At 44.6% G+C, this 72,089-nt stretch overlaps 1 pseudogene; it reads right to left on the bottom strand.

The window, feature by feature from the left end:
* Positions 1–52,864: 52,864 nt before the first annotated feature.
* On the bottom strand, positions 52,865–52,982 carry LOC126427095 (5S ribosomal RNA; annotated as a pseudogene).
* Positions 52,983–72,089: the final 19,107 nt, after the last annotated feature.

Here is a 72,089-nt window from a genome sequence, read left to right as displayed (position 1 = left end):
GACCGTAGCAGTCGCGCGGTTTAGGACTGAAGCGCCTAGACCGCTCGGCAACAGTGGCCGGCGCGCATGGTCCCTGGTGTTGCACACAGACTTGGCGGTTGTCGGTTCCGGCCGTTGCCAGCAACTAAGCGAGAATCCGTGTTCGCCGCAGTTGATACAGAACGTGCATTACTAAATTTTTAAGAAATATAACCGACAAGTGAGGCTGTAAGCGTAATGTGTTAACAAATTGTCCTTAAAACAACATAGAGAATGATATCTGAACAGGCATTTGGGACATGACACTGATTTTGTAATCAGGATCACGTCTAGCAGTTTCCAGAAAACAGCAGAGTGTGAATACGATGGTGATTGGTTTGAGAATACAAACAACTACTGTTTTCGTCTTGTCAGTGCGCAGTTCAACACCAGAAGCACAGCTCTGGGCAGTGAGAGGGCAACAAAGGAATGCCGAGCGGTGGTAAAGGGGACAGACCGATTTGTAAACAATAGACAAACAAACGAAGACTGACGCATTTTCCTACGTTCCTGTATGTGCTATTGTGCTCGACTGCTGTGAGAAAATACTTGGACTGTTTTGAACTCGCCAGATGCGCAAACAAAGTTACGTGATCCATTAGAAAGCTGCTTAATGTTACCCAGGCGCTTACATGAAACTGATTGGCTTCCGTGTTATTCAGATTGAGGTTGCTCACAACAACACATTTACGCAGTTCGTATCGTAAAATATTAATTCCTTACAACGTAGTTTCTCTGCGGCAACATAATCGGTAAAACGTCCCGTGAAGTTTATAGGCGCAAAGTTCCTTAAGATATGAGTGTTGTACTTTTATTTTCCACGAGTGCAAATGATCTTGAAAGAAAACTTCATAGTCATATATTGTAATGGGTTTTGTTCTGTTTAAAGATGTTGCGGTGGTGTGTACGTGTTATTGTAAAACGTATGAAAATGTAGCAGCAAGAATAACAGCATTATTTGAAAGAAAGAAATAATCTCTGATAATTCTTATTTATGTGCTGCTGAGCCCGACTATAATGAATTATTTTGTCATACCTTGTCACTACAAATAAATATTGAAATGCTGTCTTACTAATTCAGTAAATGACATTAAAATGTATGTACCAAATAATTAATACATCACACCACAACCTCTTCTCATAACAACACTGATGTCGTAAATGTTCTTATATAAAGTCACTGATAAATTACTCTGAGAAAAATTAATCTTATGCACCAGCCACAAAAATTATTTCATTTATGTGAAGCCTAATATTGTTCTATTGAATGTTATTTTCACTGTTAGAATAGAAAAATAATAAATTCCTGTAGGTTCTTGTCCTCGGAGTTCAAATATTGTAATATCGATAGAAAGAATTAATGTCTTATTAATTCTGCAGTTTGAAATTGCCACTCTTCCCATAACAAAAGTGGTGTCGTAACTATTTTTATTTAAAGTCACTGATAAATTACTCTGAGAAAAAATAATCTTAGGCACCAGCCACAAAAATTCTTTCATTTATGTGAAGCCTAAGATTGTTCTACTGAATGTTAATTTAACTGTTAGAATAGAAAAACAATAAAGTCCTGCGGCTTCTTGTCCTCGAAGTTCAAATATTGTACTATCAATCGAAATAATTAATGTCTGATTATTTCTGCAGCTTGAAATTGCCGCTCGATACGCTCACTAATGGCGGCAGACAAAACACAGTTTAGACTGGATACGCTTTCCCGTTTGCTACGAACGCAAAGGTTAAAACATTCATAGTAGGTTATCTAGTTACGAATAATAGTCCATACACTAGAATTCCATTTAGTAAATGGTACGTTATATTTTTCTTTCGATAACTTATGACTACCTTTTACAATATTTAAAAGAACAGACCTCAACCTATCTTCGATCTCAGCCGCTTCATACATCATAGAGAACAACAGAAGAAAGAAAGTTTTCACGTACAATAAAATGCCAATACATTCTTTTAGTGGTATTATCCTTTGTTATATGATTATTCTTTGTAAAAAACTGGTTATAAACACAATAAAACATATTGTTGCTGGAAATTATTTACATTTCATAATATAATAATAAGTGACAATATAATAATAAGTTTTTTCTCAGTTATAAAATTTAGGCTTAAAAGTCATTTCTGGAAAAATATTAATCACTTCATAAATCTCGAGCACTGTCACATACACTGGCGACCAAAATATTGGCGTTGACATTACAATATCCTAAACAATATTTCGGAGAAGTAAGCTACTAAATAGGATATAAAACGTATCAATAGAATGCAAACTGATCTCTTCGTCCAAAACTTTAAAGCTAAACTAGTCACGTCTTCAGTGCGTATATTCTTCATTAACTTCCAGTGGCCCGTCAACATTGCCTGAGTTGTGAAATGATCATATGTATAGCTGACCTGACTAACCAAAATGCATATGGTACGAAACTGAAGAACTGTTTCAACTTTGTGACCAGATGACAACCTGCTTTGCACATCTTACCTTTGTGACAGCACTAAGGCAGCCGTAAAACTTAACATTGTGTGCTTGTACAAGGGCGTTAGGAGTTGTCCGAAAATACAGGGTCTCCTACTCGAAAGAGGCCTGACAAACAAGTGTAGTAATTCCACTGAAATAGCACTGAGTAATTTGTGACGTTTGATGTGGCAACACTGCGCTCTGGAACATAGTTTGAAGCAACAGTGTTTCCGCGTGACGCTGTGGCTGGAGCTCAGTGTTCAGTGTTTAGTGACAATGTACCGCTATTCTGTCGAAGAGCGCGTGTTTCTTGTCAAACAATACTGGGTTACTGGTTCCATTAAGACTTGGCAGCGAATGTTTGCTGAACGGTTTTGTGACCAGCATACACCGCTAAATGTTTCATACAAAAGTCAGTGAACAAGATGGAGAGCAGTGGAACGGTGTTGTATCTTCACGGCGGTGGACGGTCGCCACTCTCGGAATAAAAAGTGACTGACGTGAAACAACGATTGTTGGCCTCTCTGCGAAGTCTGTTCCACTTTTTTCTTCGGAATGTGGAGTGTCACGGAGCACATGCCACAGAGCAGCGAAGAAAGCCGGCATGTATCTGTACAGGTTTACAGTTGTTCAGGAACTGAACATCAATGATAAAGGCAAACCCATTACACTTTACCGATGGCATTGCGAATAAACCTTAAAAACCAAGCTGGGTAACACAAAACTGTCTGATGGCAAGACAATTTAATGTGCTGGAAGACTAACAGACAGAGTAATTAATAAATTACACGAATACTATGGGAAGACCATTAGAGATAACTGTGACAATTTAGAGAAGATAAAAAGAGCTATGTGGAGCACTTTCTTTCATCGAATGTCAACCGATTCAAAGCTATGTCATGCTTTGTGTCCACCTCCACCAAACACTTGGTGTAAATACAGGCAAGCTGAATTTTCTGGCACCCTGCATGAATTTACACATAAACATTCTCTTCCTTTGGCAGTAATGGAGGCAATCAGACCTATTTACAGAGATTTGGCAAATCCTAAGCTACTAAGGAAGTGTTTACATGGGAAGACCCAGAATGTGAATGAGTCCTTCAATAATGTTGTGTGGTTCCATGTGGCTAAAAATGTATTTGTCGCCCTTATGACCTTAAAGTTGGCAGTGGCTGATGCTGCAATAAATTTTAATGGTGGGAACTATGAAATACTTAAGTTTCTGGAGAAGTTAGGGTTAAGATTTGGGCAGAACGCAGCTAAAGGACTGCGGGAACTGGATGAGCTTCGTGTACATGAAGCAGAGTTAGCTGCTCACGAAATGACAAAAGAAGCAAGAAAAAAAAAAGGAGGAGGCAAGCACTGGGATGTTGTGACACTGAAGAAGACACAGTCTATGGACCAGGACAATTCTAGTGCATAAAAGACGCAGAAATGTAAGTCTGTATAAGAATTTGTAATAAAAAAAGTTGTAAACCTCAATATCTCTTAACTACATTTTTGCAATAAATGACCCATTTTCTAAAAAAAATTAGGATGGTAAAGACAAGAAATTTTCGCAGAATGCCAAGTATGAGATTCAACACATATTGAACTAGAATAATTAAAATATCCTGTGTTGCTTTGTTTTTATCTTCATTTATTTACAAAATCCTGTCAAAAATGGAATGTTTGAAAAAAAGATAACATGCTCCACAATACAATTTTAGTAATAATTCTAGTTCAGTGTATCTATAAAGGTGCATTCAATAATTATGGAAAATTGTAAGTTGGTGTCGTAAAAAGTTTCCAAGATAATGGGTCACAAAATTCGATAATTTAACTTTGGTGGCTTAGGACATACAATATCCCCTTAAGCAAATGTTTGTTTGTGGGACACCATATAGCATTCAGGGGAGAGGTTTGTAAAGCTTGCGCCGACTTCTCACTACAAAAACAAATTGTTCAAAAATCTGTTTGTGTTCTATCGACATTTGGTTTTATTCCAGTGCATAACCAGCAAATAACTCTATCTCCTTCATATTGGACACAGCTAACACATAGTTACTCTTCGAAGTTCATGCGCAAACCAACGGCATTACAATTACTTGCCCTCATTCAAACTCGAAAAGACGCCCATGTGCACTCAAGTACCTCTGGCTATTTCTGAGATTATCTACATCGTGAGGAGTTCATAATCAACTAAAATCATTCATGTTTAAATAATGTAAAATAGTCAAGTAGAAACGATACCGTCGACAGGAATACGGCATTATGTATTTTCATGCTATATTGTACAACCGAATGCGAAACTGGAATAAATAATCCCCAATACCTTCGGAATTTTTCTGCTAAAGAAGATTTAAAATTAAAGTCTGCACCCTGCATAATCTTTTTCTTATAATCTTCGTATTGAACAACCAGCATTACGTAACAGCTTCAACTCGTTTTCTTTCTTTGTTGTTTTTTCCTGTTTTTCCAGCACTCCCTCATTTTGTCCCATGTTATCGTTTCCTTTCTTCTGACCACGTTGTTCCGGATTTCGTAATTCTGCTCCCTTGAAAGTCTTCTAAATACGATTTATTGTTGTTAAACATGTTTCTTTCTGTTATTTTCAGTTCTTTTATATTCATTATTTCTAGTTACTTTCTTATTTCTGTAATCCACGCTATTGTTGATTTATTTTTCCAAAAGTTCGGAATTATCTGTTTCGTTAGCCTCTTCCCTTTCATTTTGTAGCAGGGTCCAAAGAATCTTCACTTCGCCATTACCGTTGATATTTCTTGTATATTTTAGAAGGTCTCCTCATTCCTTCAAATTACAACCATTTATAGTTTGTATTGCATCAGTTATTTTTTGTTCCAAAGTTTGAGAGGCGTGAAATCAAGACTCTATAAATTACACATTGTGTTTTTGTCAGAATTTTTGTAGCCAAACGAATATTCTTAAATGGACAAATGGGATATCAAACTGACCAGGTAAGATCTAATTTTTAAAAAAAAAATATTTAAGTGCTTTAAAGTAATCACGACAGTTAAGAAAAACTTGTGATTTGAGAAAAAAACTGAAATATTTCACAAACAGCTGCTTCTAGCTATATAACAGAAGTGTCAGAAAGTTCATCTCTTCAAAGCCTGGTACTTTGCGCATAAAAATTTACTTTGGTGTGATATTTAATAGTCAAAAAGGATTAGTTCCATTAGGACAATTTCGAGAATAGAATACACCAGGAAGGCAAGTAAGTTGTCAAAAAGTTCGTCTCTTCAAGGCGTAGTTATTTTGCGTGAAAAAAGTTGCTTTGGTATTATATTTGATTTTTAAAATGGCGTCCTTCGAATCAAGTATTAAATTCAAAACATTCATGAACAGAACACACTAGGAAAGCAAAGAAGTGTCAACAAAATCAAGATTCCTGAACAAAGCTGAAAAAGAAAGTAATTAGAAAAAGATAGTCAAATATTTTGTGAAGTAATTTGCCTAAAATTAGGAAACAAAATAGATTAGAGAAACATTTGACGATTTCAGTTGCTGCACATGATTTCAAGCATCATTCTCAGTCACATCAACTGTTTCTCTAATCTACACTCCTGGAAATGGAAAAAAGAACGCATTGACACCGGTGTGTCAGACCCACCATACTTGCTCCGGACACTGAGAGAGGGCAGTACAAGCAATGATCACACGCACGGCACAGCGGACACACCAGGAACCGCGGTGTTGGCCTTCGAATGGCGCTAGCTGCGCAGCATTTGTGCACCGCCGCCGTCAGTGTCAGCCAGTTTGCCGTGGCATACGGAGCTCCATCGCAGTCTTTAACACTGGTAGCATGCCGCGACAGCGTGGACGTGAACCGTATGTGCAGTTGACAGACTTTGAGCGAGGGCGTATAGTGGGCATGCGGGAGGCCGGGTGGACGTACCGCCGAATTGCTCAACACGTGGGGCGTGAGGTCTCCACAGTACATCGATGTTGTCGCCAGTGGTCGGCGGAAGGTGCACGTGCCCGTCGACCTGGGACCGGACCGCAGCGACGCACGGATGCACGCCAAGACCGTAGGATCCTACGCAGTGCCGTAGGGGACCGCACCGCCACTTCCCAGCAAATTAGGGACACTGTTGCTCCTGGGGTATCGGCGAGGACCATTCGCAACCGTCTCCATGAAGCTGGGCTACGGTCCCGCACACCGTTAGGCCGTCTTCCGCTCACGCCCCAACATCGTGCAGCCCGCCTCCAGTGGTGTCGCGACAGGCGTGAATGGAGGGACGAATGGAGACGTGTCGTCTTCAGCGATGAGAGTCGCTTCTGCCTTGGTGCCAATGATGGTCGTATGCGTGTTTGGCGCCGTGCAGGTGAGCGCCACAATCAGGACTGCATACGACCGAGGCACACAGGGCCAACACCCGGCATCATGGTGTGGGGAGCGATCTCCTACACTGGCCGTACACCACTGGTGATCGTCGAGGGGACACTGAATAGTGCACGGTACATCCAAACCGTCATCGAACCCATCGTTCTACCATTCCTAGACCGGCAAGGGAACTTGCTGTTCCAACAGGACAATGCACGTCCGCATGTATCCCGTGCCACCCAACGTGCTCTAGAAGGTGTAAGTCAACTACCCTGGCTAGCAAGATCTCCGGATCTGTCCCCCATTGAGCATGTTTGGGACTGGATGAAGCGGCGTCTCACGCGGTCTGCACGTCCAGCACGAACGCTGGTCCAACTGAGGCGCCAGGTGGAAATGGCATGGCAAGCCGTTCCACAGGACTACATCCAGCATCTCTACGATCGTCTCCATGGGAGAATAGCAGCCTGCATTTCTGCGAAAGGTGGATATACACTGTACTAGTGCCGACATTGTGCATGCTCTGTTGCCTGTGTCTATGTGCCTGTGGTTCTGTCAGTGTGATCATGTGATGTATCTGACCCCAGGAATGTGTCAATAAAGTTTCCCCTTCCTGGGACAATGAATTCACGGTGTTCTTATTTCAATTTCCAGGAGTGTAGGTTGGCTGCGGCCTCTGTCACTGAACTTTGCTTATACGTCCACTTTCATGGACGCTCTCACACACCAAAGGAAAAAAACTTGCCAGACTTCTAGATACGACTAGAGGATACTGACCCAATGGCAATTTGGCTCTTCAGACGCTCAGAGATAATTAAATATGACACATTTGTTCTGCAGTTCGTATGTTCGCTTGCTGTCAGAGGCCACCAACATTTTCAGAGAAAAATCCATAAAAACTGGCATTGTCATCGCAAAAGAGAAAGTCATAAGAACAGCACGGTATAGCTTAGTTCACTTCTGTTCACCAGTACATGATTACTAGTCATTGTTTCTAGTTCATTGTCCATATCGTACTACACATTTATGCAATGACACTATTTTACTACAACCCTGTGTTACTGCTAAACTTTCGTTATTGTTTCTGTGACACCACATACATCGAAATAGAAATACATAAGTTTGAAAAAAGCACGTTAGATCACCCACATTAACACAAGTTTTTTTCCCATACAGTGCTAATACTCACGTAAACACAGCAGTACGTATATCAAATAGAAAGTTCGATTTATTGATAAGATATTGACAAATCACTTTTCGGCTCGTGCTGAAATGCTGGTGAGGCGTGTAAGATCTGTATTAAAAAGGGACATTTAATAGCGAAGCATGGCGCGAATGGTCATGGTCTTGTTTGATTGGGAGGGGTTTCTTACTTTTTTGGGGAGGCAGGGAGGGGGCGACGAGTCTACCAGAAATACTGAAAAATCTTAAATGATCGTAGGCATTCGAGAACAGAAGCCGCAAAAACATAATTCGTAAATTCCACTAATCGTATTTCTCAGCGTAGCAACAGAATTTTTTTTTTCAGTCTCTTATGTCTACTTCGTAGAGATCATGAAGATAACATTGTATAGAGGTGTACAAACAGTTAACCTTCCCATGCCTCATTCGAGAATTCAAATCCATTAAACCGTAATAAATGATGCAGTAAAATATATACTTTGCCAGGATTTCATTTTATTGAACAGTACTGATTTAAGTAATCTCCGTAAATCATGTCACTTACCAAAATCTTCGATTCTTTGCTGTTTATTGTCGAGACTCATATGTACTAAAAAAAAACCTTCCAGAAATGGTCTCTGAACGCGTATTATCTGTCGTTTCTTGAACGCCTTTGATAGTAATACATTATTCGATCAAAACTGTCCCGACACATATAATACGGAGTGCGTCCACCCCTCGCCTTTATGACGGTATGAACTCTGATGGGGACACTTTCAACGAGGTGTCTGAATGTCGGTGGTCGAATGGCAGTCCATTCTTCCTCAAGAACTGGAACAAGAGAAGATAGTGATGGGGTCTCGGGTCCGGAGCGAAGTCGACGTTGTGACTCGTTCCAACGATGTTCCATTGGGTTCAAGTCTGGTCAGGCCAGTCAATTTCAGGAATTCTCCGAACTGTTCCTCTGCTGTACGCAGTATACAGCGCAATAAAATGTATTAATATGCTTTCGCATTTATCATTTTCTAACCACGAAAATCATCCCCATATTGCAACACCTCCTCCGTACTTCGCTGTTACTATTTGTCTTGGCAAAGCTGTTAGCAGATTAATCGCATCTGAGGATGGAAGTACGTGTTGAAACCGCTAGTGTGAATGTAGAAACTTTCAAGCGATCTTGGACGCAATAAATTATTATAATTATGAACTGGACGACATGTTGCTCCCACTGTCCTGACCGACTTCAGTGCAGAGGGTTGGACTGCAGCCCTGAGAAGTATATTCTGCAGGTTTCTCACTCACTGACATCTGCTCATAGGTCAGATTCTGTCAAACTCTGCAAAACACTCGTTGACTGCAAGTATCACTTCCTCATTTGATGAAAACTTTTTACCAGCAATTATCAATTTAGGGAACTTTGGGCCAGGTCTGGAGAATAGAGGGGATGAGGGACCAGTTCAAAGTCCAATTCTTGCGCTTTCGCCATTCTTATTGCTAATGTGTGGGATGCTGCATTATACTGGTGAAAGAGCCCTTTTTTGTGTACCAGCTCAGTCATTTTTCAGCCAACGCAAGTTTCAAACGATCCAACGATGAAACAAGTTACGGTTCTGCCTTTTTCAATGTAATGTATGAGGACTACTCGTACCTCGCGAATCCCAGAAAACAGTGGACGTCACCTTAGGAGCTGACAAAATAATCTTTGCTTTTTTCGGTGCACTTTCACCAGCCTTTGTCCATTGTTTAGACTGCATTTTAGACTCTGCTGTGTAATGATGTCTCCAGGTTTCATCAAAAGTGACAAATCGGCGCAAAAAGTCTTTCGGATCGCAAATAAACATCGCCAGACACTGTGGTGAAATGTTGTGCCGGATGCGCATTTGATCGACTGTGAGCAACCGCAGCCCACGTCGTACGCAGCTTCTTCATAGCCAAATCTCCGTGCAAAATATTTACGAACTCGCTCAGTTGCGATGCCTACAGTCTCAGAAATCTCACGATTTTTTAATCGGCCGTCTTGCATAACCGTATATGGATTTTGTCAATGGTTTCCTTTGCGGTGACCTCAATTGGCCGGCCGGAGCGCGCTTCATCTTCGGTGCTTGTCCGACGAAATTTAAATTCGTTAATCCGAAAGCAGATCATCTTCAATAACGGTGCAGAGTCCGCATGAACTTCATCCAATTCTGTTTTGATTTGTGCGGCAGTTGTAACGCCCCAACGACCGAAAACCCCAATTAACAAACTTTGTGGAAACTTACAGTAGGGAAGTGAGTCATCTTGACAGTGACAGGAACTACTGACGATAAAATCTACACTGGTGATATTTTGATTAACAACTATATTGTTCGAATACTGAGAATAGCCTACAAGAAGGGGAGATAAAAGGAAAAGATTATCATAGATTCTTTATCAAACATCTATAGAATAAATTCAGAATCATATGAACGAAGGTTAAATCGAAGAAAGTTATTCAGTCAAAGATAACATTTACCATCGAAGAGAGTTGTAGCCGCATCGAAAAGGAAATTCAATGCGACTACAATGCAACTCGGATATGGAAATGTTCAGTTAGTTAGTTGCTCTTGAGTCGTTCTAGAGTACTTTTTCGATAGTTGTCTGGACGCAAACTCTATTAGATTGTTTCAGTTTTGGAAGTCTGATAATTCGTGAGGAGAGACTGAAGTCTTGCTCAGTCATTCGACTGGTAAAAGTTAATCTTTACCGTTCTCAACGCGACGGTGTAGAAAGACGAGTGTTAGACCTCAACTGAGTGATATTGGTTTATCGGACTTCGTACTGATGAACAGTTACAAACTTTGAGGGCAATGGATCAACGACAGAAAAACAATTCTTAGTCTTGAGTATGACACAATAAAACGAAGACACGAAGAAAGACAAGTACGCCGATTAGTCAAAAGTTGTCGTCAGCGTCACGATTACTGAACTGAACAGAAGTTAATCTTGAATGACATATCGGCGTGCGTGTGTTGTAGGGAGAAACAATTAATTACCGAAAGAACAATAAAATCTGAATCAAAAGATAAATGTCACGCGTCTCCTAACTCTTTAAACATTTTAAATGACTAAGTGAGTACACGACAGTGAAGAGTGATTAGTTTAAACCAGTATCACGGCGTATTTAAAAAAAATTACTCCAACATAAGTTATCTTTGGAGTTACGTCGGACCGTTGTTAACAACTGGATGTAGCAACGGCATAGCAACGGAATAGTAGGCAGAAAAATTTCGTCCTCGCTATGTATGATGTCAAAAACGACCGTAATGATGAAATCAAGAATCAAGATTTTATTTCATCACGGAACTAACCGGGCATAAAAATAAAAATAAACGATTGCAGTTTACCAGTTCGCACAAACTGAGAAGACTGTTGCGGACAGATGACAGAACATTTCTAAACCACGCGAGGAGTTGTGTTCTTAAGAGGGTTACAGGTGCTGTTCCACGTCACACCGACGGGAACGAACATCGTTACGAGTCGCGTCTTTTCCCGGCGAGTGAAGAAGGGGGGAAGTGACGTTACACAGTCCAACCATTCAAACGAAAATGTTTAATAACAGCACTAAACTTGGTTTTCTCCATTTTCAATCGTAGTCGACAAACTGTCAACGATGAACTGTGCACTGTACATTTCCGAAATTTTTTAAACGATCGTTACAAACCGCGAAGGCGCAACAAAAATGTTCCATTCAATCATGGAAATTTACGAGACTTATCAAATCACCACTGTATAGTCTGTTTGTAAACTCAAGAGCGAGCAGCGCTTTTGGTGGGGAATTGGCCTTTCCCGGAAGAACGCTGCTACCGGCCTACAGGGGCACCCCAAATCTGTTGCCCGTTATCTGTCTAGCAGTGTAGATCGGCGTGCCGTGATATACGTCGTTTCTGTTCGTGGGATCTTAGTTCCCAGTGCCAGTGAGTTAACTCTGTATACTTACTGATGTACTTCGATATCCGGAAGCGATGGATAATAGTCTAGCATTGCAAGAGAATGTGCAGAATACGAAGAAGAGGAGGTATTTGGGGAGTAACGAGCGTTCGATCGTCTCTAATGTTATTACAGCGTGTATTAAAGAGGGAACCCAAAAAGAACTGTTGGCTAATATTACCAGTCCAAATCCAAGGGCTGCAATTTCTGCAAACGCCATCCCCACCTAATAGGACGCATAAGTAAGGAATGGAAAAATAAGCCGCATGGTTTACTGGAATCGCCACGAAGGAAAACTAATAATTTTGGGAGGAAACCCATCGTTATAGACAGTTTCCAAATCACGTAAAACCTTTGATCCTTATGGAACACTAAATCTCTATCTCGGTCACTATTCGCCTGATTCTAAGACATATTGCTTAAAATATGAGCGCAATAGCTATTCTAAACACTGTTGAAATTTCCTTCGGAACATGTACACTGATTCTGGACTTCTAAGCAAAAAGCTTGACATACGAGGTGCGTTCACATATTAATTTTTATTTTTTGGTAAGAACTTTAATTGTTAATCTACAGCAATGTTATCCTCTTCAAAATATTCCCCATTACATACTATACACTTATGCCAGTGCTTTTTCCAATTCCCGATACACTTTAGGAATTGATTCTTTGGAATAGTGTACAGGTCTCTTAACTGTGCATTTTTAATCTCATCCATACTTGTAAAACTGCTGTCCTTTAAGGTCTGCTTTGAAATGTTTATACCACTTGCCTGCCATAACAGGCTCACCAAAAGCAATATTTACCATTTCTAAAAATTTCATACACTTTATTCCATTCTTATAACAAAATTAAATACAGATCCTCTAATTTATTTTTACACAAAACAAATAATCATTGATGCTACCAAAACACATGTAACCTTTCTGACAGTTGACAACAGTCAATACACAACATGCGTAACATTGAACACATACTTTTGAGGCATGTTTACGAAGACAGTGACAAAACACAAAATTATAAATTTCTGCTTACTTTTTAAACACTCTTCGTGTTGCAAGAATTGTTAAGTTTCAATGCAGTCCTTGAAAGAAAACTTCTACCTTTTAGTAGAAACAAAAAGTAAGAACAAGCCTTAAATTCTGCAGACTGATCGCATTATATTGGGTTCGTTTTACGAATAGCAATAGAGGAACATACATTCACATGAACAGGCATTTGGTTCCATGTTTGTAGCAGAATCCTGACTTCCGTTCTTATGTTAATATTATTTACTCTATAATGTTGTGTTTCGGAAGAAGCTATCGTTTTTTGTATTCCTTGTGGCCTTAATGCATTTGTCTAAAAATAAACGCAGCCGAGACGTATCTGTATACGGCTTCACCACAGATTTGAAGCGAGCGCCGCGGCAGGGCCGGTGCTATGTTGTGAAACAGCCTTAGAAGCGCCTCGTGACGTAGCTCGGTTTGCAGAGTGGGGACTCGCTCGCTCGCTCTTCAGTTTACCGACAGACTGTATGTGTCTCGGATTTTTTTGATCTGATAAGAGTATAAACTTCGCACACCTTATATCCCAAATGAAGTACACATTTTACTATGCATTCTTCGTACTATACTGTATCCGCAGAGTAAGTAAAATGTCGTTATGTACTGTTCTATCTGGTGTTCCAGTTGCAACGGCCACTAGTGTGGGTAGTATAGTTGTACGAAAGATGAGCGGGATAAATGGCCTGTTTGTGTGTTCGTTTCCCTTGTAACACCATGTCGTGAGACCAGTGAATACGTTTACCGTTGTGCGGTTGCTAGGTGAAGGACGCTGACACCGCCGCTGGCTAAGTGGCGCCGGGCGTCCCCATTGTCGCCTCCGGTTCGTCTCGGCCGCCAGGGCCGCTGCGCGCGATCCGCTGGCCAATAGGGTGGCGCCAAGCGGCGGGGTGGGGGCGAGAGCTGGCAGGCGCGCGCCACGCGAGCGCAGGGAAGCCAGTCGCGGCCAAGCGGTGCGCGCGTGTGGAGCAGGAGAGGTGGTGCGTGTTGTGTGGGTAGGCAGGGTGCGCGGATTCCGTCGTCAGTCCGAGCGGTGCCGTCTCCCACCGGCGGATTTTCTCTCGCCGCGCCATGGCGCTGCGCGTGCTGCTGCTCGCCGCCTTCACCACCCATACCGTTGCAGCCTACTTCGAAAGTGAGTCAGCACTTGGATTTATCTCTGTACTCTGCGCCAAAGTGACAGCCTGTCAAATGACCTGTTCGCGTGTTTAAAACAGCGGCTTTGCCTAGACTGTGACGTACGCTTGCATTGCGAGTTGCAAATTTTTACCGAACGTTCGTCGCCGTATCATGCCCTGTATCTGAATCGTTGTCTATCAAATTACAGATTCATTTTATGTTTCATTTCTTTCGGTCGTTTCTGATCGCTTGTACCCATGGTACAAGCTAGTTTCCAGATATTTACGAGAGCATGCTGAAAAGTAATGCCTCTGAACTTCTTGTATGAAAACTCTTAGAGCTGTTTAAATTAAACAATCATTATTAACATTGTACATCTTCATTCTTTACGTTACATATTAGCAGCCCTCTGCCGCTGAAGGGCTCCGAATTGTAGCGTTTGACTTAGCGGTAACGTAACTAATTTGGTGCGTGAGAAGCAGCGTGCTATAATCGAGTTTCGAAATCGAAGAGTTCGTCCACACGTGGCCCACCCTCTCCTGCACATGACAATGCCTGACCACAAAGGACGCTGCGACACTTGCAACAATCCGACGCCATGGCTTCACTATCATCGTTCGTCCTCCAGCAGTCTCGACTTGGCCCCATCCGATTTTTATCTGTTTCCAAAACTTACAGAACACTTTCGAGGACTTCATTTTGATAGTGATGAAGCGCGGTGCAAGCAGAGGCGAGACTGTCAGACATTCTACAGTGACAGCATCAACAAAACTGTTCCCTTGTTGGTAGAAATGTCTTCGTCGCCAGGGTAGTCATGTTGAAAAATAAATGTGTAGACATGAAGACCAAGGATGTAGAATGTTAATAACGTTTGTTTTATTTAAAAGCTTTTAAGAGTTTTAACGTAAAAAATAGTAGGCATTACTTTCAGCACGCCCTCGTGGATACAGTTTGTCTGAGAAAATCCTTGATACGTTTGCATAATGGAACACAAACAGATGTAGTGTTGGTCCACGAAATGTTGCAGCAATGACTACAACCGTTAACTATTTTAGTCAGTAACTGTTTTAAGCCAGAAATAAATACGAGCAATGTGCTGCACATTGTGATGAAAACTGACGGGAATGAAATTTGGGGGCTCGTTCGTTATAACAGAAAAAATACATTGGAAAACTTCTTTTGTGAGGTATTACCGAAAGATCGTTGTACAGTGACAGAGTATCTGCTCACATGCTCTTAGACATTACTGACAATGTCATGTACCCATAACGAATGTTGTGTACTCCTCATGCTTCCACGCAACCGTGAAGTCGTGCTATAGAAAGAGCTCCACCATTTCAGAGGCCCCCAATGGTGCCGAAAGAGCTCACAGAAACATAAGCGTTGTTTCTTATTGTTATAAAGAGATTTTAAGCTCTGTTCTCTTGCTTGCTGAAAACAACAATGAATTAAAGTGGGTACGCCTTCTTGCAAGAACTCAGTTTTTCTTTATTTTGTTTAACCCCTAAACATGTTTCAGCACTCTTATGACATCTTCAGTAGGTTTTTCCTGTTGTTGTTTTTGAGCCATATAGACATACAAATTTTATTTGTGTTTAACTTACACATGTCCTTTAACATCATCTGTTGCCAGCCAACAGAAATAAGGCACTAGCCTATATTATTACAGCATATTATCTGCAACGCGAACGTGATTGAATTTTTGTTCAGACTATAAACTTTAATTGTTTATTCCAGTATAGTAGTGACAAACGGGCAACAGGTGACACATTGTATTAAAAGGCAAAGCACATATGTAATCTAAGCAACAACAAAATCTGATGTCAGCCTATCCTAAAAATACATATCTCAGAAACAATAAAAGAAAAAAAGCCCTCTGAAGATGCCACAACTGTGGTGAAACATCTTGGGAAATTAAACAACACAAAAAATTGTATTCTTGTAATAAGGTGGACTCTGATTAATAAAGTACTAGTGTCTGTTGCATGGGTTAATTCCTTTGCTTCACTACTGGATAAAATTCCACGGTATTGTGGTTAGTTGTATGTGCACTGTGCAGGCATGCAACCTACAACGCCCCGCCGTTATACTCTCGTTGTTAGTCGTCTCGTGAGTTGCTTCTTTCTCTCTTATCCTGACACCAATGCTTTTAACTGAATAAGCAGATCAGCAATATAATTAAATCTTGGGCCATTTCGTGCGACGAGCTACTGTTTCAGAAGACTTTCTTATTATCCGTAAATGAATTATTTCTAAAGCAGATTCTCTCGTCCGACCCGTTCAGTCGTTTCTGTGTGACGGCTCACCAGCGTCTCTGCTACAGCCCTCGACGCTGGACACAAGGCGGCACAAGCCATTGTTGTGGTCAGAGATACAGTTCCATTTATTCTCACGACTCGCCGAGGTTATTCCTCGCCAGCGGTATACACAAATCGATACTCGGATGAACTGTGAGACCAGCAACCTTACAAACCGATTCTCCCCTATCTGTCTGTCCATAATGATAGTCGTCAACCAAAGCATATACAACGTGACCAAAATTTCTTGGAGGGGCGTCTTTCATAAAATCACAAGCGTGCCTGGTTTTTACTAGTGACACTTAAGCACAAAGTGTGACACAGTTCATATGTAGTTTAATGTTTTTTGGTAACACCATACAGATTATGCTTTGAGTAGTAACTAAGAAACGGAATGTTTTCGGACAAACGTCAGCCCGATTTCTCTTCTTGTTTTTGTTCTCAGGAAACCGTCCTCAGTACTTATCTAACAAATTTGGAGACGCCCTGAATACGTTGTGACAATAGTGCTTTGGGTCTCGCACACATATTATATTGCTATTTACTTAGTTTTCCGTACCATATAATCACTATTTTAATAAATATCTAACATTTATAGCTTTTTTATCTTTGAATGTGGATTCCCATCTGAAAACATTCATTTCCCTTCGAGGACTTTTATGAATGGCACTATTTCTTTTAGCCGTCTCTCGTATTGCAGAGCTATCAGTTACAGAACAGAATCTCACTTCAGATATCTGTGTTCACTGTAATGCGTCACCAACAATAGCAAATAAACGCACGCTATTAAGTGCGAAATTACTGTTAATAAAGCTTGAGCTGGGTGAACGAGCTTGCACTTACATCTGAGAAAGGCTGCCATGAACAAAGCAACGCTTGTTTTGCCGATGAATTTAAACGGTTCGAGTGGCTCTGAGTACTATGGGACTTAACATCTGAGGTCATCGGTCCCCTAGAACTTAGAACTACTTAAACCTAACTAACCTAAGGACATCATACACATCCGTGCCCGAGGCAGGATTCGAACCTGCGACCGTAGCGGTCGCGCGGTTTCAGACTGAAGCGCCTAGAACCGCTCGGCCACTGCGTCCCGCTACGAGGTGACGTTGAGGTTCGTTAGTCTTCTCGTTTGTTGCCTGCAGGCAGTAGCAGAAGGCAACAGTCTATAACTTACTTTAGTTTTCGTACACTGGTCATTTAGTTGATGACTGAGGCAACAGCTTAACGGTGACCGGCTTGTGACTGTAGATGTTAAAAATGAAATTGTTACATAAATATGGAATCGTCTATCTAATTGAAACACAACTAGTATAGGAATTTGTGGAGATATGTTCCGTCTATGCAACTAATTGAAGGCAGTTTATTTATTGCGTTTCGCTTCTTTTAATTGTGAAGCATTTCCGGCGCTGTTAGCTCATGTGTGTGATCCTAGAGATGTGTTCATTAGTTTCCATGTCCCAGTTTGCCGATTTCCGGCGTTCTTTCCTCCTCATTTGATTGAACACATCGAGTACGTCACTTGCACTTTCAGGGACAGGCTACAACCACGGCTCTTTTCAACCCGTGCTACGCCCTCATGCCGTTCGCCTCTTTATAACTGCCGTCTGGTTGTAGGCTTGCATAAACTTTTGCTCCCAGCGTTTCACCCCTGCTACCTTCAGGGTTTTAGAGCGTGCAAAAGACGGGATAGCCCTCACGTTACTTGTAAAACTGCGACTGCGGAAGAGATGCCGCAGGAAGAAAAGGACTGACTGGACAATTAGCGCTGTCTGTGGCGCGTCATAAACTTGGACGCGGTACAGGACGGTCCGCCGCAGTGCCTGCTTGGCTGCCACGCAGCACACAGCGTGTCGGAAGCTACGCCCCTACGCCCCCGCGCCGTTACCTTGGCCCTTATGCCTCGCACTTTCCCACGCTTGTTCCGGAACCACCCACCACAAGGCTCTGCCGTCCAGATTGCATGGGAGTCTGTGCGCGGCTTCTGCTATTGTTCCTGGCTTATTCCCTACTCGTTAGAGGTCCCTTCCTCGTGTAATACAGACATAAGTTTCGCGCTCATGTAATGGAACTCGGAACAGAATTAAATACAGTTTGGTTCAAACTCAAAACATTTCTTCTTATCTTTCTAGAGTAGATTTGTCTGTCACGCGTAGTTATGCTCTGTAGTCGACAAACATGCATAAGTTACGTTGTCCTTAAGACCGTTAATGAGAAATTATTTGGACTGACTTCCACAAAGGCAAAGAAGGGCGAATTAGTTGCCCCTAATATCAGTATCGATCAGCTTTCTGGTTGTTGCCGTTGACACAGAATAACAGAAACACAGTTTGGGCCTCGACTGCCACGTGCACACGTTCTGATGCGGCGTCCCTGGTAGTAAACGGCCGCCAGTCACCAGACCACGTCTGCACCGCTAGCGCACGCTAACAGCGAAGGCATTCATAAATCTAAAAAGAACAAGCACTCTATTTAACGTACAGTTCAAATCGTAATTAGTAATTAAAACAAGGAAAGAAGACTAGGGTTTAACGTCCCGTTGACGAGGCTTTCAGGCGAGGCACAGGCTCAGACCGGAGAAGAATGGGAAAGGAAACATCCCAGCATTCACCTTTATCGATTCATGGAAATCATGGATAATTTGAATCTTGATAGCCGGACGGTGATTTGAACAGCCGCCATCCGATATACGAGTCCAGTATCTTACCACTGCGCCACCTCCGAAAGGTGATTACGAACTAAATACGCCGGTTTCAAGTTGTACACCGTCTGATCAAAAGCGTCCACACGCCCCTGTGTAATACGGAATTGACAACTAGATGTGAGGAGAGGCGGACCCGCCAGTATAAAAGGAGGCGAGTAGTATAGTGTCGCCAGCAGAATGCAGTGATACCAGAGTGGGTCAGTCAGGAGCGGCCAGTGATGGCGAATGTGGATTAATCTTCGGATGTCACCTGAGTAACAAATACATCAAGGGCATGTAAGCAATTCTAAGGTTTCCCAAGTCGGCTGATAGTGACGTGCCTGTGAAGTGGAAACGCCAAGCAACGACGACAGCTAAACCAATACAAAGTAGCCCCCATGTAATAACGGACAAGGACGGTCGAGCACTCTCAGAATGGGCGAGCAGCTCCTCGTAAGCCACACACTTCTGCAGTCAGTACTAAGCGACGTTTTAGGTGAAATAAAGTGCGAAGCCACTGGTCGGTGGATGACCGAAAACAAGTGATTTGGAATGGCGAATCGCTGTAAACACCGTGACAGTCTGATGGCACGGTTTGGATTTGGTGAATGCCATCAGGTCTTGTGTCCACAATGAAGTACGGGGGAGTTGGTGTTAGAGTATGGGGGTGTTTCTCGGAGCTAGGTTGTGGTTCCTTTATAGTCCTTAATAAAACACTAAATGCGTAAGTATATGAATACATTTAGAGCACTTTGGACTGTGTATGGTAGAGGAACAATCCAGAGACTTTGTTTGTATCAGCACTCTGTCGTAAAGCAGCATCTGTGAGGCAATGGTTTGTGGACAGTAACAATCCTGAAATGGTCTGGCGTACCCATGACCCCGAACAAACCCTAGGGAAAATCTTTCGGATAAATTAGAACATCGATTTCACACCAGAGCCAAGTGTCCAACATCAGTACCTTCTCTGGTTTCAGCTCTTGAGGAAGAGTGGGCTGCCGTACCTCCAGAGACATTAAGACCCATCACTGAAAGTGTCCGCAGCAGAGTTCAAACCGTCATAAATGCGAAATGTAGACACACCCCATATTAATGTCCACTAACAGGTGACCGGATACGTTTCATCAGATACTGTATATTTAAGTCGTATTCCAAAAGCCATTTTAATAAGTAATTAATGACTATTTTAAAAGAATCTGTCTCCGCTGTCATAGAGTATAACTACTGTCTCCCACTGGTTTCGGATAATGTTGAACATCTGCCAAAAATCTTAAGTAACAGCGTATGTATCTAGACAGGAATAACAAAGTGGTTGACAGATAGTTGCTTACAGGATGGTTACCATAGCAACAATCAATCAGAGAAGAGATTGGTCACGCCTTCTCTTCTGTTCAGCGTTGTCACCTCGCTCTGCTACTTCAGCTGGAAAAGACACCTGATGCTGGTAACGTAACAAGTCCGATTCGTTTTCGTTGTTTACATTGTATTCTGCGGCGCGACAGAATGTTGCAAAGTAGTTGCAAAGGCATGCAGAAAAGTGATGGGACTATTACCACACTGCTAAGCCTACGCAACATGCACGTTAACGGCCGGCGTGTGAATGTATCCAGAACGGAAAGGCCCAGTTGTTTCTGCCGCAGCCGTATTGTGTGCACAGATGTACGTGAACCGACATCATCGCCCCCTTGCGTGCTTGACTGTTAAAATCATCTTTGACCAAATATAGTCTTAGAAATAAATCTCTAGTACATAGTGAAGGGAGTAGGCACTTTAGCAAGTGTCTTTCAATGCTTATATCGAAGCTGTGAATTTGCAACAAAAAATATGGACGCAGTCTATGTCCGCCAAGTTCCCACTGCAAAGACAATAATCGTTGTACGATAGCACAATAAACGGACGTGGATCGCAGCAACAGGAAGAATGACGTGACAGAGGATCTTTTAACGGGGTTGCAGGGGAGGTTATGCTGAGAGATAAAGTTCTGTTAAGGAATAGAATTCGACATAATGCGCCGTTTCCGAGTTATTTAGCACTGAAGTCATCAGTTAAGTAGCCTGCAAGCGTCGGTGTCGCCAAACATGTTCTTCGTTTCGGTTCCGTAAACAGAACAAACGTAGTTTCTGTTGACTTAACTTAAATGAATCACTTCCGAAAAAAGGCACATTTTAACAGGTAATGAGCATTTCAACTATTGGTAACTCACGGTCCCTCAGATGTGTGTGTATTACCGCATCTTAGAGCGTGCAAGTGCTTGAATTTGCGGGCGCAATGACCTAACTGCCTAATTTGAATGCCAATTTTCATGTTCTGAAACGGCACCACGTATCGAATATTTTTCGTAACAGTTATAATTATTAGAATGTCTATTTCTACAGCGTTAATCGTGTTGCAGTTCTTCTCCGTAATTATCCAGCACTCCGAACCATAGATGGTAATTGGATCAATAACGACTTTATAAAGTTTCGTATTTCATACGATTTTGTGTATTACTTCCATCTTCATTAATGACACTCTCTGGTATTTATAACTTTCACAATTATCGATGGATACACTGTCTGATACTTCAAGATCTGTCGATTGCGTTCGTACGGTTAAGTATTCCATCTTCTTGACGTTCATCTTCAGTCCCGATTTGCTATATTTTGTTATTAATTTGCTCATCACACAGCAGATATATTCTTCGTCGGTCGCAACCACCACCTACTCACAGGGTGGTTTGAAAAGTTCTCGGAATCACCACGAGAGGTCAGCGCTAGCGCAACGAGTTGTTCATGTGATATTCATTGGACTGTTGCCTGTGAACACTCGCCACGTCAGTGCTCTCTGAAGAAAGCTGTGGCGGTGACGTGGCTCTGTCGTTGTTCCCGCGTACTGATTTGCGAAGATGGAAAAAATCGAGATTCGAGCAGTGAATAAGTACTTTGTAAAGAAAGGTATGAAAGCAAAGGACATTCATGCCGACTTCCAAGATACGCTAGGGGACTCTGCTCCTTCATATTCAACTGTTGCTAAGTGGACAAATGAATTTAAATTTGTTCGGGAGAGCTTAGATGATGACCCTGCGGTGGTCGGCCAAGATGTGTCACTACTCCACAAATCATTGCAAAAGTGCTCAAAATGGTGATGGAGGTTCGCCGGTTGAAAGTGCGTTAAATTGCTCACCCCTACCAGATGTCATCTGAAAGGGTATATCACATTTTAACTGAATAATTAGAAATGAAAAAATTATCTGCAAAATGGGTGCCGCGACTCTTTGACACTGGATCAAAAACGCGTGAGAATGGACGTACTGGAACAATGTTTGGTCAGTTTTAGGGGGAACGAACAAGATTTTTTTGTGCCGGTTTGTGACCACAGATGAAAATTTGGGTGCACTACTATACCCCAGAGACAAACAACAATCAAATCAGTGACTGATTCTCCGCCAGCAAAGAAAGCAAAGACAATACCTTCGGTGGGAAAGGTCACGTCATCAATGTTCTGGGATGCGAAGGGGATTCTGTTTGTAGATTATCTCACCAATGTGCAACAAGTACTGGAGAATACTATGCTAACCTCCTGGACAAATTACAACAAAAGATACGCGAAAAAAGACGAGGTTTTGCAAGGAAGAAAGTCATCTTGCATCAAGACAATGCGCGCCCGCACACATGTGCCGTCGCCATGGCAAAATTACACGAACTAAGGTATGCATTGTTGTCACACACGCCTTATTCACCTGATATGGCTCCGTCGGACTTCCATCTCTTCCCAAAACTGAAAATTTTTCTTGGCAAACGAAATGGCTCTGAGCTCTATGGGACTTAACATCTGTGATCATCAGTCCCCTAGAACTTAGAACTTCTTAAACCTAACTAACCTAAGGACTTTCCGCACATCCATGCCCGAGGCAGGATTCGAACCTGCGACTATAGCGGTCGCGCGGTTCCAGACTGAAGCGCCTAGAACCGCTGGGCCACAGAGGGCGGCTTTTCAAACCACCTTCGTATATTTGTACAGGAATAAAATAATTTGAAACTAAATAATTCAGTCATGGAAAGGGTGATTTGAACAACCCTTCAGCAAACGTCAGAACGGTCTGTCCAGTCATTTGAAGGGGTTTCTAATTTATCATCCAATCGGTAACATGGCGCGACATTGCCAACTTTTCGTGAAGCGGAAGCCAGTGCTTGCCACGACGTCTGTTTTGCCGCCAGCCTAGACTCATAACGGCAGAACGACTGTTCGCTCCGATGTGCAGCTTGTGGTCCCTCCGTCAGAAGAGACTCCTCGGAGGCTGCGGATGCACCGGCAGCGCGGCGCGGTGAGAACAATGCGCCGGAGTGCAGACTGCGGGCGCGGCCTTTGTCCCGCGGTAGGCCATCACCTGATGACGCGCCGCCGGATCGAACGCTGCCGCTAGCTAACGCTGTTCTGGGCCGCCCGGTCGTCCAGGGCCCGCCGTGCTTCCGGCAGGGGCAGAGACAGGAACGCCTTGCGCTTTGCGACTGGAAGGCCACGCGGCGAGTCCGCGTCCGGGTAGCGTTCCCAGAGCGGCCTGTCGCTGCCAGCTGGTCCTGCGCCGACTCACCGCGCCAGCTCACGCACTGCCCAGACGGCCAGAGATAGCGAGTCAGCTCGGCTGGGAATGCCCGTCGTACCAACAAGGAAGGTGGCAGGGGTAAAATACAGGGAGCCACAGGCTATTTACAATTTGTTCAGAAAGCAGATGACAGTTATAAGAGTCGAGGGACATGAAAGGGAAGCAGTGGTTGGGAAGGGAGTGAGACAGGGTTCTAACCTCTCCCCGATGCTATTCAATCTGTATATTGAGCAAGCAGTAAAGGAAACGAAAGAAAAGTTCGAAGTAGGTATTAAAATCCATGGAGAAGAAATAAAAACTTTGAGGTTCGCCGATGACATTGTAATTCTGTCAGAGACAGCATAGGACGTGGAAGAGCAGCTGATCGGAATGGACAGTGTCTTGAAAGGAGGATATAAGATGAACATCAACAGAAGCAAAACGAGGATAATGGAATGTAGTCGAATTAAATCGGGTGATGCTGAGGGAATTAGATTAGGAAATGAGACACTTAAAGTAGTAAATGAGTTTTGCTATAACTGGTGATGGTCGAAGTAGAGAGGCTATAAAATGTAGACTGGCAGTGGCAAGGAAAGCGTTTCTGAAGAAGAGAAATTTGTTAACATCGAGTATAGATTTAAGTCTCAGGAAGTCGTTTCTGAAAGTATTTGTATGGAGTGTAGTCATGTATGGAAGTGAAACATGGACGATAAATAGTTTGGACAAAAAGAGAGTAGATGCTTTCGAAATGTGGTGCTACAGAAGAATGCTGAATATTAGATGGGTAGATCACATAACTAATGAGGAGGTATTGAATGGAATTGGAGAGAAGAGAAATTTGTGGCACAACTTGACTAGAAGAAGGGATCGGTTGTAGGGCATATTCTGAGGCACCAAGGGATCAAATGGTTCAAATGGCTCTGAGCACTATGGGACTAGTTAAACCTAACTAACCTAAGGACATCACACACATCCATACCCGAGGCAGGATTCGAACCTGCGACCGTAGCGGTCACGCGGTTCCAGACTCAAGCGCCTAGAACCGCACGGCCACACCGGCCGGCATCAAGGGATCACCAATTTAGTACTGGAGGGCAGCGTGGAGGGTAAAAATCGTAGAGGGAGACCAAGAGATGAATACACTAAGCAGATTCAGAAGGATGTAGGTTGCAGTCAGTACTGGGAGATGAAGAAGCTTGCACAGGATAGAGCAGCATGGAGAGCTGCATCAAACCAGTCTCAGGACTGAAGACCACAACAACGACACCACCAACAACGAGAACCACTGTGACACACATGAGTAATATACGTTATCGAAAAACATGTCTGTCACCGTCAGCTGCACTGGCTCGTCCACAACTAAAGGACGTTTCGGCTTAATCAAATAAAGACGAAAGCTGTCAACACAACACTTTATTTACAAAGTTACGATACCTTACTCTATTTTTAACGCAGTCGCCATAGCTGTCCTGGCACTTGTTGTAACGCGAGACCTATTTTTTCATTCTCATATTGCACTCCCCACCCGCCAAAGATTTGAACTAGCGTATCACTGCTTGTTTGAGATCTTCATCGTTTGCGAATTTACTCCACTCATAAATTCCTTCAGGTTCTACATCTACATTTATGCTCCGTAAGTCACCCAACGGTGTGTGGCGGAGGGCACTTTTACGTGCCACTGTCATTACCCCCTTTCCTGTTCCAGTCGCGTACGGTTCGCGGGAAGAACGACTGCCGGAAAGCCTCCGTGCGCGCTCGAACCTCTCTCTAATTTTACATTCGTGATCTCCTCGGGAGGTATAAGTAGGGGGAAGCAATATATTCGATACCTCATCCAGAAACACACCCTCTCGAAACCTGGACCGCAAGCTACACCGCGATGCAGAGCGCCTCTCTTGCAGAGTCTGCCACTTGAGTTTGCTAAACATCTCCGTAGCGCTATCACGCTTACCAAATAACCTTGTGACGAAACGCGCCGCTCTTCTTTGGATCTTCTCTATCTCCTCTGTCAACCCGACCTGGTACGGTTCCCACACTGATGAGCAATCCTCAAAAGCCACCTCCTTTGCTGATGGACTACATTTTCTAAGGACTCTCCCAATGAATCTCAACCTGGCACCCGCCTTACCAACAATTAATTTTATATGATCATTCCACTTCAAATCGTTCCGTACGCATACTCGCAGGTATTTTACAGAAGTAACTGCTACCAGTGTTTGTTCTGCTATCATATAATCGTACAATAAAGGATCCTTCTTTCTATGTATTCGCAATACATTACATTTGTCTGTGTTAAGGGTCAGCTGCCACTCCCTGCACCAAGTGGCTATCCGGTGCAGATCTTCCTGCATTCCGCTGCAATTTTTTAATGCTGCAACTTCTCTGTATACTACAGCATCATCCGCGAAAAGCCGCACGGAACTTCTGACACTATCTACTAGGTCATTTATACATATTGTGAGAAGCAATTGTCCCATAATACTCTTTTGTGGCACGCCAGAGGTTACTTGAGATCAACATGCCGTGTTCTGTTTGCTAAAAACTCTTCAATCCAACCACACAGCTGCTCTGATATTCCGTAGGCTCTTACTTCGTTTATCAGGCGACAGTGCGGAACTGTATCGAACGCCTTCCGGAAGTCAAGGAAAATGGCATCTACCTGGGAGCCTGTATCTAATATTTTCTGGGTCTCATGAACAAATAAAGCGAGTTGGGTCTCACACGATCGCTGTTCCCGGAATCCATGTTGATTCCTACAGAGTAGATTCAGGGTTTCCAGAAATGACATGATACGCGAGCAAAAAACATGTTCTAAAATTCGACAACAGATCGATGTCAGAGATATAAGCCTATAGTTTCGCGCATCTGCAGGTTCGGGAATAAGTGAAAATCTCTTGGTGCTAAGTCAGGGCTATAAGGAGGATATCCAGAAATTTCCCACTCAACACGCTGAGCTCCTTGCTATGTCCGTGCTGATATATGAGGCATCGCTTTTTACATTCTCGACGGCCCACCTGTTATTGCTATCAGATTCTATCATGAGCAGACGCTGGTGCTTTTCTGTATCACCTTATTTTTTTGGATGCATACATGACGTATGCCGGTATATACAATCGAAACATTGTTCAGAAAATCCTGTGCCGTCATTAATAACGGGTGATCAAAAAGTCAGTATAAGTTTGAAAACTTAATAAACGGCCGGCCCGAGTGGCTGTGCGGTTCTAGGCGCTACAGTCTGGAACCGAGCGACCGCTACGGTCGCAGGTTCGAATCCTGCCTCGGGCATGGATGTGTGTGATGTCCTTAGGTTAGTTAGGTTTAAGTAGTTATAAGTTCTAGGCGACTGATGACCTCAGAAGTTAAGTCGCATAGTGCTCAGAGCCATTTGAACCATTTGAACTTAATAAACCACGAAATAACGTAGATAGAGAGGTAAAAATTGACACACATGCTTGGAATAATATGGGGTTTTTTAAGATGGCGCTCTACCCCATATTGCTAGACGCGTGAAAGGTCTCTTGCGCGCGTCATTTGGTGATGATCGTGTGCTCAGTCGCCACTTTCGTCATGCTTGGCCTCCCTGGTCCCCAGACCTCAGTCCGTGCGATTATTGGCCAGGGGTTACCTGAAGTTGCAAGTGTATTGTGATCGACCGACATCTCTAGGGATGCTGAAAGACAACATCCGACGCCGATGCCTCACCATAACTCCGGACATGCTTTACAGTGCTGTTCACGACATTATCCTTCGACTACAGCTGTTGTTGAGGAATGATGGTGGACATATTGTGCGTTTCCTGTAAAGAACATCATCTTTGCTTTGTCTTACTTTGTTATGATAATTATTGCTATTCTGATCAGATGAAGCGCCATCTGTCGGACATTTTTTGAACTTTTGAATTTTTTTGGTTCTAATAAAACTCCATGTCATTCCAAGCTTGTGTGTCAATTTGTACCTATCTACATTATTTCGTGATTTATTCAGTTTTCAAATTTATACTGACTTTTTGATCACCCGGTAAAATAGTGGAAGGCACCCAACCTGTCAATACTTTTGAATATTCGCGCTGTAGCGGTTCGCCTATGACGACCGTCAGTATGTAATTTCAATCCTCGTACACATCAACAAGTTTAGAGCATTTACACTCAGGTGACAAAAGTCATGGAATACCTGTTAATATCCTGTCATACCTCCTTTTGCCCAGCGTAGCACAGCAACTCGACCTGGTATGGACTCAACAAGTCGTTGGAAGTCCCCTGCAGAAACACTGAACAATACTGTCTCTATAGCGGTCCATATTTGCGAAAGTATTGCCGGTGCAGGATTTTATGCATCAACTCACCCCTCTAATATCTCTCATAAACGTCCGATGAGGTCGATGACGGGCGACCAGGGTGGCTAAAAGATTCGCTCGATTTGTCCAGAATGTCAGAATGTTCTTCAAACTAGCAGCGAACAGTTGTGGCCCAGTGACGTGACGCGTTGTTAACCACAAAATTTCCATCCTTTTTTTGGGGGGGCCGGGGGGGGGGGGGGCGGCGGGGTGAATATGACATCCATGAATCGTTGCAAATGCTCTCCAAGTCGCCGAAAATATTCAGAAGATCGAGTCCATTCCACGTAAACACGACCCCTTCCAGCCTTGTTGTAAACTTGGGTCCATGGCTTCGGGGGTCTGCACCACACTCGAACCCTGCCATCAGCTCTTACCAACTGAAATCGGGACTCATCTGACCAGGCCACGATCTTCCAATCGTGTGAGGTCCAATTGATACGATCACGAGCCAAGAAAGGACGCTGCAGGCGATGTCGTGCTGTTAGCAAAGGCAGTCCATCGGTCGTCTGCTGCCATGGCCCGTTAACGCCAAATTTCACCGCACTGCACTAACGCACATGTTCGTCGTATGTCCCGTACTGATTTCTGCAATTATATCACGCAGTCGGTTAGCAATGATAACTCCACGCAAACGCCATTGCTCTCGGTCGTTTAGTGCAGGCCGTCGGTCACTGCGTTGTCAGAAATCGGAGGTGACGCCTGAAATGTGGTATTCTCCTCACATTCTTGGATCGCTGACTACTGAATTCGCTAACGATTTCCGAAATGGAATATTCCATGTGTCTAGCTCCAAGTAGCATACCGCGTTCAAGTCTGTTAATTCCCGTCGTTCTACCACAGTAACGTCGGAAATCAGTTGAGTAGAAACGACACCTCCGCCAGTGCTTGTATTCCTCACATACGCGATACTAGCGCCATGTGTATACGTGCGTGTCGCTATCCCGTGTCCGTTGTCACTCAGCATACAGAAATACCTAATTTCTAAGTCGGGATGCCTAAAAGAGTATTTTGCCTCTGCTCCTCGTGAATGAGCCTCAGAGTCTCAGCCACTACACCAGATCGACCTGCAGCATACACGAAGTCTTCCAATTAATTTTTACACTACTTTTTGTAGCGATGAAATCAGAGAATATGAAGCGGTAGCGACTACATATTTCTGCTTCATACAGGGAAAGTGCAGTTCCTGAAGACGCAGACCGCGGTGCCCGTTGTCCACGCTCATTCGACGCGGATATTGGTTGTAGTGCCTAAACGGGAGTATGTACACAATCACCACACGCCTGCTCGCTTCTGTAAATGGAAATCCGACGCCGCATGTAAAAGTGGGTCATCAGTCATCAGACGATGCGCACGTCCAAATCGGCGTTTAGCACCTCGGAGGTCGGCCGGCGTCCGTTAGTGCCTTGTAAGGCCCCTTGAGGACTCTGCCGCCGGCATCCGCTGACGTCACCGCAGCGTACGCGTCTCCCGGCCGCCGCCACGCGTTTCGGCGCTGACTCACGCTTCTGCGGCCCGCATCTCTGACCAGCTGCATACCGGCACAGCACAGATCCTACAACCGTCACCTGTGATTCTGCAAATACAGCAGACGTCACCACAACCAACGGCCGTTACCGGACTGAGGCGCCACTTTGCACTCAAAACATGACGCAGCTCTGACACCACACGCTGGGCTCGTAGTCCAGATACTGCAGGCTCTGCAAGCGACGTTCAGCGATTCCGCTGATCGGGAGCAGATTGGTGTAGCCATCGGCGCTGCAGCAGCATTTACCGAGCGCAATGGTACATAGGTGAGACAATGGACGCGCGTGGTAGAGGACAGTGGATCAAATAAGCCACTGTAAATTGGAATTTAAATGAAAATTACCGGTGTATTACAACTGTATGCCGGTCCGGCAAGAGTTTTAATCTTCCAGGGGGTTTAACATCTGCGCACACGCAGCTGCTGAGGGAAGATTCATTTTGGAAGCAGATTTAGGTGCCAGGGTGAGTCAATAGATAAGTCGCAAACGCCAGAATATCGTTTAAAAGTTCGCGCCTATGCCCGCTTGGGGTAACCGTTCGGCCTTAGTCGCCTTGCCACGGTTCGCGCGGCCCGCCGTCAGAGGTTCGAGTCCTCCCTCAGGCATGGGTGTTTTTGTGTTGTCCTTAGCGTAAGTTAGTTTCAGTTAGAGTAATTAGTGTGTAAGCCAAGAAACCGAACACGTTAGCAGTTTGGTCCCATAGGAACTTACCACAAATTTCCAAGTTTTCGCCCCTATACGTATCCAGAAGGTGGCAATACATGTCACGTGGATGGTGGCCGATACACAGTGTTCCATGGGCATTGGTTAATGATCTTCAGTTAGACTAAGATGACAGGTGTGCTACGAGTGTGTACCTGACAAGAACAACGCGATTTTTGTGAGCCGAGGGAATGTCTGCAGAGTACGTCCATATCGAAATTCGTCCCATGTATGCTAATTAATGTATTTTCGGAAATTTGTGTTCAATTGGATAAAAGGAATTCAGAAAAGGACAAGAAAAAGTCACAAACAAGGAACGGCTGGCCACTCTACTTATCCAGTGATGGCACATAGTTTCTCCATCTACGAATATTTCGCTACCCCCAGGACACATCAGTCTCCTGGGTTGCAGCAATGTAGGGAACCAACTAATGCTGCCACAAGAATTATGTCCTTTGGCTTTTAACGCTTTGTCGAACGATGAAGTATTGTTTAAGTTTACAAGGAGGTTATGCTGAACAGAAAAATAAATTTCAGGCTGGTTCACGCTGCTCTGATGTCTCTATCCCAGTTTTCGACTTATTTATTGGTTCGCCCTCGTACACTCCTGGAAATGGAAAAAAGAACACATTGACACCGGTGTGTCAGACCCACCATACTTGCTCCGGACACTGCGAGAGGGCTGTACAAGCAATGATCACACGCACGGCACAGCGGACACACCAGGAACCGCGGTGTTGGCCGTCGAATGGCGCTAGCTGCGCAGCATTTGTGCACCGCCGCCGTCAGTGTCAGCCAGTTTGCCGTGGCATACGGAGCTCCATCGCAGTCTTTAACACTGGTAGCATGCCGCGACAGCGTGGACGTGAACCGTATGTGCAGTTGACGGACTTTGAGCGAGGGCGTATAGTGGGCATGCGGGAGGCCGGGTGGACGTACCGCCGAATTGCTCAACACGTGGGGCATGAGGTCTCCACAGTACATCGATGTTGTCGCCAGTGGTTGGCGTAAGGTGCACGTGCCCGTCGACCTGGGACCGGACCGCAGCGACGCACGGATGCACGCCAAGACCGTAGGATCCTACGCAGTGCCGTAGGGGACCGCACCGCCACTTCCCAGCAAATTAGGGACACTGTTGCTCCTGGGGTATCGGCGAGGACCATTCGCAACCGTCTCCATGAAGCTGGGCTACGGTCCCGCACACCGTTAGGCCGTCTTCCGCTCACGCCCCAACATCGTGCAGCCCGCCTCCAGTGGTGTCGCGACAGGCGTGAATGGAGGGACGAATGGAGACGTGTCGTCTTCAGCGATGAGAGTCGCTTCTGCCTTGGTGCCAATTATGGTCGTATGCGTGTTTGGCGCCGTGCAGGTGAGCGCCACAATCAGGACTGCATACGACCGAGGCACACAGGGCCAACACCCGGCATCATGGTGTGGGGAGCGATCTCCTACACTGGCCGTACACCACTGGTGATCGTCGAGGGGACACTGAATAGTGCACGGTACATCCAAACCGTCATCGAACCCATCGTTCTACCATTCCTAGACCGGCAAGGGAACTTGCTGTTCCAACAGGACAATGCACGTCCGCATGTATCCCGTTCCACCCAACGTGCTCTAGAAGGTGTAAGTCAACTACCCTGGCCAGCAAGATCTCCGGATCTGTCCCCCATTGAGCATGTTTGGGACTGGATGAAGCGTCGTCTCACGCGGTCTGCACGTCCAGCACGAACGCTGGTCCAACTGAGGTGCCAGGTGGAAATGGCATGGCAAGCCGTTCCACAGGACTACATCCAGCATCTCTACGATCGTCTCCATGGGAGAATAGCAGCCTGCATTGCTGCGAAAGGTGGATATACACTGTACTAGTGCCGACATTGTGCATGCTCTGTTGCCTGTGTCTATGTGCCTGTGGTTCTGTCAGTGTGATCATGTGATGTATCTGACCCCAGGAATGTGTCAATAAAGTTTCCCCTTCCTGGGACAATGAATTCACGGTGTTCTTATTTCAATTTCCAGGAGTGTATTTCCTCGTTTCCAAAAGTCGCTGAAGACAAATGTACGCCCAGTTTCCTTCCCCAGTCCGAGGTTGTGCTTGCTGTCGCCCAAACTTTCTGATGTTCCACAGTCCAGTGGTAAAGCACGTGCTTGGAAACAGAGACGTCGCGGAATTTAATTTTGTTCTCACCAGTCTCCCTTCACGTCTCGACGATGTGAGGAGCGGCCACGAACGACTCGTGGTTCGGATTCCACGTTAACCTACATCTACATCTACATCTACATTGATACTCCGCAAGCCATCCAACGGGGTGTGGCGGAGGGCACTTTACGTGCCACTGTCATTACCTCCCTTTCCTGTTCCAGTCGCGTATGGTTCGCGGGAAGAACGACTGCCTGAAAGCCTCCGTGCGCGCTCTAATCTCTCTAATTTTACATTCGTGATCTCCTCGGGAGGTATAAGTAGGGGGAAGCAATATATTTGATACCTCATCCAGAAACACACCCTCTCGAAACCTGGACCGCAAGCTACACCGCGATGCAGAGCGCCTCTCTTGCAGAGTCTGCCACTTGAGTTTGCTAAACATCTCCGTAACGCTATCACGGTTACCAAATAACCCTGTGACGAAACGCGCCGCTCTTCTTTGGATCTTCTCTATCTCCTCCGTCAGACCGATCTGGTACGGATCCCACACTGATGAGCAATACTCAAGTATAGGTCGAACGAGTGTTTTGTAAGCCACCTCCTTTGTTGATGGACTACATTTTCTAAGCACTCTCCCAATGAATCTCAACCTGGTACCCGCCTTACCAACAATTAATTTTATATGATCATTCCACTTCAAATCGTTCCGCACGCATACTCCCAGATATTTTACAGAAGTTACTGTTACCAGTGTTTGTTCCGCTACCATATAATCATACAATAAAGGATCCTTCTTTCTATGTATTCGCAATACATTACATTTGTCTATGTTAAGGGTCAGTTGCCACTCCCTGCACCAAGTGCCTATCCGATGCAGATCTTCCTGCATTTCGCTACAATTTTCTAATGCTGCAACTTCTCTGTATACTACAGCATCATCCGCGAAAAGCCGCATGGAACTTCCGACACTATCTACTAGGTCATTTATATATATATTGTGAAAAGCAATGGTCCCATAACACTCCCCTGTGGCACGCCAGAGGTTACTTTAACGTCTGTAGACGTCTCTCTATTGATAACAACATGCTGTGTTCTGTTTGCTAAAAACTCTTCAATCCAGCCACACAGCTGGTCTGATATTCCGTAGGCTCTTACTTTGTTTATCAGGCGACAGTGCGGAACTGTATCGAACGCCTTCCGGAAGTCAAGAAAAATAGCATCTACCTGGGAGCCTGTATCTAATATTTTCTGGGTCTCATGAACAAATAAAGCGAGTTGGGTCTCACACGATCGCTGTTTCCGGAATCCATGTTGATTCCTACATAGTAGATTCTGGGTTTCCAGAAATGACATGATACGCGAGCAAAAAACATGTTCTATAATTCTACAAGAGATCGACGTCAGAGATATAGGTCTATAGTTTTGCGCATCTGCTCGACGACCCTTCTTGAAGACTGGGACTATCTGTGCTCTTTTCCAATCATTTGGAACCCTCCGTTCCTCTAGAGACTTGCGGTACACGGCTGTTAGAAGGGGGGCGAGTTCTTTCGCGTACTCTGTGTAGAATCGAATTGGTATCCCGTCAGGTCCAGTGGACTTTCCTCTATTGAGTGATTCCAGTTGCTTTTCTATTCCTTGGACACTTATTTCGATGTCAGCCATTTTTTCGTTTGTGCGAGGATTTAGAGAAGGAACTGCAGTGCGCTCTTCCTCTGTGAAACAGCTTTGGAAAAAGGTGTTTAGTATTTCAGCTTTACGCGTGTCATCCTCTGTTTCAATGCCATCATCATCCCGTAGTGTCTGGATATGCTGTTTCGAGCCACTTACTGATTTAACGTAAGACCAGAACTTCCTCGGATTTTCTGTCAAGTCGGTACATAGAATTTTACTTTCGAATTCAATGAACGCTTCACGCATAGCCCTCCTTACGCTAACTTTGACATCGTTTAGCTTCTGTTTGTCTGAGAGGTTTTGGCTGCGTTTAAACTTGGAGTGGAGCTCTCTTTGCTTTCGCAGTAGTTTCCTAACTTTGTTGTTGTACCACGGTGGGTTTTTCCCGTCCCTCACAGTTTTACTCGGCACGTACCTGTCTAAAACGCATTTTACGATTGCCTTGAACTTTTTCCATAAACACTCAACATTGTCAGTGTCGGAACAGAAATTTTCGTTTTGATCTGTTAGGTAGTCTGAAATCTGCCTTCTATTACTCTTGCTAAACAGATAAACCTTCCTCCCTTTTTTTATATTCCTATTAACTTCCATATTCAGGGATGCTGCAACGGCCTTATGATCACTGATTCCCTTCTCCGGTTGGAGAAGTGGGGTAGACTAGGGACACGAAAGTCGCCGATGTGGCTCCAGTCAAAGCCGCCCATTGAGCTACACGTAGTAAACGTGCCACAGTTATGCCTACAAGGAGTGACTGGCCGCTCTGAATTTCAATAATAATAATAAGAGAAAATTTATTAAATTTTCTCATTTTGAGAGTATTGAGGGGCGATCTGTTTTAACTGTTAGAAACCATTCAAAAGCCGAGATAGCACAAAATATTTTTTATTCAGCATAACCGGTTTCAAACAGTATTAGCTGTCCTCTTTAGGTTGTAAACACTTTTTTTGTGGTAAAACATGTTCATTTTAAGCTGAACCTGATGCACAAGATGTCAATGACTGCGTTATCACAGACAGAGCAGACTATCGGAACGGGCAAGATGGGGAAGGAGATTGGTCCTGACCTCTATAAGGAACCACTCCGTCATTCGCCTTCAGTAATTTATGGTAATCACGGAGAATGTAGATCTAGGTGGCCGGATGGGGATTCGAACCTCTTTCCTGCCGAATGCGAGTTCATTGTCTTCACCACTTCTCTCTGGCCGGTCTGATTTGGATTTACCGAAAGTTTCGTAGATAGCTGAAGGCGAGCACCGCATCCTCTTTCCTCCCTCCCTTTTCTGCATCTCAGTTGATGTTGTGTCTCCAGTGACGTAGAATCCGGTAGGTATTAGGCCCTCATATTTGTTTGTTACAAGTTATTACCAGTCACACATTTGCTGACTGGTATATCATTCACCGTAGGCGAAATGCATTATCAACCACAAAACACGCGAAGAAATGCAGCAGCCAGCGACTTTTTATACAAATTTATTTACGTCAAGACGCTGGTATTTCCCCGCAACTGGTGCGACTTTCCACGAGCAGAACGTGACGCTCACGCATTATCAGAGGCAATGGCGCGGAAAGAAATTCCTCTCTCGTGCATCCTGTGCCGCACCTTAGCGGTCGTGCTTTAGCGGTCCAGTAACGCAGTAACCGGGAATCGGACGTCGCCTTCTACTGCTATCAAAAGTTTCAGTTTGGTATAGAAGTCAAATTTCCTCGATCTACTACACTGCTTCAAGGAAAACTCGTTTGCGCGTAGTGCATTTTGGTTCCGCTTTAAAAATCAAGGAAGCTCGCCTAAGGTAAACATCACGTCTCGTTCGAAGAAAAAAGGACATACCTTTCAAGCGCTGCCTCCCACATTTTCCGCCTTTCAGCGCCGTGAGAACTGAGCCATTGTTACGACTGTGGGTCACAATATCCTGTTAGCTTTTCTTTTTACCACCGGCTGCCGGTCACCGTCACGCATCTACCTAAGCCGGTGTCACTTCTTTTAGCTACTTGATCATAATCCACATTATCGTGGTTGTGTTAAAAATGGCTTAAACTTTCTTAGCTTGGAGATTACACTGAGGTGACAAAAGCCATGGGACATCGGTGTGTGCATATAAAGATGGCGAGCGTACGCGAACGCAACGTATAAAAGGGCAGTGCATTGGCGGAGCTGTCATTTATACTCGGCTGATACATGTGAAAAGGTTTCCGACGTGATTGTGGCGGCAGGACGGGCATTAACAGGCTTTGAACGTGGAGTGGTAGTTGGGGCTAAGTGCGTGGAACAATCCATTTCGGAAATCGTTAGTGAATTCAATATTTCGCGACAAAGAGTGTGCCGAGAATACCACATTTCAAGCATTACCTCTCACCACGGGCAACGCAGTGGCTGATGGTCATACTTTACTATCGAGAGCAGTGACGTTTGCACAACTGCGTGATATAACTGCAGAAACCAGTGCGGGACGTACGACGAACATATGCGTTGGGACACTGCGGTGATATTTGGCGTCAATGGGCTATGGCAGCAGACGACCGACATCGCATGCAGAGGCTCGTGGCTATATCGGTTTGACCCTTGACGACTGCAAAACTGTGACCTGCTCAGATGAGTCCCGATTTCAGTTGGTAAGAGCTCATGGCAGGTTTCGGGTGCGGCGCAGACCCCGCGAAGACAAGGATCCAAGCTGTGAACAACTCACTGCTCAAGCCGGTGGCGGCTCCATAATGTTGTGGGCTGTGTTTACATGGAATGGAGTGGGTCCTCTGGACCAAATGAACCGATCATCGATTGGAAATAGTTACGTTCGGCTACTTGGAGACTATTTTCAACCAAATAACAATGGAATTTTTATGGATGACAGTGCAAGATGTTGCCGGCCCACAAATGTCGCTATTGGTCTGAAGAACATTCAGGACGGATCAAGGGAGAGTGATTTGGCCACCCAGATCACCCGAGATGAATCCCATCGAACATGTATGGGACATGCAGGAGACTTCCAACGACTGCAGTACGCCATGCAAAAGGAGGTCCGACACGATGTTGGGAGGAAACTCATAACTTTTAACACCTCTGAGTATTTTGGGGAGGCGATGATTTACAGCTTCTAGAAATTCCTAAAAATTGATGGTTTGCACACATGTTGTCACTTTCTTACACAACTAGCTTCTTTCAGAAACGGACCATCTTCGGTTATAATGTTACATCATCAATCAGATGCTTGAGAAATCACAATACTTATTAATAGTTACAATTAGTCAGACATATTATCAATGATTACAAATTATACTTGGAGATGGTCCGTTTCCGACCGAAACTGGTTCTTTATTAAAATGAAAATGAAAATGTTTGTAACCTATGATTTTCCAAAAATTAGTTAGCTTAGTCTTTTAAAAACGATGCTCAACCATTGCAATGGTTCGTTATAAATAGCTAATCTCCTCTGTCAGCGAGGGAGTTACACTTCTGTCGACGTTGCGTAAGGCAAACTCTTTGCAAAAATTAGTGCTTTTGGTCTTTGCATCAGGACAGTTTGTATTTATAAAGTACTAGCTGTATCTTCAATTCGACGAAACAGTTAAGTAAATAACGTCCAACTAATACAACTAAATACATCAAATTAGAGACGGATCCTTGTAGAGGGCACAAATACGTCGATAAATGTCTTTTGTAGCAAATTTAAATTTCCTAGAATTCGATGTACTGAAAGAAAAATTGGAAATATAAGAAGCCCTCAGCACCTACGTAGCTTGTGTGCGGTCCTCACATGTCCCATTGTAATGTGAACACACGATCTCTGTCTGGTTATGTAGATTTCTGGGACTCAATTTTTGAATCCCCGAAGAAGAAAGAAAAACAGTACTTTCAACATTTCAGACGTTAGAACATATTCAACCTGCCGAAATGTATTTTCCAATCGATGGTTAAAATTTTAAAAATTGTTCTTGAAAATTTTCAGAGCTATTTTTCTCTTGAAAACGTTTGAGGCGCAACGACATCTAGAAGCGGCATCTAATGGGTATAAACCGACAGCACCCACTTCAGCGCAAAACTATCGCTACTGGATTGTACCAGTTAACGGTCGACAGGATATTGTAGAAGTTTTGCTCTGGATTCCCGAGACAATAGTGATGGATCAGTCTGGTGATAAACTAGAAACGTCATCATAAGTGGCAGTTATGGTTGTTCAGACGATGGGACATTTCTGTCTTTGACGTTGTCCAGGACGTGCTTTTCATTTATTGTCTCCGCGTGTTAACTACAACCTGAGCTGTACGTACTTATGAAGTGCTCAAGCACGATATTACTGATTAGACAACTTCAGCGTCAATCTTCCCGGGTAGTTCACATGTGCCGGCCAAAGTTGTATACGAGCAAGCACTGTTGACAGATCACTATAACTAAACGTCTTTGGCAGTTCTCTGACCAAACGCTATTAACTAGTCCTAACTAAATACCTGATGAAAGAAAAATACCGACGTCAACCGCATGAAAGTATTGCAAAAAATCAGTGGCGACAAGTGAAAATTTGTGCCGGATCGGTACTCGAACCCGGGTTTCCCTCTTTAATAGAGCGGTCGCCATAATATTTCGTCTATTTGAGCACGCTTCACCGCCAGCTCACATTCTCAACTTGTCGCACACCACTTCCTTAGCGCCCCCCCCCCCCCCCCCTCCACCGTCCTCGTCGCACGCAGCATTGAGCATGATTTAAGCAAGATGTCGGACCTGGGGTGCATACACACTGAAGATATATCATGAAATGCCGTCAAGGGTATGGACATTAACGTTAAATGAGAGGCGTCTGCCCTTTCTGACAGTTCCATTTCGTTTTCAATCGTCCGCCTCGCCCTCGTTTGCCTTAAATTATTAAGTAATCGTCATATTTAAGTTTAGAAGAAACTATCGCAAATTGGAGACCATTTGGATTGCGTCACCGCTTTTTCAGTGCAGGAAATCGCAAGTGTTCCAGATGCGCAACAGCGCCGGCTATCTGGACTTTGTTGTGTAGCATCTGTTGTAAGCAGAGACGGCGCAACATGTCCTCTTATCGGAAAGCGTATCACGTTGCCTGATTAAGGGAAATGACGGCACTAGCGTGACATCTGGCTTCAACTTCACACGCTTCGTGCAAGCTCGCCAAGATGCAAACGTATTGTGTTTCACCACACACAGTTTCGCTTCGACAACAGCTGTACACCGTTGCCTGTGTTCGAGAATCCGTGTCAATTTAGGCTAAATATTCTGGAAAATAGGCTCCACAGTCTTCTGACATACATAGCTGTGACACACACTGCTGTAAAGTTGTCACCACCTGACGAACTGGAGACACATTAGCGCACCAAGCGGCAAGATATGCGCCGTAGGAATACATTAATTCTATTCCTACGTAATTTATCAAATGGTTATTATATGAGGCGTTGTGAACAATTTTTTTTGCAAGAACCAGGATGCAACGGTCTTTTTTATGTTTGTCTATTGAACTTGGTTCAAATCAAATGGCTCTGAGCACTATGGGACTCAACTGCTGAGGTCATTAGTCCCCTAGAACTTAGAACTAGTTAAACCTAACTAACTGAAGGACATCACAAACATCCATGCCCGAGGCAGGATTCGAACCTGCGACCGTAGCGGTCTTGCGGATCCAGACTGCAGCGCCTTTAACCGCACGGCCACTTCGGCCGGCTATTGAACTTGGATTCTATGGTATTTCAGACAGCTTGCTCCTCATGAATAGCACCAAGGCGGCAGCCGAGCTTAACGTCCACGTCAGAAGAGCAGCTCTTCATCAATAGTTTCGTGTATCGTCACTCGTTGAAGCGTTGAGGAGTGGTTTGTGATTTAACCAAGGGAACCAACGCAAAGTGCAGGAATCTGAAACACTACGTCACCATATCTCTTCCCCTTGCCGGCCAAACGATAGCACTGCAAATTTCGTCTGCCACTAAGAACCGAAGCGGCTTGGTCTGACTCGAGCGCCGGCGGAATGCTTTAGCGACCACTGCTACAGCAGTGGGTGGTCCCACGACTGTTCAATTACGCATTCCCAAGATACTGTCGCATGGTACAGCGACCAGCACAAGCAGAAACAATTATTTATTTTACTCGTACTTTTAATGTGTTTACTGGCTACGGATGTCGGTACCAAGTACTATTATCAGCCCATACCCGTGTACGCAGTTGTCAATCTCGCTTCCGAAGTGGACGAGGCTAAGGAAAATCCCCTACCCTGGAAGGAAAATAACACATGACGTACGAAGGGAATTAGCACAGACAAAAAGGAAATTCCTGGCCGAAAGATGCCTACTAGTATCGAAAAATGATTCAAATGGCTCTGAGCGCTATGGGACTTAACATCTGAGGTCATCAGTCCCCTAGACTCAGAACTACGTGAACCTAACTAACCTAAGGACATCACACACATCCATGCCCGAGGCAGGGTTCGAACCTGCGACCGTAGGAGCAGCACGGTTCCGGACTGAAGAGCCTAGAACGGCTCGGCCACAGCGGCCGGCTACTAGTATCAAACACTGGACTTCATTTGAGGAAAAAATTTCTGAGATGTACTTTTGAAGCACAGCATTGTATCAAAGCTAATCACGGTCGGTGGAAAATCTGGAGAAGAAGTGAATCGTGGTGTTTGAGATTGGGTGCTATTAAAGATTTTGAGTTTAGAGGGAATTATGAGAAATGAGGGGATTCTCCACAGCATCTGCGAAGAGAGGAACGTATGAAGAAGGGACAGGATGGTAGGAACATCCGTTAAGTGATCAAGCAATAACCTCCATGATGTAGAAGAAGCCGTAGAGAGTAAGAACTGTAGGGAAAGAGGCTGGCATATATCCAAGAAATAATTTACGTCATTCGGTGCCAATGCTATTATGAGGTGAAGAGGTTGTCACAGGAGAGGAATTCGTAGCGGGCTGCATCAAACCTATTAGAAATTTATGAACCCCACCCCCTTCCAAGAAACATGCCACTGCAGTTAATCAGCGTTTCTTCTGGACGTGATGTGGATATGCTGAAATTTTCAGCTCCATGAAGAGAAAATCATGAATGATCGTCGATACATCGTCGCTGCATCGTCCCATGCACCTTCCGACTGTCTGGAGCCCGTACTCACCATGCTGGACCGTTGTGTTACCCAAATGACTTGACATCTATCGTTGATTTGGTTCGGGCGATGTTCCACTACAGCAAGTCGTTTCACAATCATACCTCGTAGTAGTCCACGTTCACCCCAAACACTTGCAGATTAGCAGCTAATATGATAATTATATACAGTGGCACCATTAGTCCACTCGCCATTATTTTCAACACAGGTGAATGCGAACGCTCCACACGCAATATTTGCTCGCTTGGGAGCTCGAAACCTCAAGATCATCTCTTTTTTTCAACTCGAATAAATCTACCCCTTTACATTTTCACAGCATCGATTGTTTTGCGTACAGACAGCCGCTCAGTGGCCTGCTCCGTAAATGCAAAACTCATGCATTGTGCGCCTCAATGCCATACCAAAGAAGTGGTCGGAGTGATACACTGACGGAAAAAATGGAAACACCAAAACACAATTAATGTAGACTAATGAAATTTCTAGAATTCATTTGTCTACGTAAAACATTTAAGTGATTAACATTGCAAGATCACAGTTGAAAGGAAGTATGCAAACGTGCATGCAGTATGTTGTATAGGCGCCGGATGTTAGTTTGTAGGATGGAATTCCATGCCTGTTGCTCTTTATCTGTCAATATAGGGACGGTTAATGCTGTTTGTTGATGACGCTGGAGTTGTCGTCCGATGCTGTCCCATATGTGCTCAATTGCAGACAGATCTGGCCCATGCTACATGTCGGCACTCTGTAGAGCATGTTGGGCTACAATAGCGGAATGTGAGCGAGCGTTATCCTGTTGGAAAAACATCCCGTGGAATGCTGTTCTTGAATGACAGCACAACAGGCCGAATCACCAGATTGACGTACAAATTTGGATTCAGGGTGCGTGGGACAACTACGAGAGTGTTCTTGCTGTGCTAAATCGATTCCCAGACCATAACTCCAGATGTACGTCCAGTGTTTCTAGCACGGAGACAGATTGGCTGCTGTCCCTCAACTGTCCTCATCGGAACTGACATACGGCCATCACTCACAACGAGGCATAACCAGCTTTCGTCAAAAACACGACACACCTCCATCCTGCCCCTCCAGTTAGCTGTCGTTTGACACCACTAAAGTCGCAAGTGTTGGTGGTTTGTGATCAGTGAAATGCATACTACGGGGCGTCTGGCTCGGAGCTTTCCTTGAAGTAACGCATTTTTAACAGTTTGTTGTGTCACTGTGGTCCCACCTGCTGCTCACATTATTGCTGCAGATGCACCAGTCTCAAAGGTAACTAACTTTTACGACCGTTACAGCATGTATTTGAAGCAAACGTGATTTGTACCCTAATAGTGCTGCTACTAGCACCGCTCTTATCCGACTGGCACGAACTTTGATTAGACATCGTCTTTTGGATGTAGAAACACGCCTACCGACTTTCACTTATGTCGTACAACCCATTCTTGGTTCAAAATGGTTCAAATGGCTCTGAGCACTATGGGACTTAACGTATGTGGTCATCAGTCCCCTAGAACTTAGAACTACTTAAACCTAACTAACCTAAGGACATCACACACATCCATGCCCGAGGCAGGATTCGAACCTGCGACCGTAGCAGTCGCGCGGTTCCGGACCCATTCTTGGTGCTGCGATTTCTTTTCCGTCCTTGTATGACCACATAAACTAAGCAGCAGCTAACCAAAGTCCCTCTAGCGCGGGTAGCTGCGGCTTCCAGCGTGCGCCGACCGCTGGAGCTCCAGCCGCCCCGCTATCGCGTGTAAACAGATAACAGGGCCCGCCGCCTGTACGAGCCGTCTCCGACATTAATTAAAGCGGTTCGTTTCTGAAAACCTCGGAGCGTCGAGTGCAACGGCCTGTCGGCTTAATTAATCCCTCACAGGGCTCTCCCCGTCCCACTTCTGCAGAAAAAAAAGGAAGGGGGAACCGCAGATGTGTTTGACGTAATTCCTTTTCCTGTGCTGCCCACGTAATTAGACCCCTTGCACTGCCGTATCTTGGGAGCCTCAGCACGCTCGTGTCGTGTGACCACCTAAGGAATCAGTTTTCCTTTTTACCAGACTGATCAGTGTGAGCAAATGGCAACCATCAATTTTAACAATCTTTTTACTCTGTGGCAGAATGTGTTGCATTTGTAGTGGAGCGACTCGCGGAAATCGGCTGCTTTCGCAGGCACTGTGAACAGCTGTTCAGTATCAGATGTCGTTTCGATAGGTAGTAATTGAATTTGTTTTAAAGTAGAAATTTTTTACCGCCGATAATCATCTCGTATTGTGGAATTCGTCTGATGACAACTGCTCGCCTGTAAGTAGAGTAAGGAAACGGAAAATATCCTTTAAACCATTAGATGTAAACCTCGCATGGGACGTCTTTACTTCCATTTTATGGACAGGAATCAGGTGCAGATGTGTGAAATATCTGGAGCAAAAGAAGATGTTCATGTTAACAAAAACTAAAATTTGGAAGTAGTCGTTTTCTTGGCGTGCAATGTATCGTTTCAATTCTTAAATCGACAGTGGTTCAATAATATTAATATAAAGCTGGAAGACACACAATTTTGTTAGCCGTCAGGTACGTAGAGATGAAGAAAATGCGGATCGTACGTAACTACTTTATTTTTAAATTAGTGTTAAGAATATATTGCACTTTTGTCTGTTCAGTTACTCGATTCGGAAATAAATTTCCAGTACTTCCTACGCTGGAGTCGGGTATCTACTACCTCAGTCATCTACATGCTCTGCCAAAGATTTGCCGATGAAATTTAACACGTTCCCTCTTCTCATGAGCGACCTTCGTGTTCAGAAAATTATTTTCTGTATTGTTAACAATCTGTTGCGGTCCCAAGAGTTGATCTGTTACATACTTCTGTTCTTTTTCCTTTTACATTTTTGTTTAACATTTCCACTTATGTCGTTGGTACAAATGTTTCTATTTCCTTTTCCGGTGTCTTTAAGCTCCTCATTCACCTTTTTCCCATAATGGACGCTCTTACTTTGTACCCAACGTAATGAAATCGATCCATGCTCCATGGTAATTCACTGGAAAGCAACTCTGTAATATACTCGATTCGTATAGCCTATGAGATCGCCGCAACTTCCGCAGTTCTCATGTTCTACATCCTCCGTGGTTTGAAACAAGGTCAACATATTTTGGATATTACTTCTCGCGGGCTCTCTCATTTTGCTGTTTTCTGATTCTCTGTTTTACTGCTCTTCATCTTTGAATGTTAAAGTATCTCGTATTATGCGGTGGTTATTCATCGTGAAAAGATTACTCCGAGATTCGGAGATCCCTGTATCTAGAGAGAATCTGTAAAATACACGATATTTAAGGAATAAGATGTTAGTTTACGCCTTCGATATATTGCTTTAAAAATAGGACATACTGTGTAACGCTTTTTTGATAACTGCCGGCACTAAATTTTTGAATCTCTTCAAATGAAGTAAATAAAGCTGTCAGTTCGTTTTACGCTTCGCTAGACTGGAGCACGGAACCGGTTTCATGTCGGGACGACATTCCCCTTGTCGGCGAGCCAACCGCTACGCAACTTGCCTGCATGTTAGTTTATCAGGCGACATTCTTACTGACATCGTATCTCGCGAAGGGTATTTCTAACTTACGAAACTTATCAATATAGCCTCCTCCATGTCGCAAGATCCATATCCTTACGCACAGCCGGCCGGGGTGGCCGAGCGGTTCTAGGACCTACAGTCTCGCAGGTTCGAATCCTGCCTTGGGCAGGGATGTGTGTGATGTCCTTAGTTTAGTTAGGTTTAAGTAGTTCTAAGTTCTAGGGGACTGGTAACCTCAGAAGTTAAGTCCCATAGTGCTCAGAGCCATTTGAACCTTACGCACAGTCACATTTAAATCTGACTGTAGCTCTTTTAGCATAGAGTATTTCTCGCTCCTTTATAGCGGTTGAAATTTCCTGTAAGTTTCACATTTTAACAGATATAATTGATTTTTGTATTTGGCTTCTAAGATAATCGGGTATTTCAGGACGACTGAAAAGTTTCTCAAATCATTTTCACCATGTAGTTAGTTTCTGTAAGGATACACTCTCGAGCAATTCAAATAGAGGTAACTGCTGCGTTGGGGGAAAGACCCACGACGGATGGATTAGTTGGACTTAAAAGACCCATGGATCAGTTGGCAGAGACACGTGAATAGGGTGTATTCGTGGCCATTAGCGATCGCACCATGGTCACGACGCACCCTATGATCGCATCTGATCGTCATTTAATTCTGGACACTCAAGGCATATAGTATATGTGCTCACCCCATTGAGCCATGATTGTACCGTGAATACATCGACTAAAAAAATACCGCCGCCAGCACAGTAAACTGCCATGGGCACAAATGTAATCATGTTAAGAATCATTATCAGCTATCGATTATTGTAATAGAGAACAGGCGGACGATGTGCAACAAATCGGTCGTCAAGTGACTAATGGATGAACAACTGCTGAGCAACAATACCGTCCACAGTCACCTCTTCGCGGTTTACGTACAGTAACCAGCGTCCCAAGTACTTACCTTCGCTCATCGCATATCACAAGGCACAGAGATTGACAAGGACGCAGGAGCGTTAACACTGGACGTCAAAGTGCGGGAAAAGGGCGCACAGACTAATGAGTTGCGATACACATTGGTACTCACCGATGTCAGGCTTCGAGAATATAGAATATCACATTAGGAGAAGCATCCTGAAAATGAACACGGCGCCTTTCAGGTTGGCAGAGGAGGTATTCTCAGGGGGAACAGGGGCCCGTTTGCTTGGAATGAAATTAGGACGTCTCTCACCAGCTTACGATACAGCTACCTATGGTCCTATATTGGACATTCCTTGGTCCGCCTGCAGCTATCTACAGGTGAACTATATCTTTAGCAAGGAAGTGCATCAGCCATCGCTCCCTAATTGTGTCAGCTTGATACCCACTGACATGATGGAGCATTTTGGCCCGAAATGTCACGTGACGTCAGTCCTATGGATCACATCTGAGACGTCACGGGTTAATTTGTGCCCGCCTTGCACCCGGCTCGCGACTGATGTAAAAGATATCAGGATGTCTCCTCAATGCTGTCGCGAACTCAAGGAGTCCACGCCACGATACTTCGACATGAAGAAGCGTGCTCACGCTACTAGATAACTGTCTCCAGTTCGGTTGCTCATGAGCATATATACTGTTCATTGTCGCAAGTCTGCTTCTGCTTGCTGTTTCTTGTTAAATCAAAAACTAAAAAAATAAACCATTTTATATTATGTGTTCTGAGCGGTACCCATTCAGTAAAGACTCCAGGAATAGCAACTCTCTGTTTCGTTGTAGAATGGAATCCATTTGTTGACCAATAGTTCAAAGATAACTTTTTTCTTCTCGTTGACAGCTTTGGTCATAAACAGCTATCATATTGAATTTTTTGGGTAAAATAGTTTCGTTACGGGCACGTTTGTAATTTTTCCCTGCGAACGAATCATCACACGCATTATTTCATAGATAGTAAAGGAGGTAATGAGTAAAATCTTACACATGTTTCGCCAGAAAGAGCAACTGCCTCATCGCTTGCGGACCAGTTTAACACTGGGTCGCATCCATCCGAAAAGAAGCTGTCATATAATACGATATCATTTCAAGTAGAGAAACTTTAAGGCATACTTATAGCTAATGATTTCCAGATGCGTCGTAGGCATCAGTTTGGTAGTGGCGCCAGTTAATCCATCTTATTTTATAAGGCAAATTACATCCCATGTAAATGACCAAATAAGGAATTCTATATGTATCACAGAGATCAAAATGATCGCACGTTCGTATGCTATGCTGTAAGCGGACTATCAAACTGCATTACTTGATTTTTGCGCTGGCAAAGCGGAGCTAACATTCTAAGACTTGCGCGTGTGTGCTCTGCGAGGTCTACAAATAAATGTACAGGTAGTAAATGGGATTCTGATGGTTCTGTGTATGCATCGGAAAAGGAGGTATCAAACTTGGTGACTTTCTCCGACAGTAATTTGTGCCACGATCCCGTAGCAAACACAGAACCGTAACACCATCCAGATGGCTACGCATGCCCTGTGAAATTGGGTTAACTGCCGAGCAATCAAACAACACTTCTGACGACACCGAGCCTCAGTCTCTGTGTGTGTTTTGTGTGTGTGTGTGTGTGTGTGTGTGTGTGTGTGTGTGTGTGTGGTAAAGCTCGCTCGCTGGAAGACAATTTTGTTACATTTCCCCGTTGCTGAGGTTACTAATTGACTGTTACAGTTTCAACGTAGCGCTGAAAGCTAATATAGAGCGAGTAAAAGTGCAACATTTATTTGGAGTACTTAGGGACCTTGAACGAAGATGGTTTTATAATTCACCTGTAATCATTTAAGTAATAACGAAAACTCTGTGACAGAATGTCTCATCTGCTGTCCAAGGAGCGCACATGCCCGTGGACAAAAAATCTTCACGATACCAGTTGACAGTGCTGCATTGGTTTCTAACACGAGGGTTAGTCGATATACGAAGGCCTGAAGATGACATGATGTTATGTCGAAACTGATTGCCTAACAACTAAAACCAAAATAACGGCTGTTGGTATTTTATTATGGGAAATCGACCAGCCGAAGTCTCGCACTCCAGACATAGGCTGGAGTTGCATTCATTCTCTGGTTGGTTGTTGGTATGGTAGTTGTCATGTAAACAAGTATCCGTCACTAACTTTTTGATAAACTCTCCTGGATAGCCACGAGGGTTAGCACGTCAGTCCAGGGATTCTCGGAGGTGCGCCCGCCCCGGATCAAATCCGCCCAGCGAATTAATGACGAGAACTTGTGTGCGTGTCAGCCTTAAAATAATTTTCGGCGGTTTCCCAAAAGCGACCAATTGAATAACGGACTGGTATCCATATACCGCCTCAGTTACACGATTCCTAAATATTTTGAAAAGGTTCAGACACTTTCACATGGGATAACAACAGACGCAGACAAGTGATGTACGCAAATTACGTTCCGGGGGAGTAGACGGTGGGGCGGAGTCGGCCGACCCTGTGTACGGCCAGAATATATATATATATATATATATATATATATATATATATATATATATATATATGTATTGTGTGTGTGTGTGTGTCAAAAAATGGTTGGTGGGTCACCTCAGCAATAAACCCCCTTTCAATCTATCCCAGGTATGTTCGATAGGGTTCGTGTCTGGAGAACATGCTGGTCACTCTAGTCGAGCGATGTCGTTATCGAGCGATGTCGTTATCCTGAAGGAAGTCATTCACATGGTGTGCACGATGGGGCCGCCAATTATCGTTCATGAAGACGGATGCCTCGCCAATATGCAGCCGATATGGTTGCCCTATCGGTCGGAGGATGGCATTCACGTATCGTACAGCCGTTACGGTGCCTACCATGACAACCAGCGGCATACGTCGGCCCCACATAATGCAACCCCAAAACAGCAGCGAACCTCCACCTTGCTGCACTCACTGGACAGTGTGTCTAAGGCGTTCAGCCTTACCTGGTTGCCTCCAAACACGTCTCCGACGATTGTCTGGTTGAAGGGATATGCGACACTCATCAGTTAAGAGAACGTAATGCTAAAACCTGAGCGGTCCATTCGGCATGTCTTTGGGCCCATTTGTACCGCGATGGATGGTGTCGTGGTTGCAAAGAAAAATCTCGCCATTGACATCGGGAGTGAAGTTGCGCATCATGCAACCTATTGCGTACAGTTGGAGTCGTAACACGACGTCCTGTGGCTGCGCGGAGAGCATTATTCTACATGGTGGCGTTGCTGTCAGTGTTCCTTCGAGCCATAATCCGTAGTTAGTGGCCATCCACTGCAATAGTAGCCTTTGGGCGGCCTCAGCGAGACATATCATCGACAGTTCCTGTCTGTCTGTATCTCCTTCATGTCCGAACAACATTGCTTTGGTTCACTCCGAGACGCCTGGACACTTCCCCTGTTGAGAGCCGTTCCTGGCACGAAATAACAATGTGGACGGGATCGAACCGCGATATTGACTGCCTAGGCATGGTTGAACTACAGACAACACGACCGTGCACCTCCTCCTGGTGGAATGACTGGAACTGATCGGCTGCCGGACCCCCTTCGTGTAACAGGCGCTGGTCATGCATGGTTGTTTACTCTGAACTGCTACAACATCCACAGTAAACGTCTATCGTCAGGAGTTCTGGGAACTGGGGTGATGCAAAACTTTATGTTAGGGTGAAAAAAGCGAGTTGTGAACGGCAATGTCGTTCAAGCACTTGCGAGCATTGGGAAAACTCTTTCATTTACCTGTGAAACACTGGGGGGAATGGACATTAACGTTTGGCAAGGTTCGAGGAGTGGAAGTATTAGCTCCTCCATACAACTGCAGCAGTGACAATAACAACAAAACGTTACTGGCGTTCCACCCACAGCATCACCAACATAACTGTCCAAACTCTGCGGTAGACGTCGATTTGCATTTTGATTTGACGTATTATAACTGGAACCAAGACTGTACCATGATAGAGAAGGAAATTGACAGTGTCATTTCCAAAGAGGTCATCCACGCATCAGCCTTCAGTGATAGGAAAACCACGGAAAAAAGTAAACATCTAAGGAAGGATAGGAATACAGCAATCAGTAGCAATCCCGTTGGTTTTTTGTTATTCTTGCGTATCCAGATTTCAATTATAAATAGCCATCTTTAGTGCATTTGAGTGATTTATAATCCAACAAACTCACAGCAACACATGCACTGAAGACGCCTATTTTTAGCTGAAACCTTGGTACCTGGCTATGCAAAAATAATAATAAATAAAACCAATGGGATTGTTACTGATTGCTGTAATTCTGTCCTTCCTTATAATAATATACAGTCGCTGTGCACAGCGGTTCCATATGGGAACAAAGTAAGTGAAAAGTAAATGCGAAGGGCTGGATACGGTTTGAACCTAGCTTTACTCGAATACGAATGCAGTGCCTTGGCGCTACGTCACCTGGCCCGCTTGCTGGCTACGACAGGTTAATAAGCAAGGCTACAGATCTCACAGCAGACGGCAATCCAGAAATTCTTTCGTAGTCCAGGACTGACATTAAAATTTATAAAGCTACTGGAAATAATCTCTGTGGCACACTTTCCTGTACATGAGTGTATCCAAAACCACTGATTTAACTTACCGAGTGATATGTAATTTCCTCCCACTCTACAAGGTTTCATCAGAATTCTCCTTCTGATACGCTGTGCATGTCGTCGTAGTGAAAAAAATATTCCAGAGATATTACGTCGACCACGGAAGGCTTCGCGCAGAGTCACGTAACTGGCGCGCACGGTGGTTATCACGGGCAGCTCGGCGGTTGCCCTTGGCAGCGAGCGTTCTCGTCGCTGGCGGTCCGTCACGCACGTCCGCCCCCGCGGCCGCGCTCTGCCCCCGCAACCGCCTCCGCCAGCTGGCTTCTGGAAGCCCGCCACCGCACCAGCAACCGACGGGCTTCCTGCTCCTCCTCCGTAGCGAGGGCAACGCCACGGCTCGCGGGCCGCCGTGCCATCTGGCGCATTCCAGACTCCCACTACGCAACTGCCAGGGGAAATCCCGCTGCTGAATACTCGGATGGCAGACTGAAACTTGGATTTGGTCGTTGCTTGGGCGGCTCAAATGGTAGTGTCTTATCCCTGAAGATGAACATGCAACTTAGAGTACTGGTACGGCACGCACGTACAAAGAGTCTTAGACCAAACTGATCTAGTGTTTCTAGACTGTAAAAATAACTTGTAAATGAAATACTCGCTTTCAGAGCTGTCTGGCTAGGCTACGCTGGCAAAGCGAAACGAAGACTTCGTCAGGATGAGAGCGCCATCGTATTTACGTCCTAGAAATAGAAAAGAGTGCTGGTGCAGTGTGTTCTACAAGGTGCATTCAAGTTCTAAGGCCTCCGATTTTTTTTTCTCCGGACTGGAAAGAGATAGAAATATGCGCATTGTTTTAAAATGAGGCCGCGTTCATTGTCAATACGTCCCAGAGATGGCAGCACCGTACGGCAGATGGAATTTTACCGCCAGCGGCGAGAATGAGAACTGTTTTAAATACTTAAAATGGCGACGTTTTCCTTACTTGAACAGCGTGCAATCATTCGTTTTCTGAATTTGCGTGGTGTGAAACCAATTGAAATTCATCGACAGTTGAAGGAGACATGTGGTGATGGAGTTATGGATGTGTCGAAAGTGTGTTCGTGGGTGCGACAGTTTAATGAAGGCAGAACATCGTGTGACAACAAACCGAAACAACCTCGGGCTCGCACAAGCTGGTCCGTCGACATGATCGAGAAAGTGGAGAGAATTGTTTTGGGGGATCGCCGAATGACTGTTGAACAGATCGCCTCCAGAGTTGGCATTTCTGTGGGTTCTGTGCACACAATCCTGCATGACGACCTGAAAATGCGAAAAGTGTCATCCAGGTGGGTGCCACGAATGCTGAGGGACGACCACATGGCTGCCCGTGTGGCATGTTGCCAAGCAATGTTGACACACAACGACAGCATGAATGGGACTTTCTTTTCGTCAGTTGTGACAATGGATGAGACGTGGATGCCATTTTTCAATCCAGAAACAAAGCGCCAGTCAGCTCAATGGAAGCACACAGATTCACCGCCACCAAAAAAATTTCGGGTAACTGCCAGTGCTGAAAAAATGATGGTGTCCATGTTCTGGGACAGCGATGGCGTAATCCTTACCCATTGTGTTCCAAAGCGCACTACAGTAACAAGTGCATCCTACCTAAATGTTTTGTAGAACAAATTCCTTCCTGCACTGCAACAAAAACGTCCGGGAAGAGCTGCGCGTGTCCTGTTTCTCCAAGACAACTCACCCGCACATTGAGCTAACGTTACGCGACAGTTTCTTTGTGATAACAACTTTGAAGTGATTCCTCATGCTCCCTACTCACCTGACCTGGCTCCTAGTGACTTTTGGCTTTTTCCAACAATGAAAGACACTCTCCGTGGCCGCACATTCACCAGCCGTGCTGCTATTGCCTCAGCGAGTTTCCAGTGGTCAAAACAGACTCCTAAAGAAGCCTTCGCCGCTGCCATGGAATCATGGCGTCAGCGTTGTGAAAAATGTGTACGTCTGCAGGGTGATTACGTCGAGAAGTAACGCCAGTTTCATCGATTTCGGGTGAGTAGTTAATTCGAAAAAAAATCGGATGCCTTAGAACTTGAATGCACCTCGTAGTTGTAAATTGGGCGATTTCCAGAAGGAGCAGCCTTGCGGAGGCAACACACCACTCCTGTCTCCTGTAGGCAGGCACCTTAACTCGTGATTCATGCTTCCGCTAAAGCAGAAGTCACGCACAGAGGTAAATCACTTTAAGTGTTCTTAGTAATCGGAACTGAAATTGTCTTACGTAGTGGCACGTTTAATAACGATCCTAACGGCAGCGGTTACGTGCACGTATCCCCAGTAAAGGAAATTTTAGGAAACAGGGTAAACCGCAGACAACAATGGCTACCTCTAATGGTCAGCTAGATAACATTGACTGCCGGTCTAAGTCTTACGACTTCTGCTGATTACGAGCTAGGGAGCTAATCGGCCGACCTCCAGTTAACACTCCGTCTTCAGGCCACGAGTGGCCTACCGGGACCACCCGACCGCCGTGTCATCCTCAGTGGAGGATGCGGATAGGAGGGGCGTGGGGTCGGCACACCGCTCTCCTGGTCGTTATGATGGTATTCTTGACCGAAGCCGCTACTATTCGGTCGAGTAGCTCCTCAATTGGCATCACGAGGCTGAGTGCACCCCGAAAAATGGCAACAGCGCATGGTGGCCTGGATGGTCACCCATCCAAGTGCCGACCACGCCCGACAGCGCTTAACTACGGTGATCTCACGGGAACCGGTGTATCCACTGCGGCAAGGCCGTTGCCTGGTTAACTCACTGTAAAAGCATAAAAAAATTGAACATCGTCCGCCAGTTTTGTTTGACAAATCTCTTTCGACATCGTCACTCTTCCGGCATTTACTCACGGTGTAATGTATGTGGATCTACGTTCCGCTAAACAAACCATTGGGGAACGTAATTCTGATGCTTCATTTTCTTGCAAAATTCTAACGTAGGATGCCAGTTTTGCAACTATGTCGTATCGTTTGCACCTGATAATTCTTTTACTGTCGCACCTTTTGAAACAGAATTTCGTAGACAGAAGAATTTCTCTCGGTTTGTTTGCTAACCTTGGAAGTCCACTTTTATACACGACAAAAGCTGTGACGTCTTCGCAAAACCGGCATTTCATCTATGCGTATATCTACATGATTACTCTGCAGTTCACAATTAAGTGCCTGGCAGAGGGTCGGCAGAGGGTCATTCTTCGTAAAATCACAGTAATTAGTGCCTAATAATGTATTTATATAAGTCATATATGGGATATTTATTGTGTGCACTTTACTTCATTTTGTTTGGGGTAGATATTTCAGTTCCACTTATCTCAGCATCGGGCCCCTCCGGCAGTAATTAGCACACCAACGACTGATTCGAATTCAGCTTTGTGCTTGCACGTTCTATAATCATTTTTCGTCGCCACTGCCACCCTTTTCTCCTCCTCATCCCCAATAAATGTAATTATGTTAAATGTAGTCCGCCTTGGATACATGCGGGACGACAGTTCTTTGTCGCGTAATATTAATCAACTACGTAAACCGTAGCGCCGACCATTGAGCGATTTAATTTAATGTCACTAGGTACGACCGCGTCCCAGTTCAAAGTAATGCCAATTGTCAAGCCTCACTGGCAAGCAAAAATACGAATTCTGTGACATGATGTTGAAAGAAAGCCTCCGAAATGGGTTTTAATTAATAAATGTGGAGCTGAGCGAGTACTTACGTACTGTTTTTGTTATTTTGTACGATTTATACAAGCAAATTTACAACCAGAATAACGGCGCTCGTAATATCGTGAAATGTCTACACACTCCGTTTTATCTACCAGAGCGATCAAGGGTGATACGTTTCCAGCCTACTTAATAATTAATTCCACTTTGGTGTTGGCAGCTCCAAAGTAAACTTGAGATTTTCGGCAAGCAGGCGTAATTTATGAGGGAAACGCACAACTTAGCAATACAGAATGTGGTTTTGGAAGAACGAAACCGCTGACATGATTTTCCGAGGTCCTAATCCGAAATTCATAGCGTGCTGAGTCAGAGCGAACGTGTAGAACGCCAGCAAATGCCAGGAGTGACGCAGTGAAACCGGTTTCGCGGGCTCTTGCGTGAGACATCCGTTACCGCGTGGCGCCCGCCCTTGGAGCGGCGTCTGGGTGTCGCGCCTGCTGGCGCCAATTATTTCTAGAAAGAAAACCTCCCATTCGTAGAATCCTTCGCCTAAGGGCAGTAAAAACCGTATGCTACTACGATAAACTATAAATCTGTTGACAATTGAAGATACCAAGTGCCTAAAACTTTATTCGCGTCAGTAAAAACATGAAATTGAGGTAAAAACCTTAGGTTGTTAGACCGCGTCATGTTTCTCCTACACGATGGGCGTTTCGACCCCCACCTGTTGTGATCTCCTTCTGGATCTTCTGGCGTTCATAATCAGGTGAATGCTGTCAAAAACGAGAGTCGCATTCACTAATAAAAGGAAGTTTACCCGCACTTGTTCTGGAGAACAGGGGTTATTGCGTAAAATTTTTCCGTTTACTACTGGTGGCCTATCGTCATTGTATTGAAAGCGAACAGGCAGAGCAAGAGAGGGGGGGGGGGGGGGGAGGATATTAATCAAAATATTACTGCCGTGTCGCACGGGTGGCTTCCTGACCGTTGTTTATATTCCTCGCGCTCCGTCGCTGTGTACTTACTTCTTCGGAAGCGGGAAACCACGAAGCTGCAAGGCTATAGCCATATTCTCTACTGAATTTACATTCGTCCTTGGAAATCTCAACCGCTTCTCGGACTTCTATAAATGTTGATTTCCTTGTCGTAATAACCAGGAAGATGATCTCTCCGGTCATACCTAGATGATGCAGTGGCCCTGAATAACTGCCAAAGCTGCCTCCCACCCTCTCCCCAACTCCCTAAAACACAGATTTAGCAAACTGTATACTTTCGAAAGTTGTTTTAATAAAAATGAAAAATAGTTGAAAAACATTACTTATAAAAACTGTATTGATTACAAACGGTATATGAGGTATGTGAGAAAAGTAATGAAACTGTTTTTTATCAACCAAAGTCTTCAAACAACAATATTATTTCCCTTTTTTCAAACAACAATATCGTTTCCTTCAAAATAGTTCCCTTCGGCAGGTATACACTGACGGAGTCGACCCCAGTCTTGGTGGCAGCGCTGTAAGGCTTCAACCGTTAGAGCCTTTAACATGTTGGTCACGATCTTTTGAATGTTTTCCAGGGTCCTAAGAGGATGTCATTTTAAGACATTTTTCAATTTCGGAAAATGAAGAAAGTCACGCGGACTTATATAAGGTGAATGGGGGTTGTGAAACAAAAGGAATGTATTTTGAGGTCAAAAATCCCTTGATAGAAGTGCCCGTGTGACATTTAGCGTTTTCATGATACAGCATCCTCTTGACTGGAATGAAATTTTCACTCTACAGCGGAGTGTGCGGTGATATGAAACTTCCTGGCAGATTAAAACTGTGTGCTGGACCGAGACTCGAACTCGGGTGGCTTAGCCACAACCTGGGGCATGTTTCTAGAACGAAATTTTCACTCTACAGCGGATTGTGCGCTGATTTCATCCTCTTGACTGCAATGTACGGTCTTACTTGATTCGTCCTTTTGCTGAGACTTTCTAGGACATCTCTGTAAAACTGTTGACGGTTTGTCGTGGAGGAAGAAATTCTTTATGCACGATATACCTACTGGCAAAAAATCAGTCACCATTGTTTCGATCTTTGATTTCCTCATCCGAGCTTTTTTAGGTCGAGGAGATGTCTCAGTGTGCCACTCCTCGCTTTGAAGCTTTGTCTCAGGATCGTACTCAAAAATCCAAGCTTCATCATCTGTGATCACACACTGGATCATTCGTGGCCATTGGCAAACTTTTCAAGATGGTTAATGCGCACATTTCTTCAATTTATTCTCCTGCTCAGTTGCGAAGTTCTTCGACACCATTTTGGCACAAACCATTCGCATACCCAACAATTAGGTCAAAAGTTGATGAACGGTGACAGTGTTTAACAGGTCACTCCCATCGTTACTGTTAAACGTCGATCTAATCTCATAAGAGCACTACGCGTTCGACGTTTTCGTCGGTTTTTGAAGTTGAATATCTCACTGAGGTTCATCTTCAAGTCTTTCTTTGTCATCCAAAAATGATTTGTGCCAGCGTAAAACTTGTGCCCCTGACAAGGAATGAGGAATGTTCCCTTGTGCCCCTGATAAGGAATGTTCCCCATACGCCTGTTTCAACTTTTCAAAGGCCACACTCGCGAATTCCCCAGTATAATACAAAACTTTATGGCGTAACGATGCTCTAAATTCCTGTGTTCCGTTTTCGTCCATCATGTTTCTCCTACACGATGGACGTTTCGACCTCCCTGTTGTGGTCCTCTTCAGGATCTTCTGGCATTCAAGATCAGGTGAGTGCTGTCAAAAACACAGATTCAATTATGGCGCTCTCAAAAATCACGTGATAGCTCTACGGAGTTGAATCTAGGACTGAGCCTCTGGAAGGGATGAACGCATCGGTATACACAAGTAGAACAACACAGCATTGCCAGATCGCGCGTAATGTTGTCAGTCTCATTACTTTTCTAACACACCTCGTAACCAGTTTTAAAAAACTGAAAGTAAAACAAAACCTGTATCTTATTGTTTATGGCATCTACAGTATATAGACTTCAGTACGATGTGTAATAAATAAGAGTTTATTCGCTCCTCATGAATTATTCTTAGTGCGTAAATAATTAATTAGAAGTAAAAAAAGAGAATTACAATCAAGAGCTAAGAAAATACTTCTTTCAAGGAATTGTATTTTTATCGTAATTTTACTTTGCGTTTACTTACTTAGAGCGAAAAAACTTATTGATTACATCACTGAAGTCAAGTTTTGCATTTGTGCCGTTTTCTATCAAAAAGATAGCTACATATGATAGTCTGATTACACTCGTAATTGACCTTAACTAATTTTATAGCCTTTAATTAGCCGAAACGGCGTTCACAAAATGATGCAGTCAGTGGCATTGTCATAAATATCCTCAAACGTATTTCTTCGTTTGGTTAAAATCGAAAGCGCTCCGTCAAATATCATATTTACTTTAGCCCCTGTTCGTCGACCTTTGGAATATTAGAGTGTGGCAGTCGGCTGCTAGTGTAAACGATCGACAACTTTGACCACAGTAGAGGAACTGGGAGGAACAGCGGAACAGGAACAAAAATGGTTCAAATGGCTCTGAGCACTATGGGACTCAACTGCTGAGGTCATTAGTCCCCTAGAACTTAGAACTAGTTAAACCTAACTAACCTAAGGACATCACAAACATCCATGCCCGAGGCAGGATTCGAACCTGCGACCGTAGCGGTCTTGCGGTTCCAGACTGCAGCGCCTTTAACCGCACGGCCACTTCGGCCGGCGAACAGGAACAGAGGAGGGGGTGGGGGGTGGGGGGGGGGGGGGCAAGTCACCGTCTCGCAGGCTGGCAGCCTACGTCCCTGTTCTGTGCACACACGCAAAAGCGGGATTTACATAATGGACAGAGCGAACGTCGATCCCTCGTGGTGTTTTGGGGGCCGTACTCGAACGCCCATCACGGACCAGATGTAGTCTCCTCTCTCATTACAACAAGCAACGTGCAACACGAAGTGAAGCGGATTACACAAATCGTTTGGTAGCGGCCACAGCACAACACTATTTGCTCAGATTGCCAGTGTCGTGAACGCAGCAGTATAGATCCAACCTCAATTTGGCTCAAAACACCCCTCCGGAAAACAACCATGTCAGCATACTGAAACAACGTCAGTGTGAAACCAAACTTGCTCTGTTCGTTTATGAGAGCCTTAAGGCAGTAGATATCAGCGCTCAGGTTGAAGCCATGTTGCATGACTCCCGTAACGCGTTCGATACAGTCCCGCACTGCCGCATAGTCAACAAAATGCAATCGCACGGAATATCAGACCACTGTGTGACTGGACTGACTAGTTTCTAGCAAACATACCACAGCATGTCATTCTGAACGGACATACGTCTTCAGACGTAAAAGTAACTTCGGACACGTCCCAGGGAAGTGTTATAGCACGATTAATTTTCACTCTATGTATAGACGACCTAGTAGCTAACGTCGAAAGCTGCATGAAACTTTTTCTCAGGTGATACTGTTGTACAATGAGAAAATTGTAACCAAATACTGGAAGGTCTGTGGATATTCGACGCTTGGTGCAGGGTTTGGCAATTGACTCTCAACATGAACAAATGTATCGTATTGCGAGTACATAGACAGAAAGACCCATTATTGTATGATTACACAGTTGCAGAACAATCACTGGTAACTGTTACTTCCATAAAATACTTATGAGTATGCGTACGCAGCGATTTAAAATGGAACGACCACATAAAGTTAACAGCGAGCAAAGTAGACGCCAGACTGAGATTCATTTGAAGACCCCTCAGGAAATGTAGTCCAACAAAACACTCATTCGATCAATACTTGAATAATGCTCGTCAGTATGGGATCTATACCAGGTAGCATTGGTAGAGGAAATACAAAAGATTCGAACAAGAGTGGCGCGTTTCGTTGCAGGTTCATTTATTCATTCAGTAAGCACGAAAACGCCACAGACATGATCAGCCAACTCCAATGACAGACAGTGGAAGAGAAGCGTTCTGCGTGACGTTGTGGCCTACTGCCGTAGTTCTGAGAACGTAACGTTCCTAGAAGAGTCAACCAATATATTGATTCCTCCTACATATATCTCGCGGAAAGACCATGGAGGAAAAACTAGAGCGATTCGAGCCCAAACGGAGCCTTACCAGCAATCGTTCTTCCCGCAAACCACCCGCGACTAGAACAGGAAAGGGGGAAAGTGTCCATGCTACACGAAGTACCCTCCGTCGCACACACACACAAGACGAATGGCGGAATATAGATGTAGATGTAAAGTTTGTTCGTGAAATTTCTGTTGCTTTGAAGTACTGGATTATTATATAGGGCGAACATTAATAAAACTGACAATCTGCACGGACGGATTCGTGGCTTGAAATGGAGGAAAAAAGGTCCTATAAAAATGTGCACGGAAATGGGTGGTGTGCATGCAACAACAAAACGTTGTGGAACACAGTACAGAGCCGCGTCGCATCCACATCACAAGAGATGTTCAAAGCGGGCTACGTGGGATTCAGTGCACGCGTTCACAGGTCGCATCATGGATTGCTGCGCTCTTTGGCACGTTCCAGTCTTTCTCCGAATAGCTTGACAGGCCTGCTGAAAACGCTGTTGAAGGGTACGCACACCTGGAAACGGTTCAGCATACACAATGCATTTCAGATGCCCCCATAGGTAAAAATCCAGGGGCTTTAAGCCTGGTGATCTGCCAGGCCACGCTACAGAGCCTCCGCATCGTATCCAAAGTCCGGGGAAGATGTTGAGGTATCGGCGAACCGTAATGCGAAAGTCGGGTGGTGCTCCCTCATGCAGAAACCACATAACCTGTCGTATTGCCAAAGGCACATTCTCAAGCAGCCTAGGACGAGTATTTCACAGGCAGTCCAGGCACCTTCCTCCGTCGAGGCGTAGTGGAGTAACAACTAGAGATGGGCAAAACTGTTCTTTTCAGAGATCGGATCAGAACTGTTCACTCCCTGAAATGAACTAGCTCTTTTTCATGACTCACCACTCATTCACAACAGAAAATAAATGGAAGGCACATTGCCCTTTAAACTTGGTTTATTCCAGTACTATACCTGTATTTTGATCTTATTTAATCCTATTTTGAAGTAAAACAGATAATGAGTAAGAATTTTGTATTGTTTATTGAAATTTCCACGGTATGACAAAGTTTTTGATTACTGATTTATTTTGCACTATCGTGGTTTTTTGGGTAATCGAAAAATGTTGCAACTTGAGATTTACATTAACAATATATTTGGCTATAATGTATTAAAATTTCATTAACCTCATACAAGTACATCGCAAGCCATATATTTTTTAAAGTGAACATTTCCTTCCAAAGACGCCTAAAATCGCAAAACCCGTACTACAATAAGAAAAAATATATAAATTTGACTGTAAGACCAAAGTGCTGCATATAGCCTTCCGCAGAATAAAACAAGGAAAATATTGGTGTATCACTTTTGCTATACGTTTATCGGTTCGCTCATAATTAAAGTGTAAATTCGAGTGACCATAATAAAAAATCCTATAGTAAGAGGAGCCATCAGGAATCTAATCTGACCAGTTTAAACAAATAAAAATAAAATAAAAACAAATGATGTATACATAACATAATTATGTAATATACATAACGGTATTACTATGAAGAACAATATCCAGTAGAGACGAACTCCGATGCAGAAGCGCTGAGTCAAGCAGTTCGAGCCGCGAGCTGTATTACTGCGCGAGCTAAGACCGCAGAGACCAGAGTGACACCTGAGTTGCTTTGCTCAACGCTCTGGCTAGAGTCGAGACGGTGGGGTGAGCGTTGAGCGGGCGAGTTCCGAGGGGGGGGGGGGGGGGGGGGGGGGGAGCGGTGAACGGCCACCACTCACCCGCTCGGAGGCAAATCGTCCGCTCTCTTGCGAGCAGGTTGTTGCAAGTAGTTCTTATGTTCTCCGCTAGGAGGCTCTCTGTCCTGTTGCTCGCATCAACTGCCCAGAGGGCAGGACGTGCGACTGAAACGATCGCTGACGGAGGCTAAGTTAAGGTGCGCCAGACACTGCACGCGACAGAGGAAGCACAGAGTGGGCACGGCATATGTGAAACACAAAATCCAATGGGGCACTGCACAACGCAGGCAGCCAAGGCAGAAGCAGGGTAGAGGCCGGCGCTGGCTGTGTTGTAAGGCGTGCAGTGTGCTCTGAACAGCAGAGGCCCCACTGGTGTGCTCCGACTCTCTCTCTCTCTCTCTGCTGTGGGAAACGTTTGGAGCTACCGTTCTTTTTTTCTGAATCACTGATTGTTCACTCCTTTGAAAGATTCAACTCTATGAATTAGTTCAGGAGCGGATCCCCCATCTCTAGTAACAACCGGTCCAAGTACGTGGCTGCCACAAATCCCTGCCCATGCGTTGATGCAGAACTGATGCTGGTGAGACGGCTGAACCATTCCCCGAGAATTGTCTGTAGCCCAGAGACTAGGTAAAGGTTGCTTCGTCGGCAAAGAGGACTGGTGACGGAAATCCGATAATTGTGATGGTCTGGTACAAAAAATCATCGACAATATCCTTCCCGTAGAGGAAAATCCGTTGCTGATAATCCTTGCACACATTGCAGGTGAGAAGGATAGTAGCGCTAGTCATGCAGGGCACAGATAATCGTACTTTGGCTCACACCATGGTTCAAATGGCTCTTAGCACTATGGGACTTAACATCTGAGGTCATCAGTCCCCTAGACTTAGAACTACTTAAACCTAACTAGCCTAAGGACATCACACACAGTCATGCCTGAGGCAGGATTCGAACCTGCGACCGTAGCAGCAGCGCGGTGCAGGACTGAAGCGCCTAAAACCGCTCGGTCACACCATGTTAGCAGGCCACTTGCCAGGAGTTTCTACTAGGGTTCGACACAATATCCTGTAGAAGCCGGCCCTGCAAATCTAGCCAGTGGAATACTACAAACAATTACTCAGTGGTGTCACAACAACAAACTCAGGATAGCCGAAAACAAAACAACATACACTTTACTGAAAGGATCACTCCAAAGGAATCCTTCGGTTAAAATTGGGGACACAAACATCAAACGAGCACACATAACGCGCTGTCTTGGGGTACACATACATGAAAAATTGAATTTCCACGAACACATAAGGCTGACAACAGACAAAGCAGAAAAAATACTACACAAACTGGTGAGGCTAAATTCAAAACGGTACAGACTACCTATACCAGTCATACGTACATACCACTGTGCGCTCTTCGAATCAGTACTCAGCTTCGCAGCTAGCATGTGGGCACATAGACTGAACGTGGTCACCAACAGAGCATCCGTCAGACGAGCGCAGAGAAGTGTCCTACTTAGGCTATCTGGAGCCTTCTGTACCACCTCAGCGGATGCACTGTGTTTGGTGCCAGGAATATGCCCCATAGATATCACTATCAAATACAGAGCTGCAAGGTACTGGTTAAAGGCGGGGGGACTAGATAAGGTACACACAATAATCGGTGTGCCTATAGAGACGATACGTCACCTTAAAAGTTGGCGTTTGGATACATGGGAAGGTGAGTGGGATGTAAGTGATAAGGGACGTAGACTGCACGACTTCCTCCATGACATAAGGGAGCGGTTGAGAATGAGACATACCGATCCCAGCCGCGGTATGGTACATTTCTTAACCGGACACGGACCTTATCCCACGCACTTAAACCGCGTGAGACCGAGGCAGACACCTACATGCACATGCGGGGAAGAAGGTTCCCCAGAACACACTGTCTCTTTCTGCGGGCAATACGCAAACAATAGACATACACTACACTTCGACCAATAAGAGACGAAGAACAATGATGGTAAGAAATCTCTCATCTATCCTATCTTCTTTTTATATTCTTCTTAAAAAACAACAAAATTTATTTATATTTCAACCTTAAATTATTGTTATTTTGAAAAGTATTATTCTTTGTAAATGTTGTAGATAAAACAACAGGAAAGAAAACTGTAAAAAGATAAAAACGAAAAATGTAAGATGTACGACCTGTTTTAAACATCAGGTAACAGGTCTATAATTTGGCAATAAATAAATTAAAAAAATCTAGTGTAGGCATAATGCACCACCTCGCTGCGCGTTCGTCTGCCTGGAAGGACCCATGATGACACGAACGCCCAAAAAGTGCCTGAAATGTTGTGTAATGTGGCTGGTGTCTGTGAGGGTACTAGTTTCGGTTTAGCCCTGCTGCCTCTCGACCGTTTCAATCTCGCTTGGACGTACACAATCACCATCTCGGCTTGTTCCCGATATGAATACCGGACCATTCTGCTGATAACAGTGCGCTCCGTCAGTCATACAGCCTGCAACGCACAAGGAATACGCGGCCTTGTCATTCGACAGAGCCATGCATTTTCGGACACACGTTCGTTGGAACTATTTTCCACCATTTCCAGTCAGGAATGCGTCCGTGCAGTTAGTCGGTTTTATTAATGTTCACCTCGAGGAAATTGGGAAAAGCTGCCTTTAAGTTGTATAAACGCTCTCGACGACAGGGACGCGCTCGTCGCTGAAAGTGAACACCGGCTGTAAACGGACCCTTGCGCGTGAGAGCGGTATGCGACGGCAAGCGGATAGCGAGGAGGCGAGCCCACCGGATGCCGTCACGCGTGAGGAAACCGGGAATCGATGACGCTGTCTTTGCGGCGTCGCGTTTCCTTTTATAGCGCTTCTTATTGTCCGCCGCGGCCGCTTCTTCTCGGAGGAGGCCGCCACCGGCGCGGCTCACCCCGCGCTCAAAGCCTTCTTTTCGCAGCCGTCGGCGGAGTGAGCGCCGGTACGTGCCGACACGTAGCCGGTGACAAAAGAAGCCGACGCGCTCTGCGCCGCTCCGCGCTTCGCCAGTCAGAGGGCGATCTTCCTGATTCGGCGTAATTCTCGTGGCAGCGTCTAGGACTCTTACTGTTACGACTTTCTATTTTTTTTCATCTTTCATTTACATTTCAACATTGCCATACAGTCATGTTACACATCTATGAAATTAGGAGTTACATCACATTTTACGAGGCTCGGTCAATAAGTAGCCTAACACACTTTTTTCTGAAAGCAGCTTGGTTTTACTACACCATATACGAGGGTCACTCCAAAAGAAATGCACACTATTTTTGTAAAACTACAGCCGGCCGGAGTGGCCGAGCGGTTCTAGGCGCTTCAGTCTGGAACCGTGCCACCGCTACGGTCGCAGGTTCGAATCCTGCCTCGGGCATGGATGTGTGTGATGTCCTTAAGTTAGTTAGGTTTAAGTAGTTCCAAGTTCTTGGGGACTGATGACCTCCGCTGTTAAGTCCCATAGTTCTCAGAGCCATTTGAACCATTTGTAAAAACACAGTTTTCATTCTGCATCTCTGAAATTTTTACAGTGTGTAGATACATCCTTCCCACTTGTTTTCAATCTTAGTGCAACCTCTTCTCGTGATTGGCGCCGTCACAGAATGTCTTCAAGATCGCGTTCGTCAGAAGCAATGTGTTGTGAAAACGAGAGAGTGGGAAACATCAACAAGAGGTTGAAAAATCTGTACGGAGATGCTGCTGTCGATCGCAGTAGTTAGTCGGTGGGCAAGCAGGTTACGTGATGAAAGCGGGCACGGCAATATTGAGGATTGTCCTCGCAGCGGCAGGCCTCGTACTGCACACACTCCAGAAAATGTGCAGAGAGTTAACGAATTGGTGACAGTTGACAGACGCATCACAGTGAACGAATTGTCACGCTATGTTGGATAGGGGAAGAAAATGTTTGCAGAATACTGGAAGTGTTGGCGTTAAAAAAGGTTCGTGCCAGGTGGGTTTCCAGGATGTTGACAGTGGCTCACAAAGAAACAAGAAAAACTGTATGCAGCGAACTTTTGGAACAGTACGAGTGGTGGAGATGAATTTCTTGGAAGAATTGTGACAGGTGATGAAACATGGCTCCATCATTTTTCACCAAAGACGAAGAGGCAATCAATGGAGTGGCATCATGCAAATTCACCCAAGAAAAAAAAAATTCAAAACCACACCTTCTGCTGGAAAAGTTATGGCCACGGTGATTTTCGATTTTGAAGGACTCCGGCCTGTGGACATCATGCCAAGTGGAACCACCATAAATTCTGATGCATATGTGACGACACTGAAGAAACTTCAAGCTCGACTGAGTCGTGTTCGACCACATCGGCAAAAGCAGAATGTTTTTCTGTTGCACGACAATGCACGGCCACATGTCAGTCAAAAAACCATGGAAGCGACCACAAAACTCGCATGGACAACACTGAAACACCCACCTTACAGTCCTGACCTGACTCCATGTGTCTATCATCTCTTTGGGAAACTGAAAAACTCTCTTCGTGGAACAAGGTTTGAAGTTGCAGACTCCCTTGTGCACGCTGCCAAACAGTGGCTCCAGTAGGTTGGTCCAGAATTTTAACGTGCGGGTACACAGGCGCTGGTTCCAAGACGGCGTAAGGCAGTTGAGAGGGATGGAAATTATAAGGAAACATGAAAATATTTTTCCTAAAGGATGTATCTACACTCTGTAAAATTTTCAAACATGTAGAATAAAAAAAATGGCTCTGAGCACTATGCGACTTAACTTCTGAGGTCATCAGTCGCCTAGAACTCAGAACTAATTAAATCTAACTAACCTAAGGACAGCACACAATCCATGCCCGAGGCAGGATTCGAACCTGCCACCGTAGCAGTCCCGCGGTTCCGGACTGACCGCCTAGAACCGCTAGACCACCGCGGCCGGCTGTAGAATAAAAGATGGATTTAAAAAAAAATAGTGTGCATTTCTTTTGGAGTGACTCTCGTAATTTCCCACTCTTTTGGGTACAAAATCTTATTTTTCAACGACTCTCCTTTCAATGGGACGGTCTTACGCTACCTTATTATGAGGACCGATATGCCCGCATGGTACCACTCTACGTCACGACGTCGAAACCAACGTCTTGCTGCATCGATACCTTCCCGATCATCCACGTACTTCTTCCTGCGGAGTGCATCCTTGATCAGCCCAAACAGGTGGAAGTCGGAAGGTGCGAGGTGCGGGCTGCTGGGTGGATGAGGAAGAACAGTCAAATGTAGTTTTTTTGAACCCCTCTCGTGTGCGCAGACTAGGATGAGGCCTTCGCTGTTATGGAGAAGGAGAAGTTCGTTTGCATTTTTGTGTGCGACCAACGTGCTGATGTCGTTTTTCAGTATCCTAATGGTAGCCCAATACAATCCCTCCAGACTCACCGTCGCGATGACTTTACCAGCTGAGGGTGCGACCTGGAATTTTTTCATCTGAGGAGAGGTGGTGGCGCCACTCCATGGACTGCCGTTTTGATTCCGGTTCGAGGTGATGAACCCATGTTTCATCGCCTGTGACGATGTTCGACAAAAAAATTGCTACATTCAGCCTCGTATCGTGCATGAAATTACGCGTATATGGTCCTTTGTTGCTGTTTATAATCTTCTGTTAGGTGGTGACGAACCTAGCGGTCACACATGTTTCAGCATCCAAAAAGTGGTTCAAATGGCTCCTAGCACTATGGGACTTAACATCTGAGGTCATCAATCCCCTAGACTTAGAACTGCTTAAACATAACTAACCTAAGGACATCACGCATATTCATGCCCGAGACAGGATTCGAACCTGCGACCGCAGCAGCAACGCGGTTCCGGACTGAAGCGCCTAGAACCGCTCGGCCACAACGGGCGGCGTTTGAGCATCCCAACTGATGGATCGACAGAGGCGTGTAGTTGAGCAGCGAAATGTTTATGGTCCTTCGATCACCTCAAATGAGAGTATCCACACGTTCCAGCACTGCAGGAGCCACACGTGTGTTCGTCCGGCTGGCACGTGGGAGATCAGACAGGCCTGCGCCTCACCCACGACAAGATGCCTCACACAACGACTCACCGCGCTTTTATTCACTGCCACGTCTCTGTAAACATTCTAGAAGCGCCTATGAGTATCTGCGATGGTCTGGTTTTCCGCCAACAGAAGCTCAATGATTGCTCTCTGTATGGAATGCACTTCCGTTACAGACGCTATTTTGAAGGCTATTTATAGCGCCACCATGTATCGGAACTTCATGAAAGTATAGGGGCTGAAGTGGGAATATTCCACTATGTCCCACAACAAATTCCGAATTTTCTCAACGGAAACTGGCCGAGAAAAAAGTGTTTCTTTTTATTGAACGCGCTTTGCATTATACTACCCTTTTTTACGCTAATTCTGTCCGACAGCGAGGGGAACGGACACTACAAGGGACCTATTCGAAGGAACCATCCAGTTTTCTGACTGGAGTGATTTAATTTAGGGAAATCATGCAAAAGCAGCGTCTGAATATCCGGACGGAATCTGAATCTCGGTCTTTCCGAATGCGAGGACTTCTTGTTGCACTACTTAGTTATCTGTAGAAATTTTTATCTGCAGTAGCGAATGCTATCCGTTTGTCTCTTGGAACACCGTAAAGCACTAGTATATCTCGTTAACCCGCTTCACACCCTCCCTATGAAAATTTCCAGGGAACGCAGCTAATAGTCCTTGTTATGAGTTTTCATATAGAAGCTCGCATTTGAATGACTCTTGCCCTGCCGGCTGACTGTAGCCCGTCAGTCTAAAGAACTTCCAGACTAATTAATAACAAATAGAGAAAAGTTACGAGGCTGACTCTAATGGTTCGGGTGTTCTATATAGGTTCCCCACACTCGAGTGCAATGCACAGAACGTTCAAACAACCATGCGAAACGGTCATAAAAGTCCTCCTTTAGGATGTCGTTCAACCTGCGCGTCACATTCGCATCTTCTTCGGTGTTGGCGAACCGTCAAAAACCCATTCTGCATTTTGTTGTTTTGTGGTAGATTCGTACTGATAACACCTAATCTCGTTGCCGGTGATGACTTTTTTCCTAGAAAATAACTGTCCGTATTTTTATTTCAATCGAGTCGCAGCACGCGCCCACGCGTCGTTGTTTTTGTTCGCTTCTCTTCTTCAAAAATTCTGGAGAAATTGTTGAACACTTGATTTACAAATGTTCGTTGCTCCCGCCTTATATTTACACACTTTCTGTGACAGTAAACAGGTACCCACCGAATAATCTGCAAATAGAGCAGCTGAGGTAAAAACAATTAATTGTGCACTATCTTTAGATTTTTATTGCAACTACCACTATTATACGCCGAGACAGACGGTAATAAATAATACTTCACTATTCGTTCATCAACTTCAATTAAATGGACGTAAGTAATCAACTCTGATCACAGAGCTTAGTCAACGTTGTCTTTGTACAGAGAGCCATCACTTCCGCTAACGAAGCGTGACAGACAATAAAAAAAGTTGCCTCATCAGGAACGGCTGCTCATGCAGAATCACTTCTGCGGGATAAAGATAAGAACACGAAGTGCTATAGTCAACATTTAAGTGTGTCTGCAATCTCGCTATGGGGGTTTCTCAAAGCTGCCTAAGCAACGACTGCTAAACGGATTCTCGGAATAAGCGAACAGGTGGATAACTACTTAGGCTAATTGTTGTTGTTGTTGTGGTCTTCAGTCCTGAAACTGGTATGATGCAGCTCTCCATGCTACTCTATCCTGTGCAGGATTCTTCATCTCCCCGTACTTACTGCAACCTTGTAAGGTGTCAGGCAAACCCAACACCTTCCATGAAAACCCTGACATGATAAGCAAATCCAGTAGTGTGTCACATAGCTCCGAATAAATCGTGACATTAAATTAACCAAAGTAATACGAGTAACGAGTGAGCAAATGGAATACCACAGACTAACACAAGAATGCCTAAATGCATGTCATACCTTCCCACCGTGAGACAGACGCAGTTCCGAGGGGAGAAACGAGAACAGAAGCCGAGAGCAGAACCGTGTTAAGCTGGAAGGCCCTACGATAAGGGACGGACGGACACCCACGTCGCCAGCTAACCGCTAGGACCACACCACCCGCAAGTTTTAGCGTGAGACTTTTTCGCGTCTCTTTACGTTAGGACAACCCCCCAGCCCATGTTGAAAGCTAGAGCCCTCCAGAAGAACAGTATAGATCTTATGATAACACAAAAGGGCCACACCACCCGCAAGTTTTAGCGTGAGACTTTTTCACGTCTTTGTTACATCAGGACGACCCCCCAGCCCATGTTAAAAGATAGAGCCCTCCAGAAAACCAGTATAGATCTTACGATAACGCTAAAAGGACCACACAAGCTGCAAGTTTTAGCGTGAGGCTTTTTCGCGTCTCTGTTACGTTGCAAACTTTAAAAACATTGCCCCACCACGAAAAATATAACGTTTCTCATTGGATAGACAGAAATTTTGTAGCTGGAGCTTAAGTTTAACATTGAGACCCTGTTTGGTCAGATGAAAACACAGCCAGATAGCTTTTTTAACCAACTTCGGTAATTTGTAGTAAGGAGAAGTTAGGACAGAGTTGCTTCCGAGACGGTGAGGTGAGCGGAACTGTGCTGCCCGCCGCCCCCTGACGAACACCGACAAGATAATGAACGCACGCGATGCCACATTTTTGAGCACATAAGGCTTCACTCAGAAGTGCAGAAGTCTCGTCTGTTACACTCCCTTTTTGCGTAATACTAGTGTCGATCGTCAATTAAAGCTCATAGTGTTCACATTTGCCACTTGAAGTAAAAATCTGAAAAGCGATGATTTTTCTGTTATATAGTTATTGAGAAACCACATCAGCCACTGTAATTTACGACAAGTTAGATAAGTAATTAAAGATAATTGAGGGTCACTGTAGACCATTTTGATAGTTTTCTCTTTTGTGAAACTTAATTTAAACCTAGATTATAGATGTGATATGGCACAGGTCATCCTTCGATCCATTGTAGAACTTGGAAACCCACTCAGGGAATATTCGTTCTCATTTTTGTTGAACGCAGTTGGTTTTTACCATCCTGTATTAAAACATTTCCTTTTATCAGTAGTGCAATTTATAAACAATGTTTTGTGAGTAGAATAAAATTTCCAATGGTAAACTTAACTGCTTTTTCGACGTTATTTTACCAGCTAACTAAAAATAGGAAAGCCTTGAACACCTTCCACTAAATTTAGTTAGTATTAAGATTCTTTTACAGGGAGTGCAGTGGAGCGATAAAAGATGACTTAGGAATAAAGAAACCAGGCGTTTACCAAATTCATGTTGTTGTTGTTGTGGTCGTCAGTCCTGACACTGGTTTGATGCAGCTCTCCATGCTACTCTGTCCTGTGCAAGCTTCTTCATCTCCCAGTACCTACTGCAACCTACACCCTTCTGAATCTGCTTAGTGTATTCATCTCTTGGTCTCCCTCTACGATTTTTACCCTCCACGCTGCCCTCCAATGCTAAATTTGTGGTCCCTTGATGCCTCAGAACATGTCCTACCAACCGGTCCCTTCTTCTTGTCAAGTTGCGCCACAAACTCCTCCCCAATTCTATTCAATACCTCCTCATTAGTTATGTGATCTACCCATCTAATCTTCAGCAGTCTTCTGTAGCACCACATTTCGAAAGCTTCTATTCTCTTCTTGTCCAAACTATTTATCGTCCATGTTTCACTTCCATACATGGCTGCATTCCATACAAATACTTTCAGAAACGACTTCCTGACACTTAAATAAATACTCGATATTAACAAATTTCTCTTCTTCAGAAACGCTTTCCTTCCCTTGCCAGTCTACATTTTATATCCTCTCTACTTCGACCATCATCAGTTATTTTGCTTCCCAGATAGCAAAACTCATTTACTACTGTAAGTGTCTCCTTTCCTAATCTAATTCCCTCAGCATCACCCGACTTAATTCGACGACGTTCCATTATCCTCGTTTTCCTTTTGTTGATGTTCATCTTTCAAGACACTGTCCATTCCGTTCAACTGCTCTTCCAAGTCCTTTGCTGTCTCTGACAGAATTACAATGTCATCGGCGAACCTCAAAGTTTTTGTTTCTTCTCCATGGACTTTAATACCTACTCCGAATTTTTCTTTTGTTATACAAAAAAAAAAAAATGGTTCAAATGGCTCTGAGCACTATGGGACTCAACATCTTAGGTCATAAGTCCCCTAGAACTTAGAACTACTTAAACCTAACTAACCTAAGGACATCACACACACCCATGCCCGAGGCAGGATTCGAACCTGCGACCGTAGCAGTCCCGCGGTTCCGGACTGCAGCGCCAGAATTTTGTTATACAGATTGAATAACATCGGGAACAGGCTACAACCCTGTCTCACTCCCTTCCCAACCGCTGCTTCCCTTTCATGCCCCTCGACTCTTATAACTGCCATCTGGTTTCCATCTGTACAATTCGCTCCCTGTATTTTACCCCTGCCACCTTTAGAATTTGAAAGAGGCTAATTACTGGGTGAAAAATACATTACTCTCTCGTACAGAGCGCGTGACAGTTCGTCAGGTGAGTCATTATAGTCGGGACGACCCGGTGAGGAGCCCGTTTGGAGCAGGGAAATGTCAGCACACCAGGCTAGATTATGCAGCCTGGGCGGCGTGCATTAGCACCACCGTGTAGTCAGAAGCGCTAGCCGGCGGGTTTCATTTCGTCTGCGGTCGCTGGTGACCTCGTCACCTGTCGTACGAGCAGAGGCTTGGCCCGATTCCCGCGTTGCCGGCCGACCACAGGGACAGTGTGGCTGGGTTGACATCCTCCAGTTGCAACTTTGCGCCGAAGTTCCGCGAGGCCCCGCTCATTAACCCTAATTCAGTTTTATTTATTTATTTGCTTGACCTGATCAGATTATGACTCTCAGGCCCTCTCTAACATCGGACCGGAGTTTCACATATACAGCACGTCTTTTACGTCATAGTCACCTAAAGAATAGTTTTAATATGTCAGCTAGTATCAAAACGATTTCAGTGTCTGAAGCAGCTGTGTGAGTAAATTATACGAGTATGAATTAATGAAGTTAATTGTGGTGGTACTTGTATTACTGCAGTAGCTGTTGTGATAATAGTACTACTACTACTACTATTACAAATAATAATAATAATCCAAAATGAGATTTTCACTCTGCAGCGGAGTGTACGCTGATATGAAACTTCCTGGCAGATTGAAACTGTGTGCCGGACCGAGACTCGGTCCGGCACACAGTTTTAATCTGCCAGGAAGTTTCAATAATAATAATAATGATAATAATGAAAATAGTAACATAACAATAGTGGCAGATATAAGAATAATTCTCCGTTCTTGGACAC

This window comes from Schistocerca serialis, chromosome 1 (genome assembly GCF_023864345.2).
Source record: "Schistocerca serialis cubense isolate TAMUIC-IGC-003099 chromosome 1, iqSchSeri2.2, whole genome shotgun sequence".
Taxonomy (NCBI): domain Eukaryota; kingdom Metazoa; phylum Arthropoda; class Insecta; order Orthoptera; family Acrididae; genus Schistocerca; species Schistocerca serialis.
The sequence above is the reverse complement of the archived record's forward strand: the minus strand, read 5'-3'. Positions and strand labels throughout refer to the sequence as shown.